This window comes from Phyllobates terribilis, unplaced genomic scaffold, assembly GCF_046119375.1.
Source record: "Phyllobates terribilis strain yellow unplaced genomic scaffold, ASM4611937v1 Scaffold_2__4_contigs__length_985480577, whole genome shotgun sequence".
In the NCBI taxonomy this organism is placed as follows: domain Eukaryota; kingdom Metazoa; phylum Chordata; class Amphibia; order Anura; family Dendrobatidae; genus Phyllobates; species Phyllobates terribilis.
The window spans coordinates 730525116-730597204 of NW_027362762.1; positions in this window are offsets into that span (position 1 = coordinate 730525116).

Genomic DNA, 72089 nt, shown 5'->3' on the forward strand with positions numbered 1-72089 from the left:
CTGCTTGTTCATAAAGATCTATGCCGTAACAGCTCATGCATACAGAACCTGCTTGAGTCTTAGCGTTTTATGTGGTCTTCAACTATTTATTAAAGTAAAAGTGTCGATGTTGCATCAATATTTGAATGGCAAGATATTGATGTAATGTCTAAAACAAGTATCAATGTCTCAATATGATTCACCAAAAGAGTCGTAGTAAGCAAACTGACAATACTTTATATAATGTTTCATTGTTACCAATAAAATGTTTGTTTATTTATGTGAAATATTATTGTGAGATCCTATTGCAAAAGGGTCTAGGCATAGGGAAAGAAAATGAGTGAAAACAATTTTGCAAACTGTTAACCCCTTCATGATGTGGACAATTCACGTTTTTGTATTTTAATTTTTTCTCACCTTCTCCCCACAGCCACAACTATTTTATTTTTCTGTCTACATAGACATAAAAGGGCTTGTTTTTTGCACGATAAGTTGTAATTTTGAGTGACACCATTAATGTTACCACATAGTGTACTAGAAAACAGGGAATAAATTCCAAGTGGGGAGAAATAGTGAAAAAAAATGACATTGACATTGTGTTAGGTAAATTGTTTTTACAGTGTACAGGTAAAAATTATTTCACTATATAATTATGCTCATCACTACAATTATGATAATTCCAAACATGTCCAGGTTTTTTATTATTTCAGAAGTGAAAAAAAAATCTGAAGTTTTAAAAAAAAATTTTGGGGTGTTTTCATTTTCTGAGATTCATAAAGTTTTTTATTTTTCAGTTGATGGAGCTGTGTGGCTGCTTATTTTTTGGGGGGTAAGACAGCATTTTTATTGATACCATTTTGGGATAGATATGATATTATGGTTACTTGTAACAGTAATATTGTGGTATTGCGGCTACCAATCAAACGTAATTTTGGCCTTCTTGCATTTTTTTTTGTTTACGGTGTTTACTGTATTTTTCGGACTATAAGAAGCACCGGACCATAAGACGCATCTAGGTTTTAGAGGAGGAAAATAGAAAAAAAATGTATGCAAAAAATGTGGTCATGATTAGAGATGAGCGGTGTTCGACTCAAACTGCTCGCCAATCTCAAATTCAAGCTGTTTTGAGCGGTGTTCGAGCCGTTTGGCGAACACGAACGATTTGAAAAATATCCGGCTGTTCGAGGTTATGTTCGATAACTGTTCGTGCACCAAAATCATAACTGGATTTTTTCACTGTAATGCTGATAATCAATGTTAATACGCAGTTTGAGTGTACAGCGGGGCGGGGGGAGGGGCAGGGGATGGATCTCTGCATAAATAATGAAGATCTCCATTTTTTTTCTCTCTCCCGCATTTACAGTGGGGAGGTGCAATCTGTCAGCCTATCAGCAGCGCACGCACGGAGCGAAGTGCATGAACTCAGCTCACCTCATGCACGCCACTGACAGCGTGGGAAAATTCTCCTGCACTCAGCGCTTCAGCGTGAGAATTTTCCCACGCTGTCAGTGACGTGCATGAGGTGAGCTCATGTCCAATGAACTCAGCTCACCTCATGTACGACACTGACAGCGTGGGAGAATTCTCACGCTGAAGCGCTGAGTGCAGGAGAATTTTCCCACGCTGTCAGTGACGTGCATGAAGTGAGCCGAGTTCATTAGACATGAACTCGGCTCATCTGGATTCCGTCACAGCGAGACACTGAGGAGCGCAAGCATGCCTGCGCTTCTCAGTGTCTGCGGGATGACAGGCTGGATGGCAGTGTTCTGCTGCAGTCCAGCCTGTCATCTCGATGTAGCAGAGCTGAAGCTGTCCTGGGAACCATGGAAGGTAAGGATGATGTTGCTTTATTATTTTATTTTTATTGCAGGAGATCGTTGACTTCAGCTGGAATGGGTGTGACGGTAAGTATGGTTTAATTTAGAACGATTAAAGAATTGTGTGTTTATTTCAATTAAAGGATTTTCTTCTGGGTGTTGTGGTTTTTTTTAAATACTTTACTAGAAATTCATGGCGGTCATGTCTAATATTGGCGTGACCCCATGAATTTCGGGCTTAGGGCCAGCTGTTAATACCAAGCTGGCCCTAACCCCTTTATTACCCAGTGAGCCACCGAACCAGGTCCCTGGATGAGTTGGGTACAGCGCCAGAGGATGGCGCATTTTCCGGGGTGGCTGCGGACTGCAATTTGCAGCGGGGGAGCACAGAAAGCTTGGGCCTCCCTGCGCTGCAGATTCCAGCCCCCAGCTGCCTAGTTGTACCTGACTGGACACAAAAATAGGGTGAAGCCCCACATATTTTTTTTTTAATTATTTCATGAAATTCATGAAATAATTAAGAAAAAAAGGCCTTCCCTATATTGTTGTGTCCGGCCAGGTACAAATAGGCAGCTGGTGGTTGGGGGCTGCCCGTTCCTGCCTGCTGTACCTGGTTGGACACAAATATAGTGCGAAGCCCCACTTCAATTTTTTAAAATTATTTCAGGAAATTCATGAAATAGTTTAAAAAAAATTGACGTGGGGCTTCGCACTATATTTGTGTCCAGCCAGGTACAGCAGGCAGGAACGGGCTGCCCCCAACCACCAGCTGCATATTTGTACCTGGCCGGACACAACAATAAAGGGAAGCCCTTTTTTTAATTATTTCATGAATTTCATGAAATAATTAAAAAAAAAAATACGTGGGGCTTCGCCCTATTTTTGTGTCCAGCCAGGTACAACTAGGCAGCTGGGGGCTGGAATCCGCAGCGCAGGGAGGCCCAAGCTTTCTGGGCCCCCCCCCGCAGCAAATTGCAGTCCGCAGCCACCCCAGAAAATGGCGCGTTCATAGAAGCGCCATCTTCTGGCGCTGTACCCAACTCATCCAGGGCCCTGGTGAGGTGGCTCACTGGGTAATAAAGGGGTTTGGGCCAGCTTGGCATTATCAGCTGGCCCTAAGCCCGAAATTTATGGAGTCATGCCAATATTAGACATGACCACCATGAATTTCAAGTAAAGTATTTAAAAAAAGCACAACACCCAGAAAAAAGTCATTTAATTCAAATAAACACACAATTCTTTATTGTTCTAAATTAAACCATACTTACCATCACGCCCATTCCAGCTGAAGCCAACGATCTCCTGCAATAAAAGAAAAATAATAAAGCAGCATCATCCTTACCTTTCCATGGTTCCCAGGACAGCTTCAGCTCTGCTACATCGAGATGACAGGCTGGACCGCAGCAGAAAGCTGCCATCCAGCCTGTCATCCCGCAGACACTGAGAAGCGCAGGCTTGCTTGCGCTCCTCAGTGTCTCGCTGTGACGGCATCCAGATGAGCCAAGTTCATGTCCAATGAACTCTGCTCACCTCATGCACGTCACTGACAGCGTGGGAAAATTCTCCTGCACTCAGCGCTTCAGCGTGAGAATTCTCCCACGCTGTCAGTGACGTGCATGAGGTGAGCTCATGTCCAATGAACCCAGCTCACTTCATGCACGTCACTGACAGCGTGGGAGAATTCTCACGCTGAAGCGCTGAGTGCAGGAGAATTTTCCCACGCTGTCAGTGACGTGCATGAGGTGAGCTGAGTTCATTGGACATGACCTTGGCTCATCTTTATGCCGTCACAGCCTGACACTGCAGAGTGCAAGCATGCCTGCGCTTCTCAGTGTGTGCGGCATGGCAAGCTGGATGGCAGCGTTCTGCTGCGATCCAGCCTGTCATGTGATTGTAGCAGAGCTGAAGCCATCGTGGGAACCATGGAAAGGTAAGGATGATGTTGCTTTATTATTTTACTTTTATTGCAGGAGATCTTTGGCTTCTGCTGGAATGGGCGTGATGGTAAGTATGGTTTAATTTAGAACAATAAAGAATTGTGTCTTTATTTCAATTAAAGGACTTTATTCTTGGTGTTTGTGTTTTTTTTAAACTTTGACTATGGGGTTAGTAATGGGGGTGTCTTATAGACGCCTCTCCATTACTAACCTGGGCTTGATGTCAGCTGGCATTATAAGCTGACATTAACCTCAGCCCTATTACCCCACTGCCACCGCTACAGGGCAGTGGGAAGAGTGAGGCTAAGTGCCAGAATTGGCGCATCCTATGGATGCGCCATTTCTGGGGCGGCTGATGGCTGGTGTTTCTAGCCTGGGAGGGGGCCAATATTCATGGCACCCTTCCTGGGCTATTAATATCAGCCCCCAGCTGTCTGCCCAGCCTTTGCTAGCTATTAAAATAGGGGGGACCCCACGTCATTTTTTGGGGGTTCCCCCATTTTAATAGCTAGTAAAGGCTAGGTATTCAGCTGGGGGCTGATATTAGTAGCATGGGAAGCTCCGTGGGTATTACCCCCTTCCCAGGCTTCAAACATCTGCCCCAGCCGTCTGCTTAACCTCCGCTAGAGACTAAAATTATTGGGAACCCCACGCCAATTTTTTTTAAAATAAATTCTTTATTTTAACACTAAATGACAAGTACAGTAACCAACACTATCACTGTACTTCATATATATGTGACTGACATGCTTCTATCTTTTTAATCAATGTGTGATTCTCTATTCCTTCTATTCTAAATTGTCGGGTACCGCTGCTGAAATGCCGGCCGGCTTTGTTAAAGAGACGGTGCATGAAAGCACTATTATTTTTTTTAATAAATCCTTTACACTAAATGACAAGTACAGTAACCAACACTATCACTGTACTTCATATATATGTGACTGACATGTTTCTATATATCTAATCTATGTGTGAAGCTCTATTCTTTCTGTTCTAAATTGTCGGGTACCGGTGTATGCCGCTGTTAAATTGACCTGCTTTCCATGTTTCACTGTGAGCACTGTTCCCATCGATTTGGGCAATCACTGTAATGCCACAACCACCATGGCTGTGGCATTACAGTGAGTGGAAACAATCCCTGCATGATTGGTGTTCTAAATAGCGCCAGACATGCAGGACACGCTTTTGGTGCACGAACAGTTATCGAACATAACCTCGAACAGCCGAATTTTTTGCAAATCGTTCGGGTTCGTCGAACAACTCGAACACCGCCCAAAACAGCTCGAATTTGAGATTGGCGAACAGTTCTAGTCGAACACCGCTCATCTCTAGTAGGGACTAGTTGTAATTGCAGTCCTTTTGAGGACTAGGTTACAGCATTTCCTAGGACTTTTTGCCAGGCAGGTCTGTGTCAGTGCTGTGCAAGTGTTTTTCACAGCATTTGGCTAAATCTAGCTAAGCAGATCCTTTTTGGCCTCTTGCAGTGTGTGTTAGTCAGTGGAGTAGCGTATCTGTGTGGCTAGCTACACCACCTGTGCAAAGAATACAATTTTTTTTACTGCACCTAGCCAAGTAAAACGTTTAGGGCATAGCATCCCTCTATTAGGCCATCTATACTAAGCTCCACCAGCTTGCAAATTACAAATAATTTTTATCTGCATCTAGCTCAAAAAATAATTTTTGGCTTGTAGCAGTGTGTGGGACTTATTCTATTAGTCCATCTATACTAAACTCCACCAGCTTGCAAACTACAAATAATTTTTAGCTGCATCTTGTCTGGTAAATAATTTTGGGCATAGCAGCAGTGTGTGGTACTCATTCTATTAGGCCATCTATACTAAGCTCCAGCAGCTTGCAAATTACAAATAATTTTTATCTGCATCAAGCTCGGAAAATAATTTTGGGCTTGTAACAGTGTGTGGGACTTATTCTATTAGCCAATCTATACTAAGCTCCACCAGCTTGCAAATTACAAATAATTTTTATCTGCATCTAGCTCGGAAAATAATTTTGGGCTTGTAGCAGTGTGTGGGACTTTTTCTATTAGTCCATCTATACTAAGCTCCACCAGCTTGCAAATTACAAATAATTTTTAGCTGCATCTAGCTCAGAAAATAATTTTGGGCATAGTAGCAGTGTGTGGTACTCATTCTATTAGGCCATCTATACTAAGCTCCACCAGCTTGCAAATTACAAATAATTTTTAGCTGCATCTTGTCTGGAAAATAATTTTGGGCATAGTAGCAGTGTGTGGTACTCATTATATAAGGTCATCTATTCAAAGCTCCACCAGGTTACAAATTACAAATAATTTTTATCTGCATCTAGCTCGGAAAATAATTTTGGGCACAGTAGCAGTGTGTGGGACTTATTCTATTACTCCATCTATATTAAACTCCACCAGCTTGCAAATTACAAAAATTTTTTAGCTGCATATAGCTCGGAAAATAATTTTGGGCATAGTAGCAGTGTGTGGTACTCATTCTATTAGGCCATCTATACTAAGCTCCACCAGCTTGCAAATTACAAATAATTTTTAGCTGCATCTTGTCTGGAAAATAATTTTGGGCATAGTAGCAGTGTGTGGTACTCATTCTATTTGGCCATCTATACTAAGCTCCACCAGCTTGCAAATTAAAATTAATTTTTATCTGCATCTAGCTCGCAAAATAATTTTGGGCTTGTAGCAGTGTGTGGGACTTATTCTATTAGTCCATCTATACTAAGCTCCACCAGCTTGCAAATTACAAATAATTTTGGGCTTGTAGCAGTGTGTGTGACTTATTCTATTAGTCCATCTATGCTAAGCTCCACCAGCTTGCAAATTACAAATAATTTTTATCTTCATCTAGCTCGGAAAATAATTTTGGGCTGTAGCAGTGTGTGGGACTCATTCTATTAGTCCATCTATACCAAGCTCCAACACCTGTGTATGTAATAAAATTGTTTTACTGCATCTAACCCAGCCAATCCTTTTGGGCTAATACCACAGTTTGGCCACTCAGCTCTGCTCGGTTCCCATCCATCGTTTTTTGTGCAAACAACTCCAGAGTTGTCAATTAGTTAACCACCAAAATGAGTGGAAAAAGGCCTGCTGCTGGTGGAAAGGGGAATAGGCGTGTTGGGAACGGAAAAAAAGGTTGTGTCCGTGGGGTAGGTGTTAAAGCAACAGTAACATCTGCAGAAGAAAGACCATCTTCCAGCCAAACTAAGATGTCTACTTCTTTTAGCGGACAATATGATACGATCCCTTTCTTACGGCCACAAATTCCAGATGAGGCACAAAAACAGCAGGTGCTTTAACAGATAACAAGTGCTCCTTTAAGTGGGCTCTCCTCCACCTCAACTTCAACATCACAAATACTCCAGTCCTCAGAGGTGTCACCCCAATTGCACTTGCTTCCTCACAGCTCCCAAGTCTCCAGCTGCCCGTCTGAGTATGGGGTAGAACAGATGGTTGAGTCTGCAGAGCTGTTTACTCATACCATTTCCTGGGAATCAGAGGTCGGCTCCATAGCTTCTGTGAATCCAGACGAGGAAATGATCTGCACTGATGCCCAGAATCTTTATGAGTCGGATCCAGGACCAGGCGCAGAAGGTTCTGACCATAATGTAGACCCTCGTTCCCAAACTGTAACTCCTGTTGGTGGAGACAATGAGGAAGATGATGATGAGACTCAAATACCTGATTGGAGCGACAACTTTAGATTTTTGTCAGGGCAGGAAGAGGTTGGCTCTGAGGACGACGGGTGTGAGAATACACAGGGTGATGATGACGAGGTTGCAGATCCCACTTACTGTCAACCCACAGTCAGCCAAGAGATGAGGTCAGCAGAGGAGGTGGAGGAGGATAATAGTGACGACGAGGTCAGGTTGCGCCTTCCTGGACAGAGACGTAGTCCTGTAAGCACGTCAACAACTGCATCCTCAAACACAATTCTGCCTCTGACCACAAGTCGTGGTGGCTCTTCAGGTCGCATGGGTGCTAAGCCTTGCATAGCCTGGGCATTTTTTCAGATCGATAAGGATGACCTAACTCATGTTTTCAGTAACATTTGTCACCAAAAGCTAAGTTGAGGCCAAAAAATCCATAGTTTGAGTACTTCATGCATGAACCGGTCACATGGATATGAAGCATAAGTTGCAGTGGGAAGCTCACTGTGCTACAATGCGGCCTAGCGGGCCGGGCCAACCACCATCTGCCCCATCTTGTGTATCCGCGGCCTCTTCAACCTCTGTGACTGGGGGGACAGCAGTCACACCTGTTTTGGGAAGCAGACCTGCCACCTCTTTACCTGCAACAGCCAACGTGATTGGCAGGTCATCATTTTCTTTGGAGGTGGAAACACCAGCTGGTGGTGAGCGCTCTCCGACATCAAGAGCACCACCTTTGGATCAAGGCAACCTAACATGTCCACCTGCATCTTCCTCACAGACTGGAAGTTTGCCGGGGACACCCTTCTCAACCCCGTCTAAACACAACAGCCAGCCCTCGGTCCCTCAGATGTGGACAAGTAAAAGACTATTTCCTCCTAGCCATGACAAAGCTAAGAGGTTGAATTTCATCATCTGCAAGCTCTTGGCTACAAAAATGGTGCCTTTCCGCCTGGTGGACACAGAGGATTTTCGAGACCTTATGTCCGTCGCAGTGCCCCAGTACCAGATGCCCAGTCGGCACAACTTCTCAAAGAAAGGTGTGCCTGCGCTCCACCAGCATGTCGCACACAACATCACCGCTTCTTTGAGAAACTCTGTGTGTCACAGGGTGCATGTCACCACAGACACTTGGATGAGTAGGCATGGACAGCGGCGTTACATGTCGCTGACTGGGCACTGGGTAACTATGGTGACAGCAGGACAAGGGGCTGCTGTCCAAGTATTGCCGTCCCCACGAGTTGTGTATCAATTCTCTTTATCTCGAAGTTCCTCCACTGCTTCTGCCTCCTCAACCTCCTCTCGGTCCTCCACCTGCACCCAAAGCCTGTCTGGTCATGTCACACGCTTTCTAACTGCGCAGATGGGATCCTGCACACCTCCTTACTATGCTGGCAGCAGGGCTCAACGTCATAAGACGGTTTTTACTTTGAAATGTCTGGGAAATGTGAGTCACACAGCTGAGGAGTTGTGATCAGCTCTGGAGAACCAATTTCATGAATGGTTTTCTCCACTGGACCTGAAACCAGGGAAGGTCGTGTGCGACAATTCTGCAAACCTCGGTGCGGCCCTTCGCAGGGGCAATGTCACTCACGTGCTTGTATGGCTCAAGTGTTGAACTTGGTTGTCCAGCAATTTTTAGGCCACTATCCTGGACTAGATGGCCTTCTGCAGAGGGCTCAGTCGCTGTGTGCTCACTTCCGCCGTTCGCATCCCGCAGCTCAGCGACTTACATCTCTACAGAAGTCGTTGGGCCTGCCACTTCACCGGCTAAAATGCGATGTGCCTACCCGGTGGAATTCAACTCTGCATATTTTGCTGCGACTGTGGCAGCACCGACAAGCCCTGGTGCAATACGTTCTGACGTATAGCCTGGGCCAACGGGATCCAGAGGTGGGGCAAATCACGCTGTAGGAGTGGTCTCAGATCAGGGACCTATGCACCCTTCTGCACAGTTTTGAAATGGCGACGAAGATGTTTAGTGCTGTCGATGCCATTATCACCATGACTATTCCAGTGATTTGCATGCTGGATCACATGTTAAACAGAATTCAGAGTCAGGTATTGGCACAAGAGGAGGTGGAGGAAGTAGAGGAGGAGGAGTTGTATGCGGAAGGGCTAACATCTTCAAGGTCCAGACGGTCGACAGCACCAAGGCGGCAGGCATGTGAGGGTGGGGGGGAGATGGATTTACCAGGGCGCATAGTAGCAGCCAAACTAGTGAGGAAGATGCAGGAGCCCAGGAAGAAGTGGAGGACGAACTGATGGAAGACTCATCAGATGAGGGAGACCTTGATCACATTTCTGTTGTGCGAGGTTGGGGGAGAGGGCAGAGGAAGGAAGCATGATTGTTCCCTCGCCACCAAAACAACAGGGACTTGGTGCTCCTGGATGCGCAAGACACATGAGTGCCTTCTTGCTGCACTACCTGCAACATGACCCTCGAATTGTCAGATTTTTAAATAATCCTGACTACTGGGTTGCCACACTCTTAGATCCCCGGTACAAAAGTAAATTTGCCTAAATAATTCCTGCCATAGAAAGGGATTCACGCATGCAGGAGTATCAGCAGAGACTGTTGCAGAATCTTACATGTGTTTTCTACAAAACACCAGTGGTGCACGTAGTGAATCTCACAGTTCTAACTTGCCAACCGTGGGACTGTCGAGTGTTCAGCACTCAAACTGTAACAGAAACACAGTATCTGCTGGTAACAGCAATTTTGCGGAATCATTTCACAGCTTTTTTAGCCCATCCTTTCCAAGGCCACAGGAGACAAGAAGTCTGACACATAGTCAATGCCTAGAGACGATGGTACAGGAGTTTCTCCAAGTAAACAGCGAAGCCATGACTGTGTCACTGGACCCTTGCTCTTTTTGGGCTTCCAATCAGGATAAATGTCCGTAGCTTGCTTCTTACGCCTTGGAGATCTTGTCATGATCCGCAGCCAGCGTTTTCTCTGAACGTGTGTTCAGCGCTGCTGTTGGTGTGCTGACAGATAACACACGCGTCTGTCCACTGAGAATGTAGACAGACTCACATTCATAAAGATGAACAAATCATCAATCCGCAAGGACTTTTCTACCCCTGTGTCATCCTGGGGAGAGTAAAAGCTTGAGGATTTGTTAAAATCACCTCACCAACCGTTATTAGCTTTCAAATTACTAATAATTTTTAGCTGCATCTTGTCTGGAAAATAATTTTGGGCCTGTAGCAGTGTGCTGTACTTATTCTATTATGCCATCTATACTAAGCTCCACCAGCTTGCAAATTACTAATAATTAGTGTTGAGCCACCCCCGTAGTGTTCGAGTTCGGTTCGTCGAACACCCGTGTGTTCGCCGAACTGTTCGTCGAACACCGTCGAACACCGTTAAAACCAATGGCAGGCAAACAAAAACACATAGAAACACATAGAAAACACCTTCAAAGGTGTCCAAAAGCTGACAAACTGCTCAGAAGACATAACTAACACATGGAAAAGTGACAAGTACATATAGTCAAGCGAAAAGAAAAGAGGTGGAGGAGTAAAAGGAGGGGGAGACACAGATATAGGCATGTCATGCCCTTCTAAAATCCAAAAAGTGAGAAGCCGACACGGCCAGTCCGTTTCTGCCCGTGCGACCTCCGTGTCGCCGGGTTTGTGCCACAGCCGCGGTGGACCGTGAGGGCCAGCCCCCCTCTCCCAATACTGGTGCCCGTCTGTTGGTGGAGGCAGGTCTAAGCTTTTTAATTTAAATTGTCTCTCTAATTTGAATGAATACACTTTAAATCCTTTTACAAGGATCTATAGGAGGGCAAATCTCATGCCAGCAGCCGCGTAATTCCAGCTCCAGTAGCGTCCACTAAAGCTGCTGCAGTTAAAAAGCTTTTATAAGGATCGAGCCGCCTGTCCCAGCCCCTATGCCTTGGGGTGCCTCCTGATGCTCTTCACTGAGTATCCTGGGGTCCCAAAGCATTTCCTTTGAAAAAATTAAGTGTCCAAACTACAGGTGGTGTAGCTTGCTTAACAGCTGGGATAATCCGCTGACAAGCAGACACTGCTACTAGGCACAAAATATTTCCTGGGCTAGATGCAGTTAAAAATTTGTAATTAGATACTCTCGATGGATGCTGAGAAAGCATTCCATAGAGTCTCCTGGCACGCCATATATTATTCTCTTAAAAAGCTTGGGGTAGGGGTCTAGGGGACCCTTTTATAGCCAAAATAATGGCCCTGTATCGCAATACGCCACCTAGGCTGAGGATAAATGGAACTGTAGCACCCCGAGGGCTCGGTTGCTACAGAGGTATTGCACCTCACCCAGAGGTGTGATATCTCACTCTCAGGTAAGGATGGAGTGTGGATCAGGACCCCGACACCTGCATGCATTACACCACATTGCCGTGGGGCAGGGCGACCAATATGCCCCTGAGATGGGCACGACAGTCCCTGTCCCTGGCTGGAGTGGGGGGAGGGAACACCGAGGAAGGGGAACCCTGTAGTGCAGGAGCAGGGAGGAAGCAGTTAAGGTGAGCACCATCTTAGTTCAGTGCATAGAAGTCTGAGCAGAAGTGACAGGGAGCAGGGGCTCTGCATGAGCTCTGCTCTGGAGGCGGGCCTAGTAACAGAGGCCCAGGCCTGGAAGAGGGAGAAGGAAGGAAGAGGAGCAGAGAAGGCTCCAGGAACGAGGAACAAAGGGATCCCAGGGGTGCGGACGGGCGAGTCGCCACCGCACGCCCAAATCCACCTGCGTGGAGGGGTCAGGCCAAAGGGGGACACCGGTCCCCGAAACTAGTGGAGGCGGGAAATGACCCTCAGCTACAAACCAGAGGTTGTGACATTTTATGTGGCGCAGCCCCTTGCTACACCCGCTAAGAAGGCACCACATATAGTCAGGGAAACTGGCGCCAAGTTTACCAAGAGGAGGCCCGAGGCAGACAGACAGAAGCGTTGGTAAGAAAGCCCAGACAAAGGACACACAAAGGGGGTCCTGTGAAGCGCTCCAAAGTTATCTGGTAGTTGTCTGAGCCCCTCACCTGGTGAGCACAGTACGATGTGGGCAGCCGTTACCTGCAGAAGTGGTCTGGATAATAAGAACTGTGAGTAAAGGCCCTGGACTGCATCACTGACTCCGTGTCGTTACTGCTGCTGCCCTGCAACATCACCCCAATCCTTCGCATACACTGCCCTGAGGCTATACTCCTCCCGTGGGGAGTTATACTACGCTCTGTTGCACCCACAACACCAGCCTCAGTGGTCTGCCCTGCAGCGGCGGTTCACTCTGACCGCAATCCACGGGTGGTGTAGTCAGACATTTAAACATCAAAACCACATAAATAGTTCCGCCACTGGTTTGACCGCTCTGAGCCACGGAACCGGGTCGCCGTCACGGAGACTACAACCACCAGCATCCACCAAAAAGCGTCCGGCTCAGGGTGTCCCAAGGCCCAGGGGGCGCGTCAGAACATTTTCATCACTTTCATAATCACCAATGGGACAAGGCAGGGATATCCTCTGTCCCCTCTATTATACATCCTAGTGACGGAGCACCTACTCTCATCAATTCGCCATAATCCCAATATTAGGTGGATTGAGGTGGGAGGCACCGAGTACAAGTGCTCTCTATTTGCTGATGATGTCCTAGTATATATCACTCAATCACATATATCCATCCCTGCTGTTATGGCTGAAATAGATCACTTTGTTACATGGTCAAATTTTAAAATCAATGCAGCGAAGTCTGAGGCCTTCGATGTCTCCCTCCCCAAATCCATACAGGATTCCATCCAGTCCAATTTTCCCTTTGCCTGGCCCTCACAGGGTATCAAATACTTAGAAATTCCTATTCATAGAGACCTCTCCCATCTATGTTATCTTAATTTTGGGCCCTTTATTGAACAACTCCATACAGAACATGTTTGGCAAGTTAGAACTGTGAGATTCACTACGTAAACCACTTGTGTTCTGTGGAAAAGCACATGTACACTGTGTTCCAAATCATTATGCAAAAAGTGTTTAGGAGTGATAAGGGAAGAATTTGTTTGTTTGTCAGTTAAACTCATTTATGGTGATGTGTGTCAGGGCTCTTTATATCACTGTAAGCAAATGCAGACACCTGTGCTAATTAGTTTGGCAGGTGTGTCCAATGAAAGGCAAGACTACTTAAGAAGGCTGTCCCACATTATTAAGCAGCCTACATTTTCTGCCAAAATGGGAAAGAAAAAGGATGTGTCGGCTGCTGAGAAGCAACAAATTGTGGAGTGTTTAGGTCAACGCATGACTACAATCAACATTGTGCGATGATCAGGATGAAGTGTCTTGTCAATCAAGAATTATGTAGCTGATTCACAGTACACATGTGTGCGTGCTGATAAGGGAAAATTGAGGACTCTTTCCTACAGGCAATTACGTCAGGTTAAAAGAGCAGTGGCAGAAAAGCCTTGTCATAGCAGCAGACAAGTTTTTGAAGCAGATGGTGCCTCCAACGTCCCCCGAACAACAAGATGCAAGGTCCTTCAGAGGTTTGCAGCTGTGCGTAAGCCATCCTGTCGACGTCCTCTATCCACTGCACACAAGCAGAAACGGCTCCAGTGGGCCAAACAATACATGAAGACTGTCTTCAAAACTGTTTTGTTCACAGATGAGTGCCGTGCAACGCTCGATGGTCCAGATGGATGAAGTGGAGGATGGCTGGATGATGGACACCCCACGCAAACACGGCTACAGCGCCAACAAGGAGGAGGTGGAGTAATGTTTTGGGCTGTAATCATGGGGAGAGAGATTGTCGGCCCTTTTAGGATCCCTGAAGGGGTATAGATGGACTCCATAATGTATGTGGAGTTTCTCAAACAGCACTTCCTGCCATGGTTCAAGAAGAAGAACCGTGTATTCCACAGCAAGATCATTTTCATGCATGATAATGGAACGTCTCATGCTGCACATAACACATCTGCATCTCTGATATGGGCATAAAAGGGGACAAACTTATGGTGTGACCCCCATGCTCCCCTGACCTCTACCCCAACAATTGAAGCAGAAACCATCCAAAACCTGACAAAATCTATGCACGATACAGTTCAGAAGCTCCTTTCGAACAAGGGGTCCTATGTGCAAATGTAACATCACCTAGAATAAAGTTTTGAGATGAAAACTGTTTGATCTCAGTTTCTAATAACCTGCTAATGCTTATAATTTCAAAAATGACCATTTTTTTGGTCTTTATTAAAATGAAAAGGTTGATCGAAGAGTGTAGGGGATCTAAGAGTGTGGCAACCCAGTAGTCAGGATTACTTCGAATTCTGAGAATCTGACGGTCATGTTGCAGGTAGTGCAGCAAGAAGGTACTCATGTGTCTTGCGCATCTAGGAGCCCCAAAATTATTTTCTGGGCTAGATGCAGCTAAAAATTATTATTAACTTTAAATCTGGTGGAGCTTAATATAGATGGCCTAATAGAATCAGTACTGCACACTGCTACAAAGCCCAAATTATTTTCCAGCCAAGATACAGATAAACATGATTAGTAATTTTAAATCTGGTCGAGCTTAGTATAGATGGCCTAATAGAATCAGTACTGCACACTGCTACAAAGCCCAAATTATTTTCCAGCCAAGATACAGATAAACATGATTAGTATTTTAAATGTGGTGGAGCTTAGAATAGATGGCCTAATAGAATCAGTACTGCACACTGCTACAAAGCCCAAATTATTTTCCAGCCAAGATACAGATAAACATGATTAGTAATTTTAAATCTGGTGGAGCTTAGTATAAATGGCCTAATAGAATCAGTACTGCAAACTGCTACAAAGCCCAAATTATTTTCCAGCCAAGATACAGATAAACATGATTAGTAATTTGAAAGCTTAAAATGGTTGGTGAGGTGATTTTAATAAATCATCAAGCTTTTACTCTCCCCAGGATGACACACGGGTAGAGAAGTCGTTTCGGATCCATGATTTGTTCATCTTTATGAACGTGAGTCTGTCTACATTATCAGTGTACAGCCGCGTGTGCTTATCTGTCAGCACACCACCAGCAGCGCTGAACACACGTTCAGACAGAACGCTGGCTGCAGGGCATGACAAGATCTCCAAGGCGTAAGTGGCGAGCTCCGGCCATTTATCCAGATTGGAAGCCCAAAAAGAGCAATGGTCCAGTGACACAGTCATGGCTTCAATGTTTACTTGGAGATACTCCTGTACCATCGACTCTAGGCGTTGACTATGTGTCAGACTTCTTGTCTCCTTTGGCCTTGCAAAGGATGGGCTAAAAAAGAGGTGAATTGATTCCGCAAAATTGATGTTACCGGCAGATACTGTGTTTCTGTTACTGTTTGAGTGCTGAACACTCGACGGTCCCACGGTTGGCAAGTTGGAACTGTGAGATTCACTACGTGCACCACTGGTGTTTTGTGGAAAAGCACATGTAAGATTCTGCAACAGTCTCTGCTGATAATCCTGCATGCATGCATCCCTTTCTATGGCAGGAATAATTTCTGCAAATTTACTTTTGTACCGGAGAGCTAACAGTGTGGCAACCCAGTAGTCAGGATTATTTCTAATTCTCACAATTCGAGGGTCATGTTGCAGGTAGTGCAGCAAGAAGGCACTCATGTGTCTTGCGCATCCAGGAGCACCAAGTCCCTGTTGTGTTGGTGGCGAGGTAATAATCAAGCTTCCTTCGTCTGTCCTCCCCCCCCCAACCTCACACAGCAGAAATGTGATCAAGGTCTCCCTCATCTGATGAGTCTTCCATCAGTTCATCCTCCACTCCTTCCTGGGCTCCTGCACCTTCCTCCCTAGTTTGGCTGCTACCATGCGCCCTGGTAAAACCATCTCCCCCACCCTCACATGCCTGCCGCCTTGGTGCTGCCGACCGTCTGGACCTTGCAGATGTTAGCCTTTCCGCATACAACTCCTCCTCCTCTACTTCCTCCACCTCCACTTCTGCCACCACCTGACTCCTAATTCTGTTTAACATGTGCTCCAGCATGTAAATTACCGGAATAGTCATGCTGATAATGGCATCTTCTGCACTAAACATCTTCGTCGCCATTTCAAAACTGTGCAGAAGGGTGCATAGGTCCCTGATCTGAGACAACTCCTCCAGCGTGATTTGCCCCACCACTGGATCTCGTTGGCCTAGGCTATACGTCAGAACGTATTGCACCAGGGCTTTTCGGTGCTGCCACAGTCGCTACAACATGTGCAGAGTTGAATTGCACCGGGTAGGCACATCGCATTTTAGCCGGTGAAGTGGCAGACCCAACGACTTCTGTAGAGATGTAAGTCGCTGAGCTGCGGGATGCGAACGGTGGAAGTGAGCACACAGCGACTGTGACCTCTGCAGAAGGCCATCTAGTCCGGGATAGTGGGCTAAAAATTGCTGGACAACCAGGTTCAACACGTGAGCCATACAAGGCACGTGTGTGACATTGACACGGCCTTCCCTGGTTTCAGGTCCAGTGTAGACAACCATTCATGAAACTGGTTCTCCAGAGCTGACCACAACTCCTCAGCTGTGTGACTCACATTTCCCAGACATTTCAAAGTAAAAACCGCCTGATGATGTTGAGCCCTGCTGCCAGCATAGTAAGGAGGTGTGCAGGATCCCTTCTGAGCAGTTAGAAAGCTTGTGGCATGACCAGACAGGCTTTGGGTGCAGGTGGAGGACCGAGGGGAGGTTGAGGAGGCAGAAGCAGTGGAGGAACATTGAGATAAAGAGGATTGACGCACAACTCGTGGGGACAGCAAGACTTGGACAGCAGCCCCTTGTCCTCCTGTCACCATAGTTACCCAGTGCCCAGTCAGCGACATGTAACGCCCCTGTCCATGCCTACTCGTCCAAGTGTCTGTGGTGAAATGCACCCTGTCACACACAGAGTTTCTCAAAGAAGCGTTGATGTTGTGTGCGACATGCTGGTGGAGCGCAGGCACACCTTTCTTTGAGAAGTAGTGCCGACTGGCCATCTGGTACTGGGGCACTGCGATGGACATAAGGTCTCGAAAATCCTCTGTGTCCACCAGGCGGAAAAGCAGCATTTCTGTACCCAAGAGCTTGCAGATGGTGAAATTCAACCTCTTAGCTTTCTCATGGCTAGGAGGAAATGGTCTTTTACTTTTCCACATCTGAGGGACCGAGGGCTGGCTGTTGTGCTTAGACGGGGTTGATAAGGGTGTCCCTGGCAAACTGCAGGTCTGTGAGGAAGATGCAGGCGGACATGTTAGGTTGCCTTGATCCAAAGGTGGTGCTATCGATGTCGGACAGCGCTGAACACGAGCTGGTGTTTCCACCTTCCAAAGAAAATGATGACCTGCCAATCACGCTGGCTGTTGCGGGTAAAGAGGTGGCAGGTCTGCGCCCCAAAAAAGGTGTGACCGCTGTCCCCCCAGTCACAGAGGATGAAGAGGCCACAGATGTACAAGATGGGGCAAAAAGTGATTGGCCCGGCCGGCTAGGCCGCATTGTAGCACAGTGAGCTTCCCACTGCAACTTTTGCTTCATATCCATGTGACGGTTCATGCATGAAGTACTCAAACTATGTATTTTTTGGCCTCTACTTAGTTTTTGCTGACAAATGTTACAGATAACAGGAGTTGGGTCATCTTTTTCGATCTGAAAAAATGCCCAGGCTATGCAAGGCTTAGCACCCATGCGACCTTAAGAGCCACCACGACTTGTGGTCAGAGGCAGAGTTGTGTTTGAGGATGCAGTTGTTGACGTGCTTCCAGTACTACATCTCTGTCCAGGAAGGCGCAATCTGACCTCGTCGTCACTAGCATCCTCCTCCATCTCCTCTGCTGACCTCATCTCTTGGCTGCCTGTGGGTTGACAGTAAGTGGGATCTTCAACCTCATCATCTTCTCCCTGTGTGTTATCACACCCGTCGTCCTCAGAGCCAACCTCTTCCTGCCTTGACAAAAAACTAAAGTTGTCGCTCAGGTTTTTGAGTCTGATCATCGCCTTCCTCATTGTCTCCACCAACAGGAGTTACAGTTTGGGAATGAGGGTCTACATTATGGTCAGAACCTTCTGCGCCTGGTCCTGGATCCGACTCATAAAGATTCTGGGCATCAGTGCAGATCATTTCCTCATCTGGATTCACAGAAGCTCTGGAGCCGACCTCTCATTCCGATGCTATAGTATCAGTAAACAGCTCTGCAGACTCAACCATCCGTTCTACCCCATACTCAGAAGGGCAGCTGGAGATTTGGGAGCTGTGAGGAAGCAAGTGCGATAGGGGTGACACCTCTGAGGACTGGAGTATTTGTGATGTTGAAGTTGAGGTGGAGGAGAGCCCACTTAAAGGAGCACTTGATATCCGTTGAAGCACATGCTGTTTTTGTGCCTCATCTGGAATTTGTAGCGATTGGTCTGGCCGTAAGAAAGGGATCTTATCACATTGTCCGCTAAAAGAAGTAGACATTTTAGTTTGGCTGGAAGATGGTCTTTCTTCTGCAGATGTTACTGTTGCTTTAACACCTACCCCACGGACACAACCTTTTTTCCCCTTCCCAACACGCCTATTCCCCTTTCCACCAGCAGCAGGCCTTTTCCACTCATTTTGGTGGTTAACTAATTCACAACTCAGGAGTTATTTGCACAAAAAACAATGGATGGGAACTGAGCAGAGCTGAGTGGCGAAACTGTGGTATTAGGCCAAAAGTATTTGCTGGGTTAGATGCAGATAAAAATGATATTGAATTTGCAACCTGGTGGAGGTTAGTATAGATGGACTAATAGAACAAGTCCCACACACTGCTAGAAGCCAAAATATTTTTTTCAGAGCTAGATGCAGAAAAAAATTATATTGAATTTGCAACCTGATGGAGGTCAGTAGAGATGGACTAATAGACCAAGTCCCACACACTGCTAGAAGCCCAAATAATTTTCCAGAGCTAGATGCAGATAAAAATTATTTTTAATTTGCAACCTGGTGGAGGTTAGTATAGATGGACTAATAGACCAAGTCCCACACACTGCTAGAAGCCGAAATATTTTTTCAGAGCTAGATGCAGAAAAAAATTATATTGAATTTGCAACCTGATGTAGGTCAGTAGAGATGGACTAATAAACCAAGTCCCACACACTGCTAGAAGCCCAAATATTTTTTCAGAGCTAGATGCAGAAAAAAATTATATTGAATTTGCAACCTGATGGAGGTCAGTATAGATGGACTAAAAGACCAAGTCCCACACACTGCTAGAAGCCAAAATATTTTTTCAGAGCTAGATGCAGAAAAAAATTATATTGAATTTGCAACCTGATGGAGGTCAGTTTAGATGGACTAATAGACCAAGTCCCACACACTGCTAGAAGCCCAAATATTTTTTCAGAGCTAGATGCAGAAAAAAATTATATTGAATTTGCAACCTGATGGAGGTTAGTATAGATGGACTTATAGAACAAGTCCCACACACTGCTAGAAGCCTAAATATTTTTTCAGAGCTGGATGCAGAAAAAAATTATATTGAATTTGAACCTGATGGAGGTCAGTATAGATGGACTAATAGACCAAGTCCCACACACTGCTAGAAGCCAAAATATTTTTTCAGAGCTAGATGCATATAAAAATTATTTTTAATTTGCAACCTGGTGGAGGTTAGTATAGATGGACTAATAGACCAAGTCCCACACACTGCTAGAAGCCCAAATATTTTTTCAGATCTAGATGCAGAAAATTTTTTTATTGAATTTGCAACCTGATGGAGATCAGTTTAGATGGACTAATAGAACAAGTCCCACACATTGCTAGAAGCCAAAATATTTTTTCAGAGCTCGATGCAGAAAAAAATTATTTTTAATTTGCAACCTGGTGGAGGTTAGTATAGATGGAATAATAGAACAAGTCCCACACATTGCTAGAAGCCAAAATATTTTTTCAGAGCTGGATGCAGAAAAAAATTATTTTTAATTTGCAACCTGGTGGAGGTTAGTATAGATGGAATAATAGACCAAGTCCCACACACTGCTAGAAGCCCAAATATTTTTTCAGAGCTAGATGCAGAAAAAAATTATATTGAATTTGCAACCTGATGGAGGTTAGTATAGATGGACTTATAGAACAAGTCCCACACACTGCTAGAAGCCTAAATATTTTTTCAGAGCTGGATGCAGAAAAAAATTATATTGAATTTGAACCTGATGGAGGTCAGTATAGATGGACTAATAGACCAAGTCCCACACACTGCTAGAAGCCAAAATATTTTTTCAGAGCTAGATGCATATAAAAATTATTTTTAATTTGCAACCTGGTGGAGGTTAGTATAGATGGACTAATAGACCAAGTCCCACACACTGCTAGAAGCCCAAATATTTTTTCAGATCTAGATGCAGAAATTTTTTTTATTGAATTTGCAACCTGATGGAGATCAGTTTAGATGGACTAATAGAACAAGTCCCACACATTGCTAGAAGCCAAAATATTTTTTCAGAGCTCGATGCAGAAAAAAATTATTTTTAATTTGCAACCTGGTGGAGGTTAGTATAGATGGAATAATAGAACAAGTCCCACACATTGCTAGAAGCCAAAATATTTTTTCAGAGCTGGATGCAGAAAAAAATTATTTTTAATTTGCAACCTGGTGGAGGTTAGTATAGATGGAATAATAGACCAAGTCCCACACACTGCTAGAAGCCCAAATATTTTTTCAGAGCTAGATGCTGAAAAAAATTATATTGAATTTGCAACCTGATGGAGGTCAGAATAGATTGACTAATAGACCAAGTCCCACACACTGCTAGAAGCCCAAATATTTTTTCAGAGCTAGATGCAGAAAAAATATATATTGAATTTGCAACCTGATGGAGGTTAGTATAGATGGACTAATAGAACAAGTCCCACACACTGCTAGAAGCAAAAATATTTTTTCAGAGCTCGATGAAGAAAAATATTATATTGAATTTGCAACCTGGTGCAGGTTAGTATAGATGGACTAATAGAATGATGCTAGGCCCAAAAGGTTTTACTTCACTAGGTGCAGTAAAAAAATTGGTATTCTATACACAGATGGTGTAGCTTGCAACACAGATAGGCTACTCCACTAACTAACACACTCTGCAATAGGCCAAAAAGGATTTGCTTTGCTAGATTTAGCCAAATGCTGTGAAAAAAATTTGCACAGCACTGGCACAGACCTGTCTGGCAAAAACTGATAGGAACTGATGTAACTTAGTCCTGAAAAGGACTGCAATTACAATTAGTCTTTACTCCCAACCTATCTATTTAAGAGCACAGACCTGCCTGATAAAAGTCGTAGGAAATTATGTAACCTAGTCCTTAAAAGGACTGCAATCATAACTCTTCCCTACTCCCAAGCTATCTGTAGATTTGTGCAAAAATTGGCTTGAAATTAACAAGGTATAGCGCACACAGCAACAGCGGTGCCGTCTAACACGCAGCTGCAGCAGTGAGAAAATGGTGGCGACGGGGAAAATGGCTGGGTCTTATAGGGCAAGGACATATGACATACACTGCCAATGACACATGCCCTTGCTTGTGAGAAAAAAAGCACTTCGCTCCGTGTGTGCGCTACTGATAGGCTGACAGATTTCACCTCCCCACTGTAAATGCGGGAAAGACAAAAAAAAATGGAGAGCTTCATTATTCTTGCAGAGATCCATCCCCTGCCTCTCCCCCCGCCCCGCGGTACACTCAAACTGCGTATTAACATTAATTTTCAGCATTACTGAGAAAAAATCCAGTTATGATTTTGGTGCACGAACAGTTATCGAGCAGCCGAATTTTTTTAAAATCGTTCGTGTTCGCCAAACGGCTCGAACACCGCCCAAAACAGCTCGAATTTGAGATTGGCGAACAGTTTGAGTCGAACACCGCTCATCTCTACTAATAATTTTTAGCTGCATCTTGTCTGGAAAATAAATTTGGGCCTGTAGCAGTGTGCGGTACTCATTCTATTATGCCATCTATACTAAGCTCCACCAGCTTGCAAATTACTAACAATTTTTAGCTGCATCTTGTCTGGAAAATAATTTTGGGCATAGTAGCTCTGTGTTTTACTCATTCTAACCAACCGTTTTAAGCAACTCTGGGGCAATTGATGCCACTTAAGTGGTGTCTGTGCCACAAATTTTTGGAAAAAATGGAGACTCATTTTGGAGTCCCCTTGCTTTATTTTACGTGATGTTGCCATCGTCAATTAGAGGTGGGTTGGGTCCCCCCCCCCCTTTTAACCGTAAGAAAATACATACACTATGGCTTGGGGTAACACAGATGGTTAAGTCTGAAGAGCTGTTTACTCAGAGGTCTGCTCCAAAGCTTCAGTGTCTGAAAGTCAGCATAATAACCCAGCTGCAAAGCAAGCTGCACTGCCTGTGTATCTAATAATGATTTTTAAATGCATCTTGCCTAGGCAGACTGTGGGGACCCCTTACCAAACCCAGATGCTCAGCCCCCTAGCGCCCCCTATCATTGACAATACAATCATGTAACTCTTACAACTGGATGGGTGAGGATCGGTCACAGCTTTATTAACTGTTTATACTCAATCCATTAGAAATGCAATTTATTTCTAAAATAATCCATCTTGTTGCAGCATGCCCTGTGTCTCCAGTCTCCACAACGGCAAGTTGGCCAACAAGTGTAACTCTCCAACATGTCCTTTCTATTTCCAGGCCACGGAGGATCTTGCTTACTCGTATGCAGGACTATGACCCCCATCCATCACTCTTAACGCTTGTTCCACTCCGTCCTGGAGTCCTGACAGTAATATGTCCAGTCCAATTTCCATTAAGTGAACACCGTCGGGCCATATGAGGCCTGTTTTATCTCCTTCCAGTTGTCAGTGTCGTATCACTACTCAGCCTCTGTCTCTTATAAATTTTGCCATCCTAATATTTATTACCTGCCTTGTCCGTTCGATGGCCGTGATGTCTCACGCACCTTGCCATACCGTTCTCGGCACAATCTCTGACCATACTATAGTTTGTTTTGTGAAAAATTCTCTGAAGCGCTCAGTATCTAGTTTCATTATTGCCATTAGTTATGCGCTCTTGTGATAAGCTATGTCATTTCCCCCGGCCTGTATAACTCTCCAGTTCAAATATGTGTTATGAAACTCCAATTTCCTCCCGCCTGGGCGGACTTTCACCCTTCATGCTGCACAATATATATACGAGTTCTTAATCATTGCATAGCAAAAAAACAGCAAGGAAGTGGTATTTATATGTCATGTCCTGCTATGCACCTGTTCAAGGCTGAGTTAATCAGAAATTTAAACACACATACCATGTTAAAATCGTATAGAATAGAAACAATGCATATAAATGTAAATAATCAAAAAGAAAAAGAAAAGAAGAAAAAAGGAACATATATATAATAATAATAATCTATAAATGATCACTCATAATGATACATAAAATCATGTCTGATGTTTAAACCCACTGGTACACGTGTATTTAAAGTATAAATCCACCAACTTTCTCTATTAAGGAGCTTTCTCCTATAATCATCCACCAAATCTCCACCAATCGTCACGGCCCACGGAGGGGCCACCACAGTCAGTGAATCCTTCCTTATTTAGTATTGAGTCTACCAATACTTTGGGCGTATTAGCCCAGCTGCGAAGCAAGCTGCACCGCCTTTGTATCTAATGAGAATTTTTAACTGCATCTAGCCTAGGCAGACTGTGTGAACCCCCAACCAAACCCAGGCGCTCTGCATCTAACCCAGCCAATCATTTGATAGTATTACTAGTAGCAGAGTCGCATGGGCTCTAAACCTTGCATAGCCTGTGCAATTTTTCAGATTGCTAAGGATGACCCAACTTGTGTTATCTGTAACATTTGTCACCAAAAGCTAAGTAGAGGCCAAAAAATCCATAGTTTGAGCACTTCATGCATGAACCGTCACATGGATATAAAGCATAAGTTGCATTGCGAAGCTCACTGTGCTACAATGCGACCTAGCGGGCCGGGACAACCACCATCTGCCCCACCTGTGTCATCCTGGGGAGACTAAAAGCTACTGCGTAGTCTTTTCCAAAAATTTGAGGGTATTACCACGGGAATCGTTTGGAAGAGGTATAAGAGTTTAGTTAGGACGTTCATTTTTAGTATACTTATTCTGCCGAACCAGGAATAATCCTTCACCGTCCAAGAAGTAAGATCTTTATGGAGTTGTTCAATAAAGGGCCCAAAATTAAGATAAAATAGACAGTAGAGGTCTCTATAAATACGTATTCCTAAGTAATTTGATACCCTGTGAGGGCCAGGCAAAGGGAAAGTTGGACTGGATGGAATCCTGTATGGATTTGGGGAGGGAGACATCGAGGGCCTCAGACTTCACTGCATTGATTTTAAAATTTGACCATCTAACAAAGTTATCTATTTCAGCCATAACAGCAGGGATGGATGTATGTGATTGGGTGATATATACTAGGACATCATCAGCAAATGCAGAGCACTTGTACTCGGTGCCTCCCACCTCAATCCACCTAATATTGGAGTTATGGCGAATTGATGAGAGCAGGTGCTCCATCACTAGGATGTATAATAGAGTGGACAGAGGACAGCCCTGCCTTGTCCCATTGGTGATTTTGAAAGGTGATGAAAATGTTCCATTTATCTTCAGCCTAGCTGACGGATTGCGATACAGGGCCATGATTTTGGCTATAAAAGGGTCCCCTAGACCCCTACCCCAAGCTTTTTAAGAGAATAATATATGGCATGCCTGGAGACTCTATGGAATGCTTTCTTAACGAGAGAATCTAATTACAAATTTTTAACTGCATCTAGCCCAGTAAATACTTTGGGCCTAGTAGCTGTGTCTACTACTCAGCGGAGTAGCCACCGCCTGTAGATCTAATTACAAACTTTTAACTGCATCTAGCCCAGGAAATACTTTGGACCTAGTAGCAGTGTCTGCTAGTCAGCGGATTATCCCACCTGTTAAGCAAGCTTCACCACTTGTAGTTTGGACACTTAATTTTTTCAAAGGAAATGCTTCGGGCCCCCGGGACACTCAGTAAAGAGCATCGGGGAGGCACCCCAAGGCACAGGGGTTGGGACTGGCGGTAGGACACCTTGCGGTGGACCGCCAAGCTCGATCCTTATAAAAGCTTTTAACTGCAGCAGCTTTAGTGGACGCTACGGGAGCTGGAATTCCCACGGCTGCTGGCATCAGACTTGCCCTCCAATAGATCCTTGTAAAAGGATTTAAAGTGTACTCATTCAAATTACGGAGACAATTTAAATTAAAAAGCTTAGACCTGTCTCCACCGCAGGGGGGGCTCGCTCGACCCACCAGCGGACATGCACCATTATTGGGAGAGGGGTGCTTGCCGTCAGGGTCCACCGCAGCTCTGGCACAAACCCGGCAATTCGGAGGTCACACGGGCAGGAACGGACTGGCCGTGTCAGCTTCGCACTTTTTTGATTTTAGAAGGGCATGACATGCCTATATCTGTGTCTCCCCCTCCTTTTACTCCTCCACCTCTTTTCTTTTCGCATGACTATATGTACTTGTCACTTTTCCATGTGTTAGTTGTGTCTTCTGAGCAGTTTGTCAGGTTTTGGACACCTTTGAAGGTGTTTTCTATGTGTTTCTATGTGTTTTTGTTTGCCTGCCATTGGTTTTAACGGTGTTCGACGGTGTTCGACGAACAGTTCGGCGAACATACGGGTGTTCGACGATCCGAATCAAACTCGAACACTACGGGGGTGGCTCAACTCTAGTCATGATGCACTGTTATGGGGGAGGAGGTCTGCTGCTGACACTGGTATAGGGGTATTGTCCCCCAATTCTGTTACTATCCTCCATCCTAGTATATATGGTGCTTCCTTCCTGTTATGCATGGCCCCCATCACCATCCTGGTATGCATGGCACCTCTCATCCCCGTCCTGATATGTATGGCACCCCAATCCACCATCCTGGTATGCATGGCACCCCTCACCCCCATCCTGGTATGGTATACATGGCACCCCTCATCCTCATCCTGGAACGAATGGCACCCCTCATCCCCTTACTGGTATGCATGGTACCCCCTGATCCCCATCCTGGTATGCATTGCACCCCTCATCCCGGTATGCATGGCATCCCTCATCCTGGTTGCATGGCAATACTCATCCTGGTATGCACTGCACCCCTCATCCAAGTATGCATGGCCCCCTCATCCTGGTTGCATGGCACCTCTTGTCCCTCTTCCCAGTATGCATGGCACCCTTCATCCCTCTTCCTGGTATGCATGGCCCCCCTCATCCTGGTATGCATGGCACCCTTCATCCATCATCCCTCTTCCTGGTATGCATGGCCACCCTCATCTCTCTTCCTGGTATGTATGGTCCCCCCATCCCGTTTCCTGGTATGTATGATCCCCCTTATCCTTCTTCCTGGTATGTATGGTCCCCCTCATTCTTCTTCCTGGTATGCTTGGCACCCCCCATCCCATGCTGCACACAAAAAAATAAACACTATTTCTACCCATGTTTCTTCCCTGTGTTCCAGTGCTGTCTCCTTCTCTGCAGCCAGCACTGATCTCAGTGTGAGACGCACATGGCGATGATGCCATGCACCCTCACACTGTGAGATGCTGTGCCGAGTCACTGCTCCGCACTGCTGGACTGTGTGCGTGGGGAGCAGTAACCATTGATTCTCCCATGGGTTGAGTGAACATTCATGGACTTTAATAGTGGGCACACTGACCGCCGGCTGCTGCAGGTGCCGCACTGTGCTTCAGTGTGCGCACTATTAAAGTTCATGAATATTCATTACAACCAATGGGAGTGCGTTATAGAGAATATTCATGGACTTTAATAGCCGGCACGCTGACCGCCAGCTTCTACAGGAGCCGCGCTGTTGTACAGTGTGCCGGCAATTAAAGAAATTTAATATTCAGTGTTCCACACGCCCATGGGCGTGGGGAGCAGTGAATATTCATATTCTTTAGTAGCGGGCACACTGTACAACAGCGCGGCTCCTGCAGAAGCTGGCGGTCAGCGTGCCGGCTATTAAAGTCCATGAATATTCTCTACAACATCAGTGTGCCCACTATTAAAGTCCATGAATGTTCACTCAACCCATGGGAGAATCAATGGTCACTACTCCCCACGGGAGCGCGCACTGATGTGTGTGTGATGTACTATGCTATTTCTGTTATACACAGTTGTGTGTGTGCCTGTGTTATACATTGATGTATGTGTCATATACTAATGTGCGTGGTGTACACTGAAGTGAGTATTATATACTGATATGTGTGTTATATATTGATGTGTGAGATATACTGTGGTGTTTGTTTTGCACTGTGTAATGTGTAATATATACTGATTTGTGTTTTGAATACTGATGTGTGTGTTATACACTGGCGTGTGTTATATATACTGTTGTTGAGTATATGTTGTATACTGATGTCTGTCTGTTATATGCTGATGTATATTCTATACTGATGTGTTATATGCTGAAGTTTGTGTATGATAAACTAATGTGTATGTTACACATTCATGTGCGCATGTGTTGCAAGACGTTTCAGCCCCTTACAAGCTTTTATCAATTGTCACAATTATCACAATTGATAAAAGCTCGTAAGGGGCAGAAACGTCTTGCAACTCTGCTATGTGGAATAAATTAATTAACTACTTACTCATGAGTACCGGGATTCGCTTTTCTTTTGTTGGATTTCCATCTTCCATGTGCACCACAAACGGAATGCCGACTATATTCTTTTTACATATTATTTTATATATTAGTTTACGTGTTATACACTGATGTACTTTATATCTGTAACATGCAGTATGTGTGTAGCATGGAGTGTGTGTGTGTGTGTATGTGTAACATACAGTGTTGGTTTGTGTGTCTAGCCTTCAGTCTGTGCTCTACCATACAGTCTGTATGTGTAGCATGGAGTTTATATAACATACAGCATACAGTGTGCTGGGGATCGTAATAATGAACTTATATTTCCTCCATTTGTACACAATCTGTCTAACTGTGGCTTGTAGGAATCTAGTATGATGAGCATCAACACCTCTTCTTCTGAGGTCTTCAGAAATTTCTCTTGTTTGTGCTAAGACACACCTACATAAACGTGTTGTAAAGGGCAGACTTTGATAGATCCCTGTTTTTTAAATAAAACAGGTCAGCAACTCATACCAGATAGTCATCCTGTTGATTAAAAACAATGGACTCTAATTTCATCTCCTAAATACCTTCTAATCCTAAACATTCAAATACTTTTTCCAGTCACTGACGTGTGATATTGGATCATTCTCCTTATTTAAAAATTGACAAAGACTATTATTTTTGACTTGTTTGTTTGTTTTTGTTTTGCTTTTTGTTTTCTGTATCTACTTTTAGGACTTATGTGAAAATTTGATGTCGTTTTAGATCAAATTTATGCAGAAATATAGAGGTTTAACAATCTTTCAAACCTCACTTTAGATAACCCCTTTACAATAGGCACAGCACAATAGAAAGAGTACACCTAGCCACTGGTGCACTGCTAATAGCTCCCTCCCCCATCATTCTCCCTGGGCATCGGAGCTCTAACATCTTAGCACAGTGGGTGTGATGGCATTACTACATAAAACACATGCTGCAAAGACTGGAGCAGCAGGGGAACAGTAAAAGGTGAGTTGTGTAATCAATTAGTAAATTTAACTCATTGGTATGATCATGCTGTTTGGACCATAATACTGTTTTGAGGGCTGTGTGGGGACCACAATACTGTGTGGAAGGCTATATGGGGCTATGTTACTATTTGTGGGGCTATGTGAGGGCCATTATACTGTTTGGAGGTCTATATGAAGCAGCCATAATACTTTTTTAAGGGCTATTTTGGGGTCATAATAATGTTTGGGGTGCTATTGTACAGTGCGGAATGCTAAGTGGGGGTCATATTACAGTGTGGTGGCCATTATACAGCAATAAGGGCTATGTGGGGTCCATTTTATTGTGTGTGGCCATTATACTGTGTGGAAGGCTCTGGGGGCCATTATGCAGTGTGGCTAGAAGACATAATATGAGTGCTCCATAGTGACATACTGGTGATAAGAAACAGGTAAGAGTAGATGGAATCAGCTTTCCTGGTGTAGTTGCGCAGATCAGGCAGAGCTCTGTTAACAGTAGTGGTAAAGTAATATTCCTCATATAGACTGCTGTTTCACTCATTAAAGCTGACAGAGTAGCTGATTTAAACAATTGCAAGGCAAAAAATGAGAAAAATAAACGTGATGGGCAATGTCACAATGAAGAAAAGGAAAACTCATTCTTGTTTTAATCGTGACAGCACCAACCAAAATGTTTTTTTTTTTTTAATTTTTTGCCTCGTAATTTTGCAGTATGAGAGTCATTATACAGTTGGAAGGTCATTATGCACTGTGGAAAGTTTTGTGGGGGCAAATATACTGTGTGCATTGGTGTGATTTTCATTATACTGTAAAGAAGGCCACATGGGGGCCTTTATACTGCAAGAGGGGACATTATACTTTATGGAGGGTCGTTATACTTTGTTGAGGGCTATGAGGACTTTTTACTGTGTGGGAGGACTGTGACAAGGCCATCATACTGTGTTTGGGGATCCGTAGGGGCCATCAAACTCTTTTGTGGTCACTGTGGGGTATCATACTATATGGGAGTATTCCTTTTAGATATTATGAATTGAATTTTCTATGAACGGTATATGATAGATATGAAAGTCATATTTTCGGAGTCGTGAAAAAGTGGCGAATGTAACTCATTATGTTACATCACTGGGCGGTGACCATAAAACCTTGAAATTAAATAGCAGACATATGAATGATGCTATACATGCCATATTTCCTATCTATAGAAAGATAAAATGGTGATATGAAACATGGTCATGATATCTCCCACCTGGGACCTCCAGGGGCAAAGGTATTGTAGAATTTGGGAATCTCATAATTTTCACATCCTATGGTTTTCTGAAGACCAGCCTTGTTATGAGTCATCAGAGGGGACTTATGTGGGTGTAAGTTGTGTTAATAAAAGCAAATGTCAAATTATGATCCTTGTCAGCCCAGGGAGATGCACTTACTATAGTTCTGTCTGTTGCCTCCAAAAGAATGAAGATCTTCCCTTCATAAAAGCCGAAGCCAACCCTGCTACATCATGTTTAGTACATTTCTTCTGTTTATCCTTTTTATTTTATGTAATTGTTTATAATTATTTACTGTTTTGTCCATTGTGTAACATCTCTGCATTCTTTTTCATATTAAATACTTTTTCGGATTAAATATTTAAAATTTAATAGCTCGGTTCCTCTTGCTCTGTAAACTGCATCCCCGAAGCAATATGCTATCTCAACGGGTGTCTAATCGGCCCGTATAAACAATTGGTGGTGGTAGCTAGTTCCTTTTGTTATTGCGGAGGTTGACAGTGACCGTACTGGGATATATATACTGTATATATATTCCATATGTTGGAATTGGAGGTCTATATACTGTACACTCACTGTGAGTTCCCCCAATAACTGGCCTATTAGGAAAACACCGCTGCCTCGTCCATCCCTTGTCGGTCAATTGCGTAATTCTCCTGATAGTTGGAGGCAGGGGAGAATCGTCCTCTGTCAAATTGGTGGCAGTGGTAGGATCTGCATGATCTCTTGAATGTTCTCCTCTGAAATATTGTGTTTGGGGAACACTTTTGTTGACATCATAGTTTATGAATGCCTGTGACTATGGAACCCTCTGATTTCTACGTATGCCCCTGCACCTAGCCCTATGGTGTACATGTGATGAAAAAAGAAGACAGGCACTCCATGTTATCCTACAAAATGATACAACATGAGCACATAAAGAGATTGGCTTTGATGAAAGTGTTGTGTGTATCTAGGCACAACTCTGTGACTTATACACAAATAAGAGGTGATGCATACAAATTATGGAGTATATGAACCCCAATAAAATGGACAAAAGAATGTATAAAAATGTATGTAAAAAAAATAATTACAAGTTTATTAAAAATCATCAAGTATGCTAAAATTATATATAACAAAAAGTAGCAAGATGGTCGATGGCGAGGGCTCAAAATTGGACCAAAAAGGTAAGTATATAATGGTGGCTATATGAAATTGCTGATAAATGTATCAATATATTAGACTGCACAGGGAATATCCACAACTATAACCTTGTGCACTGAGACAACGGATAATATACCTGATTGTTAACCTCCTCCCAAAAGCTCAATGTGTACAGTATGTATATAATCGTGAGTCGTAGCTAAAGATTAATTTGTTCTCATTGTTTTATACTGCACTGCAGCTCATACAATTGTTATTTTATGATATTGCTTTTAGTGTAGGTCAAGTAAATTATATATTTTTATTTAGCTTGCTGTTATTGAAGTGTTTTTTGGCCAAAGCACTTCTATTGTTCAGCCGTAAAATGTTATTATCTATTTGCTCTGTCTCTTTGTTTGTAGCATGCACTCACATATATTGTATTTCAAATCTTCAAACATAATTAGCTGAAATTACATAACCGATGTCGATGAGGACAGAAATTGCCCATTAAATAGAATGTACTACATTGGTGTAGTGGTAGAACAGTGTGAAGCACCATTAGGAAATTCTAAGCAGCAGCTACAAGCTGGAAGAAGAGCACATTCTGAGCCCATACTATTTCTTCACTGAAAGCTGAGAATGTTACTAGGATGGTTTATAAAAACAAACTTTCTATTCAGCAAAATAAACTTCTCTTTACCAAAAAGGGAGCTTTATGTTTCATTTTCTATTAATCTGTAAACATTGAGGAGTGATACTTATTCAGTATTATAAAAAGGTACATAAGGTGAGACAGAAAAAACAAAACTTAAAGAGTTGTTCAATACTATGGTATTAATGACCTACAGTATATGTAGGATAGGTCAGAACAGTAGGGGTCTGACACCAGGTATCCCCACCACTCAATTGCTACCAGTTCTGTCAGCGTCTGGATGAAAACATACATACTGAATGGAGCACAACAACTCTGTACATTGTTTAAAGGCTGCTACTTGGTACTTCAGATCTGTTTCTACGTATTTGATTAGGAGCTGGTAAAATCTGATTGGTGGGGTTGCTAGGTGACGGACCTCATGATGTTGATGACCATTCCTACAGACAACAGAATGCAAGTTGTAAGATCTGTTTGGTGGGGGCAGGTTATAGATTGTCTTGTATGTTATTGTTAATATTTTGACCCAGAATCTCTAGGCAATGAGTGGCCAGTGCATTGGCAAAGGTAAAGTTTGACTTACTGGACAGCAGAGTTTAGTTTAAAATGGAGGTCAGAGAGAAGGATTTTGCAATAGTCCTGGTAGAGAATCATCCTTATTAATTCAATGTTGAGATAAGATTGGATATTGGGAAAAGGTTTTAAATTAGATTTTAAATTAGAGGCATAACATATTGCAAACAAAATAATATGATATTTCTTCTTTGATAATATATGACTTTGAAGAAAATAAATGAAACACCACGTAATTAGTGTTGAGCATTCCGATACTGTAATATCGGGTATCGGCCGATATTCGCGGTATCGGAATTGGGATACTTAATTCCGATACTTTTACAATATCGAATACCGGAATCGGAAGTTCCCATAATGCCTGCGCTCTGCAGTGTCTGTGAAGGATGACAAGCTGGATGGCAGCGCTCAGCTGAGATCCAGCCTGTCATCAGAATGCCATCCCAGCGGGGGAGAATTCTCCTGATTGTTTAAAAGCCGGCGCGCGGTAAAAAGCCGCCGGCTTTTAAACAATGACACAGCCCCATACTGCTTCCCCGCAGCCTCCCACCCCGATCCTCCGCTCCCCTCGCCACCTCCAATCCCAATCGTAAATTAGGACCGGGCGGGGAGCGCAGCACCAAGGAGCGGGGAGCGAAGGACCCGGGCGGGGAAGCCGGCAGTGAAAAGACTTCACCGCCGGCTTTCCCGTTCTGTGCTGCGCTTTCCCGCCGGTTATTTCAAATGAACAGCTGAGGTATCAGGTGATGCCGATCAGCTGTTCATTTGAAGTAGCCGCGGTGCCCTCAGAGGGTTCATGTGAGTTCATGCTTGACTGCATGAACTCACATGAACTTTCCCACGGCCGCACAGGTCAGCCTCACCTCCCAGACCCGTCATGATTAGTGTGTGTGCGGGGTGTGTGTGCGGGGTGTGTGTGCGGGGTGTGTGTGCAATGTGTGTGTGCGGGGTGTGTGTGCGATGTTTGTGTGCGATGTTTGTGTGCGGGGTGTGTGTGCGGGGTGTGTGTACGGGGTGTGTGTACGGGGTGTGTGTGCGATGTTTGTGTGGGGTGTGTGTGCGGGGTGTGTGTGCGGGGTGTGTGTGCGATGTTTGTGTGCGATGTTTGTGTGCGGGGTGTGTGTGCGGGGTGTGTGTGCGATGTGTGTGCGGGGTGTGTGTGCGGGGTGTGTGTGCGGGGTGTGTGTGCGATGTTTGTGTGCGATGTTTGTGTGTGGTGTGTGTGCGGGGTGTGTGTGCGGGGTGTGTGTGCGGGGTGTGTGTGCTGGGTGTGTGTGCGGGGTGTGTGTGCGATGTTTGTGTGCGATGTTTGTGTGCGGGGTGTGTGTGCGGGGTGTGTGTGCGGGGTGTGTGTGCGGGGTGTGTGTGCGATGTTTGTGTGCGGGGTGTGTGTGCGGTGTCTGTGCGTGCAGGCAGACATAGGCCGATGTGACACTACTACTCCCATCGGCCTATGTCTGTCCCCCGTCCACTCGTGCCAGCAGGATCAGCTCGATGGGAGCAGTAGTTCCCATCAGCCTGATCCTGCTATTTAAATTGCCCTACTGTGTCCCCAATAAATGTTAGATACATGTCATTGGTGGCCAGTGGTTACCTAAAAGAAATTAGTTCATACATTACCTGTCCCCGCCGATCGCCACCTAAAATAAAGTAAAAAATAAAAAACGACACCTATACTCACCTAGACACCTAAATCCCCGAAGCCATCGATCTCCTGTAATAAAATATAAAATAATAAACCACAACCTTATCCTTACCCCTCCGGAGTAGTCCACGAGTGTCCCACGATGATCTCCAGTTCCAGAATTTTCCCACGCTGTCAGTGACGTGCATGAGGTGAGCTGAGTTCATTGGACATGACCTCGGCTCATCTGGATGCCGTCACAGCCAGACACTGAGGAGTGGAAGCATGCCTGCGCTTCTCAGTGTCTGTGGGATGACAGGCTGGATGGCAGCGTTCTGCTGCGGTCCAGCCTGTCATCTCGATGTAGCAGAGCTGGAGCCGTCGTGGGAGCCATGGAAAGGTAAGGATGATGTTGCTTTATTATTTTACTTCTATTGCAGGAGATCGTTGGCTTCAGCTGGAATGGGCGTGACTGTAAGTATGGTTTAATTTAGAACAATAAAGAATTGTGTGTTTATTTCAACTAAAGGACTTTTTTCTGGGTGTTTGTGTTTTTTTTAAATACTTTACTAGAAATTCATGGTGGTCATGTCTAATATTGGCGTGACCCCATGAATTTCGGGCTTAGGGCCAGCTGATAATGCCAAGCTGGCCTTAACCCCTTTATTACCCAGTGAGCCACCGCACCAGGGCCCTGGATGAGTTGGGTACAGCGCCAGAAGATGGCGCTTCTATGAACGCGCCATTTTCCGGGGCGGCTGCGGACTGCAATTTGCAGCGGGGGGGGGGGGGGGGGGCAGAAAGCTTGGGCCTCCCTGCGCTGCAGTTTCCAGCCCCCAGCTGCCTAGTTGTACCTGGTGGACACAAAAATAGGGCGAAGCTCCACGTATTTTTTTTTTAAATTCATGAAATTCATGGAATAATTAAGAAAAAAAGGGCTTCCCTATATTGTTGTGTCCGGCTAGGTACAAATAGGCAGCTGGTGGTTGGGGGCAGCCCGTTCCTGCCTGCTGTACCTGACTGGACACAAATATAGGGCGAAGCCCCACATAATTTTTTTTTAATTATTTCATGAATTTCCTGAAATAATTAAAAAAAAAATTGACGTGGGGCTTTGCACTATATTTGTGTCCAGCCAGGTACAGCAGGCAGGAACGGGCTGCCCCCAACCACCAGCTGCCTATTTGTACCTGGTTGGACACAACAATATAGGGAAGCCCTTTTTTTCTTAATTATTTCATGAATTTCATGAAATAATTAAAAAAAAAAAATACGTGAAGCTTCTCCCTATTTTTGTGTCCAGCCAGGTACAACTAGGCAGCTGGGGGATGGAATCTGCAGCGCAGGGAGGCCCAAGCTTTCTGCCCCCCCCCCGCTGAAAATTGCAGCCCACAGCCACCCCGGAAAATGACGCGTTCATAGAAGCTGGATGCTGTACCTGGCTGGCATACAAAAATATGGCGAAGCCCACGTCAAAAGTTTTGGGAAAAATTAATTAAAAAATAAATAATAATTTAGGGACTGCATCTTTATTAACTCCTCAAATGTCATTTAGTGTTAAAATAAAGGATTTATTTTAAAAAAAATTGATGTGGGGCTTCGTCCTATATTTGTGTCCAGCCAGGTACAGCAGGCAGGAACAGGCTGCCCCCAACCACCAGCTGCCTATTTGTACCTGGCCGGACACAACAATATAGGGAAGCCCTTTTTTAAAAAAATAATTTCATGAAATAATTAAAAAAAAATTGACGTGGGGCTTCGCACTATATTTGTGTCCAGCCAGGTACAGCAGGCAGGAATGGGCTGCCCCCAACCACCAGCTGCCTATTTGTACCTGGTTGGACACAACAATATATTGAAGCCCTTTTTTTCTTAATTATTCCATGAATTTCATGAAATAATTAAAAAAAAAATGCGTGGGGCTTCGCCCTATTTTTGTGCCCAGCCAGGTACAACTAGGCAGCTGGGGGCTGGAATCTGCAGCGCAGGGAGGCCCAAGCTTTCTGAGCCACCCCCGCTGCAAATTGCAGTCCGCAGCCGCCCAAGAAAATGGCACGTTCATAGAAGCGCCATCTTCTGGCGCTGTACCCAACTCATCCAGGGCCCTGGTGCGGTGGCTCACCGGGTAGTAAAGGGGTTAAGGCCAGCTTGGCATTATCAGCTGGCCCTAAGCCCGAAATTCATGGGGTCACGCCAATATTAGACATGACCACCATGAATTTCTAGTAAAGTATTTAAAAAAACACAACACCCAGAATAAAGTCCTTTAATTGAAATAAACACACAATTCTTTATTGTTCTAAATTAAACCATACTTACCGTCACGCCCATTCCAGCTGAAGCCAACGATCTCCTGCAATAAAAGTAAAATAATAAAGCAACATCATCCTTACCTTTCCATGGCTCCCACGACAGCTTCAGCTCTGCTACATCGAGATGACAGGCTGGACCGCAGCAGAACGCTGCCATCCAGCCTGTCATCCCGCAGACACTGAGAAGCGCAGGCATACTTCCACTCCTCAGTGTCTCGCTGTGACGGCATAAAGATGAGCCGAGGTCATGTCCAATGAACTCAGCTCACCTCATGCACGTCACTGACAGCGTGGGAAAATTCTCCTGCACTCAGCACTTCAGCGTGAGAATTTTCCCACGCTGTCAGTGACGTGCATGAGGTGAGCTGAGTTCATTGGACATGACCTCACCTCATGTATGTCACTGACAGCGTGGGAGAATTCTCACGCTGAAGCGCTGAGTGCAGGAGAATTTTCCCACGCTGTCAGTGACGTGCATGAGGTGAGCTGAGTTCATTGGACAAGAATTCGGCTCATCTGGATGACGTCACAGAGAGACACTGAGGAGCGCAAGCAAGCCTGTGCTTCTCAGTGTCTGCGGGATGACAGGCTGGATGGCAGCGTTCTGCTGCGGTCCAGCCTGTCATCTCGATGTAGCAGAGCTTGAGCTGTCCTGGGTACCATCGAAAGGTAAGGATGAGGTTGGTTTATTATTTTTCTTTTATTGCAGGAGATCGTTGGCTTCAGCTGGAATGGGCGTGATGGTAAGTATGGTTTAATTTAGAACAATAAAGAATTGTGTGTTTATTTCAATTAAAGGACTTTATTCTGGGTGTTTGTGTTTTTCTTTAACTTTGACTATGGGGTTAGTAATGGAGGTGTCTTATAGACGCCTCTCCATTACTAGCCTGGGCTTGATGTCAGCTGGCATTATAAGCTGACATCAACCCCAGCCCTATTACCCCACTGCCACCACTACAGGGCAGTGGGAAGTGCGAGGCTAAGTGCCAGAATTGGCGCATCCTATGGATGCGCCATTTCTGGGGCGGCTGACGGCTGGTGTTTCTAGCCTGGGAGGGGGCCAATATTCATGGCACCCTTCCTGGGCTATTAAAATCAGCCCCCAGCTGTCTGCCTAGCCTTTGCTAGCTATTAAATTAGGGGGGACCCCACGTTATTTTTTTTTGGGGGTTCCCCCATTTTAATAGCTAGTAAAGGCTAGGTATTCAGCTGGGGGCTGATATTAGTTGCCTGGGAAGCTCCGTGGGTATTACCCCCTTCCCAGGCTTCAAACATCTGCCCCAGCTGTCTGCTTAACCTCCGCTAGAGCCTAAAATTAAGGGGAACCCCACGCCAATTTTTTTTTAAATAAATCCTTTATTTTAACACTAAATGACAAGTACAGTAATCAACACTGTCACTGTACTTCATATATATGTGACTGACATGTTTCTATCTATCTAATCTATGTGTGATGCTCTATTCTTTCTGTTATAAATTGTCGGGTACAGATGCTGAATTGCCGGCCGGCTTTCTTAAAGAGACAGTGCACGAAAACACTAATATTTTTTTAAATAAATCCTTTACACTAAATGACAAGTACAGTAAGCAACACTGTCACAGTACTTCATATATATGTGACTGACATGTTTCTATCTATCTAATCTATGTGTGAAGCTCTATTCTGTCTGTTATAAATTGTCGGGTACCGCTGCTGAATTGCCGGCCGGCTTTTTTAAAGAGACGGTGCACGAAAACACTAATATTTTTTAAAATAAATCCTTTACACTAAATGACAAGTACAGTAAGCAACACTGGCACTGTACTTCATATATATGTGACTGACATGGTTCTATCTACCTAATCTATGTGTGAAGCTCTATTCTTTCTGTTGTAAATTGTCGGGTACCGGTGAATGCCGCTGATGAATTGCCGGCTTTTCATGTCATTCTACATTATTCTTATTTGTTTTACTTCATGTAGAATTAACCTACAAGGAAAGAAAGGGTTTATTTTCATTCCGATATTTGTGTCCCATTGACTTGCATTGGTTTCCGGTATCGGAATCGGCGATACCCGATACTTTTTGGGTATCGGCCCGATCCAATCCGATACGATATTTCCTGATATCGGAAGGTATCGCTCAACACTACACGTAATACAAGTTTGGTTTATGGCAAACTAAATCCCATAAAAATAAAAAGAATAGACTGGGAGTTGCTGTGTGAAAAACTCATAACAACTACTATAAAATTCTACATATTAAGTATGTACATAATATATAGCATACATAGTATATGCTATATACTATGAATGTACATAGTATATAATATGTAAAAGCAGCTGTTATGAGCTGCTTATAATATAACTTTCTGTCTTATTTTGCTTTGCATTTAATATTAGTAAAAATTTTGCAACAATCAAAGCAAGATTATAAAGATTATTTATATACTGTAAATATATATATATATATATATATATATATATATAAGTTTACAAACACTATATAAAAAGACACATATGCATGTTTTTCTCAATATCTGACATGAAATCAGAATAAACCTTTCCCGTTTTAGGTTAATTAGGATTACCATAATTTTCAATATTTGCCAAATGCCAGAATAATGAGAGAGAGAGAATGTTTTAAGGCATTTTTATTACTTACTGCAAAGTCAAAAGTTTACATATACTAAGTAGTGATGAGCGAGCATGCTCGCTACTGCTCGGTGCTCGCCCGAGCATCTCACTGCTCGAGATGCTCAGCACTCGGCGAGTATTTCCGGGTTGCTCGGGCGGGAACTCGGGTCCCCTCCCTGCATGTTTGGCGCTCTTTAGAGAGCCAATGAACCTGCAGGGATTGCCTGCCATGCACTGTAATGCCGTAGCCATGTTGGTTGTGAGCATTACAGTGATTGGATGGCCGCATAGTGTCATCGGGTCTATATCAGACCTGGCGGCGCCATGCTCGTCACAGTCACTCCGGATCAGACAGTGTGGGGAGAGGTGCTGCTGCGTCAGGGAGAGATTTGATCGTGTATTTGGTAGTGTAAGGAGAAAAACCGTACATTACACTTATCCATCTTAACAAACAGTCCTTCTGAGGACTAATCCCATTGCAGAGATATCAGGTAGGCAGGGTGTATAGGCAGGCGGTGTATATAGCAGACTGCAGTGCATATAGCACAAGAAGCTCCATTCCAATTCTGCCTTCTGCTGCTTTTATATATTTCTATTGAAAGGCCCAGGTCTCAGGGGCCAGGAATACTTTTCTTTGGATCTTAATCCTCATTATTTGCTTAAAAAGCAATCCAGAGAATGCCATTTTTTCTGCACCATTTGCATGTTGGCACAGCAGAATACAGCCAGGTCCTTTCCATATTACAGCGCTAAAATTCCAGCTATTTAAAATTCTGTTTTCTCCATCAAACGGATCACATATACGTTGGCCTCCATTACAAATTTTCTTTAGTGTGTCATTGAACCAATTCACAACAGTTTGCTGTTCAAACTAGTTATCTACTGGCCAGGTATTTAAAACTCTGTTTTCTCCGTCACACGGATCACATATACAGTACAGACCAAAAGTTTGGACACACCTTCTCATTTAAAGATTTTTCTGTATTTTCATGACTATGAAAATTGTACATTCACATTGAAGGCATCAAAACTATGAATTAACACATGTGGAATTATATACTTAACAAAAAAGTGTGAAATAACTGAAAATATGTCTCATATTCTAGGTTCTTCAAAGTAGCCACCTTTTGCTTTGATGACTGCTTTGCACACTCTTGGCATTCTCTTGATGAGCTTCAAGAGGTAGTCACCGGAAATGGTTTTCACTTCACAGGTGTGCCCTGTCAGGTTTAATAAGTGAGATTTCTTGCCTTATAAATGGGGTTGGGACCATCAGTTGTGTTGTGCAGAACTCTGGTGGATACACAGCTGATAGTCCTACTGAATAGGCTGTTAAAATTTGTATTATGGCAAGAAAAAAGCAGTTAAGTAAAGAAAAACGAGTGGCCATCATTACTTTAAAAAATGAAGGTCAGTCAGTCCGAAAAATTGGGAAAACTTTGAAAGTGTCCCCAAGTGCAGTTGCAAAAACCATCAATCGCTACAAAGAAACTGGCTCACATGAGGACCGCCCCAGGAAAGGAAGACCAAGAGTCACCTTTGCTTCTGAGGATAAGATTATCTGAGTCACCAGCCTCAGAAATCGCAGGTTAACAGCAGCTCAGATTAGAGACCAGGTCAATGCCACACAGATTTCTAGCAGCAGACACATCTCTTCAACAACTGTTAAGAGGAGACTTTGTGCAGCAGGCCTTCATGGTAAAATAGCTGCTAGGAAACCACTGCTAAGGACAGACAACAAACAGAAGAGACTTGTTTGGGCTAAAGAACACAAGGAATGGACAGTAGACCAGTGGAAATCTGTGCTTTGGTCTGATGAGTCCAAATTTGAGATCTTTGGTTCCAACCACCGTGTCTTTGTGCGACACAGAAAAGGTGAACGGATGGACTCTACATGCCTGGTTCCCACTGTGAAGCATGGAGGAGAAGGTGTGATGGTGTTGGGGTGCTTTGCTGGTGACACTGTTGGGGATTTATTCAAAATTGAAGGCATACTGAACCAGCATGGCTACCACAGCATCTTGCAGCAGCATGCTATTCCATCCGGTTTGCGTTTAGTTGGACCATCATTTATATTTCAACAGGACAATGACCCGAAACATACCTCCAGGCTGTGTAAGGGCTATTTGACCAAGAGGGAGAGTGATGGGGTGCTACGCCAGATGACCTGGCCTCCAGTCATCAGACCTGAACCCAATCGAGATGGTTTGGGGTGAGCTGGACTGCAGAGTGAAGGCAAAAGGGCCAACAAGTGCTAAGCATCTCTGGGAACTCCTTCAAGATTGTTGGAAGACCATTACAGGTGACTACCTCTTGAAACTCATCAAGAGAATGCCAAGAGTGTGCAAAGCAGTCATCAAAGCAAAAGGTGGCTACTTTGAAGAACCTAGAATATAAGACATAATTTCAGTTGTTTCACACTTTTTTGTTAAGTATATAATTCCACATGTGTTAATTCATAGTTTTGATGCCTTCAGTGTGAATGTACAATTTTCATAGTCATAAAAATACAGAAAAATCTTTAAATGAGAAGGTGTGTCCAAACTTTTGGTCTGTACTGTACATTGTCAGAAAATACTGCTATTTCTGGCCTCTATTAAAAATTTCCTTTAGTGTGTCATTGAAGCAATTCACCGCAGTTTGCTGTTCAAACTACGTACCTACAGGCCAGGTATTTAAAACTGTGTTTTCTCCGTCAAACGGATCACATATGCGTTGTCAGAAAGTAATGCCATTTCTGGTCTCCATTAAAAATTTCCTTTAGTGTGTCATTGAAGCAATTCATACCAGTTTGCTGTTCAAACTAGTTACCTACAGGCTAGGTATTTAAAACTCTGCTTTCTCCATCAAACGGATGACATATACGTTGTCAGAAAATACTGCCATTTCTGGCCTCCATTAAAAATTTCCTTTAGTGTGTCAGTGAAGCAATTCACAGCAGTTTGCTGTTCAAACTACTTACCTACAGGCCAGGTATTTAAAACTCTGATTTCTCTATCACATGGATCACATATAAGTTCGCTCCAAACTCAGTCATTTGTAGTGAGCGTGGAAGACACTGTCCTCCATTTAAAATGGGCAAGGCACGTGACAAGGGATGGGGAACTGGATGTGATGGTAATGGTGCATGCTGAGGCCGAGGACAAGGCCGTGGGCAAGCCGAAATTGCTTACCCACATCTTCTCGCCTGACCTTCCTGTCCCAATTTCTAGGGGACCGCCGCACACCACTATTGAACCCAGAGCAGTGTCAAAATGTTGTTGGTTGGATAGCGGATAATGCTTCCAGTCACTTAGCCACCACCACGACCACCCATTCTTCCACACGTTCAAGTCTCAGTAGCCGTGAGTCTGGACCGCATATTCTTCACCCTGATCCTCCTTCCTCCCACTATGCTGAGTACCCAGAGACAACTTATCCCACACTTGGACACTCTGAAGAGCTGTTCACTTTTCCATTTATAGATTCGGGCCTCTCGCCCGGTCCACTTGAAGCGGGGCAAGAGGAGATCACGTGTAGCGATGCCCAAATATTTGAGCAGCCATGGTCACCCAAAGGCGAAGGTGTGAAAGTGTCACAAGAGGTGGAGGATGATGAGACACAATTGCCAGAAAGTCAGGAGGAGGACCAGGGTGCGGAAGTGGAAGATGAGGTGGTGGATGATATAGTAACTGACCCAACCTGGCAGGAGGACATGTAGAGTGAGGACAGCAGCACACAGGGGGAGGGAGGCAGAACACCCCAACAGGCAGGAAGAAGCAGTGTGGTGGCCGCAGACAGAAGGCAGGCAACCGTTTCCCTTAACACCAACATGAAGGAAGTTGCCAGTACAACTGTTAGGTCTTCCCGAGTCTGGTTGTTTTTTAAAGACTCTGCTGATAACCCCAAAAAGGCCATTTTCACCACCTGCCAGGCCAGCATCAGCAGGGGTGGCAAAACGACCAGCCTGACCACCACCAGCATGATCAGGCACATGGCAGCAAAGCACCCGACTTTGTGGGCCGAACCCCTTGTATCAAGGAACAGTGTCTGCGGGTGGTACCATTGCTACTTCCGCTGTTGTGCATGCAAGCCAATCCCCTGTCCATAGTGCATGTGAAGACGCCTCCTGCCCTGCACCTGTCATTGCACACTCTCATGTAGCAGCATCAGGAAGGAGGTCCATGTCCTTTTGGCAGCGCAGCGTTCAGTTTTCCATACCCCAGTCCTTGGAACGCAAGCGCAAATATGCAGCCAACGCCCCACAGGCCACACTACTAAATTCTCACATTTCACGACTGCTTGCACTCAAAATGTTGCCTTCTAGACTCATGGAGACGGAAGCATTCCGCAACCTCATGGCTGCGGCCGTCCCTAGGTACTCGGTCCCCAGCCACCACTATTTCTCCTGGTGTGCCATCCCCGCATTACACAAGCACGTGTCCCAAAACATTAGCCATGCTCTCAACAATGCAGTTACCGGTAAAGTCCACCTAACCAAGGACACGTGGATAAGTGCTTGTGGGCAGGGACGGTACATCTCGCTGATGGCACACTGGGTTAAAATAGTGGAAGCCGGGACCCAGTCGGACCTTGGGACGGAAGATGTCCTCCCGACACCAAGGATTGCAGGCCCTAGGTCAATCAGGGTTGCCCATATGGTCTACAGCTCCTGCAGCTAATCCTCCTCAGCCTTCTTCTCCTCTTCAGCCTCAATCTCCGAAATGACCACATCAGTCACAAGCTAGAAGTACTGAAGCATTACATCGGCCAAGTGGCAACAGGCTGTGATAAAGCTAATATGCTTATGTGAAAAACCGCACAATGCTGAAGAGATGTGAACAGCTCTGAAAGAGGAGGCAGATCTGTGGCTCACACCGCTGAACCTACAGCCAGGCATGGTCATGTGTGACAATAGCCGAAACCTGGTGGCGGCTCTGAGGCTCACACACGTACCATGCCTGGACCATGTGCTTAACCTCGTGGTTCAGCGGTTTCTCAAATCCTACCTGTGGCTGCCAGATCTGCTTGTTAAAGTACGTCGCCTGTGTGCCAATTTTAGAAAGTCAGCTACAGCTTCCGCCTCCCTTGCTGTGTTTCAGCTGCTTTTGCAGCTTCCAGCTCACAGACTGGTGTGTGATGTCCCACGAGTTGGAATTCTACACTGCAGATGTTGGGAAGGATTTGTGAGCAGAAGAGGGCAGTTGTTGAGTACCAGCATCAACAAGGCCGTCGGTATTCAGTTCAGACTCCACTCATAACACCTCAGGAGTGGACATGGATGTCAGACATATGTACCATCCTCCAAAACTTTGAGGACTCCACCAAGATGGTGAGCGGTGATGATGCCATAATTAGCATCACCATCCCGCTTCTCTGTCTTCTGAAATGCTCTCTGCTCACAATCAAAGAGAATGGATTGCAGGCGGAGCACGATGAGATGGAGCAAGGAACCATACAGGGTGATTACACACAGCCAAGCCTCATCTCATCCCAACGTGGATTGGGTGACAATGAGGAAGAGGAGGAGTAGAAGGAAGGACAGGAGCTAGTTTCATGCACTATAGAAGGTACTACCTGCACAGCTGTCATACTGTCTGGTCAGTGTGGATGGCCAGAGGACAGAGAGGAGGAGGAGGAGGAAGAGGAGGAGAGCATGGTCAGTCATCCTCTTGGTGAGGACACGGAAGTCTTGCCTGTTAGTAGTTTGGCACGCATGGCTGAGTTTATGTTACGCTGCCTTTCCCATGACCCTCACGTTCTGAAAATTTTGGGTGACAGTCATTACTGGTTGGTGACACTTCTAGACCCACGCTACAAGGAGAACTTTATATTTCTTATTCCTGAGGCCGACCGGTCTACAAAAATGGGGCAGTACCAGAAGGCTCTAGTTGCAGAACTATTAAAAAAAAATTCCCATCTGAAAACGCTGGCGGCAGAGGGCACACTTCGTTGGACAACCAAAGAGTACAGGCGAGAGAGACACAACATCAAACCAGAAGAGTTTGTTACTGTGTCCCTGCTCCATGTGTCTTTAAATTCTTAGCGGGGTTTTTCCTAAAATTGGTCAGCCGTTGGACTCACTGTATACCCTGTAACTGTATAGCAGACCCTCTCCTTTCTAATGGGAACATGTCGTACCTTGTTACTGTGGCCCTGCTCTATGTGTCTTTAACCCCTTTACCCCCGAGGGTGGTTTGCACGTTAATGACCAGGCCAATTTTTACAATTCTGACCACTGTCACTTTATGAGGCAATCACTCTGGAACGCTTCAACGGATGCCGCTGATTCTGAGAATGTTTTTTCGTGACATATTGTACTTAATGATAGTGGTAAAATTTCTTTGATATCACTTGCGTTTATTTGTGAAAAAAATGGAAATTTGGCGAAAATGTTGAACATTTTGCAATTTTCAAACTTTGAATTTTCATCCCCGTAAATCAGAGAGATATATCACACAAAATAGTTAATAAATAACATTTACCACATGTCTACTTTACATAAGCACCATTTTGAAACCAACATTTTTTTTGTTAGGGAGCTATAAGGGTTAAAAGTTGACCAGCGATTTCTCATTTTTACAACAAAATTTACAAAACTATTTTTGCTAGGGACCACATCACATTTGAAATCACTTTGAGGGGCCTTTATGAGAGAAAATACCTAAAAGTAACACCATTCTAAAAACTGCACCCCTCAAGGTGCTCAAAACCACATTTATGACGTCTATTAACCCTTCACGTGCTTCACACCAATTAATTGAATGTGAAAGGAAAAAATGAACATTTTACTTTTTTTCACTAAAATTTTAATTTAAACCATAATTTTTTTATTTTTACAAGGGTGCCATGAGAAATTGGACCACAAAAGTTGTTGAGAAATTTTTCCTTAGTACGCTGATACCTCATATGTGGGGGAAAGCCATTGTTTGGGCGCACGGCAGGGCTCGTGAGGGAAGGAGAGCCATTTGACTTTTTCAATGCAAAACTCGCTGGAATTCACAGTGGACCCCATGTTGCGTTTGGAGAGCCCCTGATGTGCCTAAACAGTGGAAACCCCCCACAAGTGACCCCATTTTGGAAACTATACCCCTTAAGGAACTTATTTAGATGTGTGGTGAGCACTTTGAACCCCAAAGTGTTTTGCAAACGTTTATGACGTAGAGCCAAAATCATTTTTTTTCCATAAAAACCATCTTTTTGCAGCAATATTTTTATTTTTACAAGTGTACCAGGAAAAATTGGACGCCAAATGTTGTGCAATTTCTCCTGAGTATGCCGATACCTCACATGTGGGGGAAAGACATTGTTTGGGCGCACGGCAGGGCTCGGAAGGGAAGGAGCGCCATTTGATGTTTTCAATGCAAAACTTCCTGGAATTCACAGCGGACCCCATGTTGTGTTTGGAGAGCCCCTGATGTGCCTAAACAGTGGAAACCCCCCACAAGTGACCCCATTTTGGAAACTAGACCCATTAAGGAACTTATTTAGTTGTGATGTGAGCACTTTGAACCCCAAAGTGTTTTGCAAAGGTTTATGACGTAGAGCCGTAAAAAAAAAAATCATTTTTTTTCCACAAAAACAATCTATTTGCCACAATATTTTTATTTTTACAAGGGTACCAGGAGAAATTGGACCCCAAAACTTGTTGTGCAATTTCTCCTGAGTATGCTGATACCTCATATGTGGATAAAAGCCATTGTTTGGGCAAACGGCAGGGCTCGGAAGGGAAGGAGCGCCATTTGACGTTTTCAATGCAAAACTCGCTGGAATTCACAGCGGACCCCATGTTGCGTTTGGAGAGCCCCTGATGTGCCTAAACAGTGGAAACCCCCCCACAAGTGACCCCATTTTGGAAACTAGACCCCTTAAGGAACTTATTTACATGTCTGGTGAACACTTTAAACCACCAGGTGCCTCACAGAAAATTATAATGTTGACTTGTGAAAATAAAAAAAAAACATTTTTTCCACAAAAATGTTAAAAAAAATATTTTCACAAGGGTAACAGGGGAAAGTGGACCTCAAAATCTGTTTTCCAGTTTCTCCTGAGTATGCTGATACCCCATGTGTTGGAGAAAACTACTGTTTGGGCGCACGTCAGGGCTCGGAAGGGTAGGAGTGATGCTTTGGAATGCAGACTTTGATGGAATTGTCTGCGGGCGTCATGTCATGTTCTCAAAGCCCCTGATGGGCCTAAACAGTGGAAATGCCAAACAAGTGCCCCCTTTTTGGAAACTAGATCCCTAATGAATTTATCTAGATGTGTGGTGAACACTTTGAGCCCCCAGGTGCCTCACAGAAAATTATAATGTTGACTTGTGAAAATAAAAAAAAAAATCATTTTTTCCACAAAAATGTTAAAAAAAATATTTTCACAAGGGTAACAGGGGAAAGTGGACCTCAAAATCTGTTGTCCAGTTTCTCCTGAGTACGCAGATACCCCATGTGTTGGAGAAAACTACTATTTGGGCGCATGTCAGGGCTCGGAAGGGAAGGAGTGATGCTTTTCAATGCAGACTTTGATGGAACGGTCTGCAGGCGTCATGTCAGGTTCTCACAGCCCCTGATGTACCTAAACAGTGGAAATGCCCAACAAGTGCCCCCTTTTTGGAAGTGGTAGCTGATTTTTGAATTGTATAGTGTAGTGTCATACGTTAGTTGCGTAGGACAACCTAACGAACACTACACAACTGACGTATGACTACCTGAGAAAACACTACGTCAGTTGTGTAGTGTTCGTCAGGTTGTCATACGTCAGAAATTAATTTAGTAGTGCATGGAAGTATGGTACTTTTTGAAGCATTCTTTCATGCACAGGCCAGGTTTGTCGGGGCAGTTGTCACATTGATAAATGGTGTCCTTGTGTATTTCCCTTTTATAACACACTCTGCATCTCTTTTGTGACTACCTTTTTTTGCGACTTGATGGATCTGCCCCGGGAAATGCTATGCTGGCCTGGTAAAATTCTCAGTCCTTCAGTTCCGGAAGTACTGGGGCCTGCTTCATCATCACTGCCAAATATCAGGGCCTTGATAACTGTCTCCTGGAAATGAAGGTATGACGCAGAAGTCTGGCCTGCACATCGTGACAGAAGGAAAGCGTTGTGCATTGCCATCTGTACAAGGTGCATCGCCAACTTCTTATACCATACCTTGGCCTTTCTCAAAGCACTGTATGGCTGGAGGACTTGATCAGAGAGATCAACTCCCCCCATGTACTTGTTGTACCTCACTACACAGTCTGGTTTGCCAACCTGTGTAGTGGAACCTCGTACAGTGCTGAGGGTGCTGCCATCACCTTGTATGGTGGTAAAGAGAAGGACATCCCTCTTGTCCTTGTACTTGATCACCAGTAGGTGGTCGCTACATTGGGCTCTGCTCTCACCCCTTCTGAGCATCTGCCCAATTAGCGTCTTGGGAGGCCACTCTGATTTTTGTGGACAGTACCGCAGGCTGCGGTATGTCGCGCAGAGAGGGTTTTGAAGAGAGGGACACTGGTATGAAAGTTATCCACGTACAGGTGATAACCTTTATCCAGCAGTGGGTGCACCAAGTCCCACACAATTTTCCCACTCACTCCCAGAACAGGGGGCATTCAGGGGGTTCAATCCGGGAGTCCTTCCCTTCGTAAACTCTAAACTTGTGAGTGTAAACTGAGGTACTCTCACAAAGTTTATACAACTTGATTCCGTACCTGGCCCTATTACTGGGCAGGTACTGCCGGAATTCTAGCCGCCCCTTAAAAGCAATTAAGGACTCATCCACACAGATGTCCCTTTGGGGCACGTGCACTTCAGCTAACTTGTTGTTGAAGTGTTCGATGACCCGCCGAACTTTGAAAAGACGATCAAAGTTCGGGTCATCGCGTGCAGGACACCTTGCATTATCGTTGTAAAGCAAGAACTTGTGGATGGCCTCAAAAAGTGTCCAGGTCATGACCATTCGGAACAATGGAGTGTTATACAAAACGTCAACACTCCAGTATTGCCGAACCTCTAGCTTCTTCACGATCCCCATATGAGGGACCAGGCCCCAAAACTTCATAATTTCTTCTGCATCTACAGGAGACCAGTTAGAAAATGATGAAGAGGGGTTTTGTTCCAAAAACTGATGAACGTACAAATTAGTTTGGCCCACCATGAGGTTTATAAAATCCTCAGAGAAAAAGACTTTGAAAAAGTCTATTTCTGTGAGGCCGGTTGTGTCAAACTTGATTCCTGATTCTGCCATGAAATCAGGAATCAGTGGTTCATAGTTTTTGGGGGGCGAGGTCCATATGGGGTCAGTAGTGGGGGGGCGCTGGTTAGTCTTCTCTCCTGGGATGACTGCGGGGCGGTCCAGCAGCACCTGAGGAGGAAGAAGAGGAGGAAGAAGAGGAGGAGGAAGAAGAGGACAATGAGGCGTCGGAAAAATAAAGAAATGTGGGATCCTTGCCCTCACTGTCAGTGTCAATGTCGGAGGCAAGAATAGCGTATGCCTCCTCCGCTGAATAGCAAGTTTGGGATGAGCGGGATATTTTTTTTATTATTTATGTAGTGTGTAGCACTGCCATGGCCAAACGGCAACAGGCTGTGCTGAAGATAACATGCTTAATGCTTAATTGACAAAACGCCCAGTGCTGCAGAGTTGTTGAAAGCTGTAACACAGCAGCCTGATCTGTGGCTCTCACTGCTGAACATACAGCCAGGCTGGTCGTGTGTGACAATGGGCGGAACCTTGTGACAGAGAAATGACAGCCGGGGTAGAAACGGTTTCCCTCTATGCCAGTCCTTTCACCGAGCTAAAGAATATGGCTGTGGTGAAATACAACTCCCACTGAGAAGCTGTTTCAGATTGAAAAACATTGTGCCCACCAGAGGATTTGATTCTGAGGGCTAACCTTTCTAGCATGCTCAAGAGCCCCATAGCAGCTACAAAGTTCACGCTATAATAAACTCTCCTGAGGTAGAAGCCAAGGCACACCAGAGAATTCTCTGGTGGGACCGTCCAACCCTGCCAAGAAGCAGTTCTGGCTAAGAAAAGTGTGTGGGAAGGTTCCCGGACACTCTATGGCTGCTTTTTTACTGAGAAGGAAACTCACGCAAACACGGGGAGAACATACAAAGTCCTTGCAGATGTTGTCCTTGCTGGGATTTGAACCCAGGATCCCAGCGCTGCAAGGCTTCAGTGCTAACCACTGATCTAATGTGCTGCCGTTCACCCTCTAATATCTAACAGGCTGGAGAAACATGCACCTACTGCCACTCAATCTATTTGGGCAGCCACTCAGTCTACCAAATAAAATTCCTGCGAAGGAAATTGGGGATGGCTTCGCTACTGGTACTGGGGGCAGTGCTAATACCATGGCGTCATACCATAGTTTGCTGGAAATATTCCAGGCTAGTAGGAGGCAAGCAAATTCCCACAGAAAAGTACCAGCAGTAATGTTCAGGCCATATTTCAAGTGCAAGCAGCTTTAGAGGACTTCCTGGGAGAAATGACACGCAGGGTAGATACGGTTTCCCTCTATGCCAGTCCTTTCAACGAGCTTAATACAACGCTCAGCAAAAAAAGTTGTAGACTGGCTCCGAACCGTCCCTGGCCACATTCACCTATCCACTTGTTTGTGGTTAGGCGGTCCTTCCCAGTAAGTGCACTGGGGAGGGCCCGGGTAATGTTGTGGGACCCGTGCTTGTGCAAAGCGGAGGTGATAAAAGGAAATATAGTGGTGGCTGGGGACCGAGTATGGACACCTTGCCGCTGCCGGCATGAGGTTGTGAAAAGCTTCCGCCTCCACGAGCTTAAAAGGCCATATTTCAAGTGCAAAGAGCTGCCCAGAAATCTGGCAGTTTAGTATTGCGGCCTGTGGGTAGGTGGGTTGCTGGCTGCATACTTGCACTTGCATTCCAAGTAACAGAAAATTAAGCAGATGGTGGCCTCTATCATCATCATGGCCTCACCTCAACACTATGAACTCTCATGAAGGAGAAGCCAGGGTCCGCCGGAGGAGTCTCCCGTTCTCTCGTGAGCCAGTCCAACCCTGCCAAAAAGCAGCCCTGGCTAAGAAAAGTGTGGGGGAAGGTTCCCGGACACTCTATAGCTGCTTTTTTAATGTGGATCAGCCATGCTTATGCATGTTATTTCTCAAAACGCATTACAGATCAGGCCATTGTCCAACTCTGTATTCAAGAAATTAAATGCGCAAAGAAAGATGTGTGTGTGTGTCAAAGCACCACCGACAAGTGCGAGCTGATGTTGGACGGGCTGCCATTGCTTCTGCAACAAGCTCAATTACAGGACTTCCTGGGAGGAATGACACGCAGGGTACATACGGTTTCCCTCTATGCCAGTCCTTTCACTGAGCTAAATACAACTCTCAGCAAAAAAAGTTGTAGACTGGCTCCGTACTGTCCCTGGCCACATTCACCTGTCCACGTGTTTGTGGTTAGGCGGTCCTTCCCAGTAAGTGCACTCTGGAGGGCACGGGTAATGTTGTGGGACACGTGGTTGTGGAAAGCGGAGGTGATACCGGGAAATATAATGGCGGCTGGGGACCGAGTATGGACACCAGGCCACCGCCGGCATGAGGTTGTGAAAAGCTTCCGCCTCCACGAGCCTAAAAGGCCACATTTCAAGTGCAAGCAGCTGTCATAAATTCGGCAGTATATTATTGCAGCCTGTGGGTGGATGGGTGGCCGCCTGCATACTTGCGCTGGCATTCAAAGGAATGGGGTAGGGACAACTGAACGCTGCAGTGGAACAAGGATGTGGATGGTGATTGTTGCAAGTCTGCAATGACAGGTGCATAGAGGGAGGCATCTTCGCATGCGCCAAGGATCACTTATGATGGGCACACTTTTAGGCAGTGACCTGGGAGTCAGAGATGTTTCCAGAGGTCTTCCCCATGCTGTTCCCATGTCATTTGAGCACTGTTCCCATCGATTTGGGCAATTTTTAGGCCCTCTGCTGACTGCCGGGGAGAGCCGCCTGAAAAATGCTCGAGTTTCCCATAGACTTACATTGGGCTCGTTGCTGGGGTCGAGCACCGGAGTATTCCAATTTGCTTGAACCGAGCAACGAGTACTTGAGCATTTTAGTGCTTGCTCATCACAAATGCTAAGGTTACTATGCCTTCAAACAATTCTGGAATGCCCATATGATGATGTCATGTGTTTGGAAGCTTATGTTGTTTTTTGGCAACATCTGAGTTAATTAGAGACACACCTGTGTATGTATTTTAATGCACACCTGAAACACACTTCTTCTTTGTGTAGCATCATGGGAAAGTCTAAAGAAATCATCAAAGATATCATGAAGAGAATTGTGGACTTGCACAAGTCTGGCTCATCCTTGGGTACAATTTCAAGATACCTGAAGGTGCCTTGTTCATCTGTATAAACAATTCTATGCAAGTACAAACAAGATGGGAATGCCCAGCCATCATACCGCTCAGGAAGGAGATGGGTTCTGTGTCCCAGAGATGAACGTGCTTTGGTCCGACATGTGCATATTAACCCAAGGACAAAAGCAAAAGACCTTTTGAACATGATGGTTGAAGCTGGTAAGATTGTGTCAATATCCACAATGAAACGAGTACTGTATCAATATAGGCTGGAAGGCATCTCTGCCAGGAAGAAGCCATTACTCCAAAAGAAACATAAAAAAGCCAGATTAATGTTTGCAAATACACACAGGAACAAAGACATTAATTTTTGGAGATGTCCTGTGGTCTAATGAAACTAAAAGTGAACTTTTTGGGCATAATAACCATCATTACGTTTGGAAGAAAAAGGGAGAAGCTTGGAAGACTAAGAATACCATCCCAGCTGTGAAACACAGGGGGCGGTAGCATCATGTTGTGGGGTTGTTTTGCTGCTGGAGGGGTAGACTTAACAAAATAGATGGCATCATGAGAAAAGAAGATTATGTGGCAATACTGAAGCAACATCTCAAGACATCAACCAAGAAGTTAAAGCTTGGGTGGAAATGGGTCTTCCAAATGGACAATGACCCGAATCATATTGTCAAAATGGTAACAAAGTGGCTTAAGGCTAACAAAGTCAATGTTTTGGAGTTGCTATCACAAAGCCCTGATCTCAATCCTATTGAAAATTTATAGGCAAAGCTGAAAAGCCAGGTGTGAGCAAGGCGACCTACAAACCTGGAATAGTTACACCAGTTTTGTCAGAAGGAATGGGCCCAAATTCCGACCAACCATTGTGAGAAGCTTGTGGAAGGATATCCCAAACATTTGTCATTCAGTTTAAGGGCAATGGTACCAAATACTAATGAAATGTATGTAAACTTTTGACTTTGCAGTAAGTAATAAAAATGCCTTAAAACATTCTCTCTCATTATTCTGGCATTTGGCAAATATTAAAAATTATGGTAATCCTAATTGACCCAAATTGGGAAAGGTTTATGCTGATTTCATGTCAGATATTAAGAAAAACATGCATATGTATCTTTTTACATAGTGTATGTAAACTTCTGGTTTCAACTGTAAGTATATATATCTTACATATTGATAGTGATATGTACTATACATATATTTACAAATATATATATATATATATATATTTATATATATATATATATATACATAAATTGTGAGGTAGCGCAATTGATCATGTTGAGGGGCACTCACTTCACCGGGTCAATTAAAGCACACATGTAACATTTTCCGGTAATCTGAAGTCCAGCAGTTTATTACACATCATAAACTGCTTATAACATAGTCCATCTCAGTGGCTCGCAGGAATGTTACACACGTAATATCCTAGAGCCTTTCAGTGGCAGCTATGCCCGCTTGGCTTCAGATACAGTCTTCAGCAAGGTAACAACACTAATGTCCATATCAAAAACCTTCCTTTACCTTTGCCGGGTCTTAGCTGATTCTATATGCTCTGTTCTGCCAAAGCTGTGGTTTAAGGCGCACCAGACGTGGTCTCCAGGCCACGTGCCTTCCTGGGCTAATGGTGTCCCAGACACAAGAATCAGGTCTCTTGCCTTTTTGTGTTTCAAAACCACCCAGATATATATCCCTCTGTGCGCACAGGACCTGTGATGATGTCACAGTCATGTGATCAGTCACCTGAAGGGGAGGTACGTGGTCAGCCAGAACACACACCCTCAGAGATTTTGGCAAATGCAGCAATCCGCTGCATTACAATATATATACACATATACACTGCTCAAAACAATAAAGGGAACACTCAAATAACACATCCTAGATCTGAATGAATGAAATATTCTCATTGAATACTTTGTTCTGTACAAAGTTGAATGTGCTGACAGCAAAATCACACAAAAATCATCAATGGAAATCAAATGTATTAAGCAATGGAGGCCTGGATTTGGAGTCACCCCCAAAATAAAAGTGGAAAAACACACTACAGGCTGATACAACTTTGATGCAGGCTAAATCTGGTGAGCACATGATTAGCTGTGCGGCCCTCCAAAGAAATGCCACCCCACACCATTACTGACCCACTGCCAAACCGATCATGCTGAAGGATGTTGCAGGCAGCAGATCGCTTTCCACGGTGTCTCCAGTCTGTCACATCTGTCACATGTGCTCAGTGTGAACCTGCTTTCATCTGTGAAGATTGCAGAGCGCCACTGGTGACTTTGTCAATCCTGGTGTTCTGTGGCAAATGGCAAGCGTCCTGCATGGTGTTGGGCTGTGAGCACAACCCCCATCTGTGGACGTCAGGCCCTCATACCACCCTCATGGAGTCGATTTCTAACCATTTGTGCAGACACATGCACATTTGTGGCCTGCTGGAGGTCATTTTGCAGGGCTCTGGCAGTGCTCCTCCTGTTCCTCCTTGCACAAAGGTGGAGATAGTGGTCCTGCTGCTGGGTTGTTGCCCTCCTACGGCCCCCCCCACGTCTCCTGGTCTAGTGTCCTGTCTCCTGGTAGCGCCTCCAGCCTCTGGACACTACGCTGACAGACACAGCAAACCTTCTTGCCACAGCTCGCATTGATGTACCATCCTGGATGAGCTGCACTATCTGAGTAACTTCTGTGGGTTGTAGAGTCTGTCTCATGCTACCACGAGTGTGAAAGCACAACCAACATTCAAAAGTGACCAAAACATCAGCCAGAAAGCATTAGTACTGAGAAGTGGTCTGTGGTCCCCACATGCAGAAACACTCCTTTATTGAGGGTGTCTTGATAATTGACAATAATTTCCTTCTATTGTCTATTCCATTTGCACAACAGCATGTGAAATTTATTATCAATCAGTATTGCTTCCTAAGTGGACAGTTTGATTTCACAGAAGTTTGATTTACTTGGAGTTATATTCTGTTGTTTAAGTGTTCCCTTTATTTTTTTGAGCAGTGTATATACGGTATATATATAGGCTGATTGGAGAGTAGACTTAGACTCTTGTACTTCTGTTTTCATTGATTTCTATGAATGGTTGTGAATGGTTGAAGTGTTTGAGGATTATGACCCAAGCTGCCTTCCAGAGTGCTTGATAAGGGATTTTCTCATTTGGCAATACAACCTGATAACAGATATAGAAATAAAATTGTGTAGCAATGTTAAATAAGACTATTTTATATCTTGGAGCTGATATGTATAACATATTAAAGAACAATGTATATTTCACTGCTAGAATGAGAAGGCATTTGGCAACAGATTAGGCTCTCTGTGTCACCATGAAAACATGTTTAAGTGTAAATCTTGGAACGTGCTGACTATAGGTATAAAATAAGCACGCTGAAAGTTCTTTTCCCATTCTTTACGAGAAAGAAAAAAACCTAAGATAGAAACAAAATGAATGTATACCCTACAAATAAATAAGTAAAAGCAATAGTGCATGTAAATAACATTGGATACTTAGTAAACACTGTTTTTGATAAAAAAAAGCGTGAAAGCCATCCTTCCCTCGTCATGGTGTACCCAATTCGAGATGGTTCTCATTTCTAGTATTAAAGTCTTACCATGCGTCATAGTGACGTCAGTGTGAATCGGGCCTGAAAAGAACTGGGTCCCGTATTTGGTTACCCATCAATCTCGCTCGGCACATTGATGTCACTTTGACATATGGAAAGGTTTTAATGCTAGAGATTAGGCCATGCCGATTTGGGTACATCATGACACTGGTGGGGTGATTTTTATGTTTTTTTTAATTAAAAACGTTTTTTACTAAATAGGAAGTACCCAATGTTATTTATATTCACTATTGCTTTTACTTATTTACTTACAGCAAGGTATATGTTCATTTTGTTTCTGTTTTAGATTTTCTCCTTTTAATGGCCAGTGTGAACATGCTCCGATATTTATATATTTTTGCATATCAAATTAAACTTCAGTTTATTTTTTTCAGATAAGAGAAAGGAAAAAAGTATAAAAAGTAGGGAATAGAGATACAGTTTATATTATTTCACATTGGTGTTTTGGAATAACATTGCAAGTCCAAGACAACAAAGCAGGTAAAAACCAAGATATGTGAATTCATAATTTTCTTTTATTTATCGTAAAATGTGCTTTAACAAAGAAGTGAAAAGACTATGATCGCAGCACATTGTGGCTATTGCTAAAGTTCCACTACAAAATGGCCGCACCTTGGATTATAATTACACAACAGTATTACCACAAAGAGAGCACATATAGAATATGAAGTTTGCGGATTCCATGGAACTCACAAAGCATCCAGAAAATTGCAGCTTTGCAGCTGATAAAGTGTAAGCCAATGTAAACTACTATAATCAGAGTCTATGTTAATACTTTCATTGATGACCACAGATAGGACAGTGAATGCCTGATTACCAATTCCTTTTACATATTAAAATTATGCCTTAGTTTCTGAGCTTACCATCTATTTTACCATCTATTGCCAACCCTGGCACACGCTTCAAACACGTTTTCTCCAGCGGTGATTTGGGTGTGCCGTACGGCTGTGGAGAAAATCTAATCTGGCCGAAGATTTTCTCCATTATAAATTTATGCTTAAAATCTATAACTCCACCCTTCACCTCTCCAAACAAACCTACTTTAACAACCTCATCATCTCACTGTCCAATAATCCTAAACACCTCTTCAACACTTTTCACTCTTTCCTTAATCAAACAGCACAGGCCCCAACCACCGACCTCAGCGCTGACAATCTAGCCAATTATTTCAAAGAAAAAGTTGACCATATCCAACAGGAAATTTTCTCCCATTGCCCAAATGTTATGCATGCTCCTCCCTCCCATAGTGCATCTTGCTCACTCTCTGACTTTGAACCAGTCACGGAAGAAGAAATGACTAGTCTCCTTGCTTCCTCTCGCTCTACTACCTGCACCAGTGACCCTATTCCCTCACTTCTCCTCCTTAAGTCCCTTTCTACAGCTGTCACCACTCACCAAATTAAAATATTCAACATCTCTTTCTCATCTGGTATCTTTCCCTAGTCTTTCAAAGCAAGCCAACACACATCTATTACTTAAAAACAATCCCTCGACCAGAACTCTGCTGCTAACTACAGACGTATTTCCAATCTTCTTTTTTATCTCTAAACTCCTAGAACGTCTGGTCCACTCCCATCTAATCCGCTATCTCTCAGATAATTCTCTTGTTGACCCTTTACAATCTGGTTTCCGCTCTTCACATTTTACTGAAACTGCCCTCACCAAAGTCTCTAATGATCTACTAACAGCTAAATCTAATGGTCACTACTCCCTGCTGATTCTTCTATATCTCTCTGCAGCATTTGCCACTGTGGATCACCAGCTCCTGCTCACTATGCTCTACTCTATTAGCCTCAAGGACACTGTTCTATCTTGGTTCTCTTCCTATCTCTCTGACCGCTCCTTCACTGTGTCTTTTGCTGGCTCCTTTTCCCCTCCCCTTTCCTTTATAGTCGGGGTCCCTCAAGGATCAGTCCTAGGCCCCCTTCTTTTCTCCTTATACACCGCTCCTATTGGACAAAGAATCAGCAGATTCGGTTTTCAGTACCATCTCTATGCTGATGACACCCAATTATACACCTCTTCTCCAGACATCATCCCTGCATTATTACAAAATACCAGTCTTTCAGCTATCTCTAACACTATGTCCTCCCTCTATATAAAATTAAATCTGTCAAAGACTGAATTACTCGTATTTCCTCCCTCCACTAACCTGCCTGTGCCTGATATTGCCATTCCCGTTTGTGGCTTCACCATTATTCCCCAGCAACAAGCCCGCTGTCTTGGGGTCATACTCGATTCAGATCTTTCCTTCACTCCTCAATTTAAATCACTCACTCGCTCGTGTCATCTACACCTCAAAAACATCTCTAGAATCAGAACTTTTATTACCTTTGACTCGGCAAAAACTCTTACTGTAGCTTTTATTCATTTTCGTCTGGACTATTGCAACTCTTTACTAATCGGGCACCCTCTTTTTAAACTTCCCCTCTCCAATCCATCCTGAATGCAGCAGCCAGGATCATATTCCTCTCCAATCAATACACCGATGCATCTTCCCTGTGCCAGTCATTGCACAGGTTGCCCATCCAATACAGAGTTCAATATAAACTTATCACTCTTACCGTGCCCTCCGTTCTGCTAATGACTTAAAACTAGAATCTTCCTTAAACCTAGAACGCGCAACCATAGAAATCTACACTTTCACATGCCTGGGGCCTTTTAGGCCTGTGTGCAAATAACATGGAGTAACTCAAATAGAAATACTTTTCAAAGTTTATTTGAGATGTGAATATTTCAAAACATTATAATTATGTGCATAAAACAAAAACAAGTAATTACACCGGCTTAAAACGCCCAATATATGCATTCTATATAATTCTTTATATATATATATATATATATATATATATATATACATATATATATATATATATATATATATATATATATATACAGTACAGACCAAAAGTTTGGACACACCTTCTCATTTAAAGATTTTTCTGTATTTTCATGACTATGAAAATTGTACATTCACACTGAAGGCATCAAAACTATGAATTAACAAATGTACTTAACAAAAAAGTGTGAAACAACTGAAAATATGTCTTATATTCTAGGTTCTTGAAAGTAGCCACCTTTTGCTTTGATGACTGCTTTGCACACTCTTGGCATTCTCTTGATGAGCTTCAAGAGGTAGTCACCGGAAATGGTCTTCCAACAATCTTGAAGGAGTTCCCAGAGATGCTTAGCACTTGTTGGCCCTTTTGCCTTCACTCTGCAGTCCAGCTCACCCCAAACCATCTCGAGTGGGTTCAGGTCTGGTGACTGTGGAGGCCCGGTCATCTGGCGTAACACCCCATCACTCTCCTTCTTGGTCAAATAGCCCTTACACAGCCTGGAGGAGTGTTTGGGGTCATTGTCCTGTTGAAAAATAAATGATGGTCCAATTATACACAAACCAGATGGAATAGCATGCTGCTGCAAGATGCTGTGGTAGCCATCCATGCTGGTTCAGTATGCCTTCAATTTTGAATAAATCCGCAACAGTGTCACCAGCAAAGCACCCCCACACTATCACACCTCCTCCATGCTTCACGGTGGGAACCAGGCATGTAGAGTCCATCCGTTCACCTTTTCTGCGTCGCACAAAGACACGTGGTTGGAACCAAAGATCTCAAATTTGGACTCATCAGACCAAAGCACAGATTTCCACTGGTCTAATGTCCATTCCTTGTGTTCTTTAGCCCAAACAAGTCTCTTCTGCTTGTTGCCTGTCCTTAGCAGTGGTTTCCTAGCAGCTATTTTACTATGAAGGCCTGCTGCACAAAGTCTCCTCTTAACAGTTGTTGAAGAGATGTGTCTGCTGCTAGAACTCTGTGTGGCATTGACCTGGTCTCTAACCTGAGCTGCTGTTAACCTGCGATTTCTGAGGCTGGTGACTCGGATAAACTTAACCTCAGAAGCAGAGGTGACTCTTGGTCTTCCTTTCCTGGGGCGGTCCTCATGTGAGCCACTTTCTTTGTAGCGCTTGATGGTTTTTGCAGCTGCACTTGGGGACACTTCCAAAGTTTTCCCAATTTTTCGCACTGACTGACCTTCATTTCTTAAAGTAAAGATGGCCACTCGTTTTTCTTTACTTAGCTGCTTTTTTCTTGCCATAATACAAATTCTAACAGTCTATTCGGTGGGACTATCAGCTGTGTATCCACCAGACTTCTGCACAACACAACTGATGGTCCCAGCGCCATTTATAAGGCAAGAAATCCCACTTATTAAACCTGACAGGGCACACCTGTGAAGTGAAAACCATTTCCGGTGACTACCTCTTGAAGCTCATCAAGAGAATGCCAAGAGTGTGCAAAGCAGTCATCAAAGCAAAAGGTGGCTACTTTGAAGAACCTAGAATATAAGACATATTTTCAGTTGTTTCACACTTTTTTGTTAAGTATATAATTCCACATGTGTTAATTCATAGTTTTGATGCCTTCAGCGTGAATGTACAATTTTCATAGTCATGAAAATACAGAAAAATCTTTAAATGAGAAGGTGTGTCCAAACTTTTGGTCTGTACTGTATATACGATTTTTTTTGTCTAAAAGTTTTTTATATAAAAGTTGTAGTAAACATGGTGCAGGAATATTTATTTTTCAAAAACTTTCCTTTTCAACTTTACTGATTACCCCAACAATTTTCACATATTTTTTTGGAAGAATGTTCCTTGCAGACATTTTGTCCACAAGTAGTACAGAAATGCTCAGATTTCCTTTCCTTCTTTGCTGGACAAATATAACAGCGCTTTCTTTTTTTTTCTCTTGGCTCTGGATGTTCCTGAAAATGTATACCACATCGGATCATAGCTTCCGTAATTTGCCTTAGCAAGCATTTCATGTTGCTTCGCTCCATCATGGTAGGTATCAAAAGTTCATAGCAAAGTTCCGTCAAGAAGAGACGTCTCTTGTCCTTCCTGTTGGCATGGAATTCGGGATGAGTTTCACTATAAACAATATAGCTATTGAGGGCTGACACTTCAAGGATATTATAAAAAATGACTACAGGCCAATGTTTTGTCTGCCTCTTGCACGAATACTCTCCAATCATTTCATCCATCTTGTCCACACCTCCTTTTGTTTTATTATAATGCACTATGATTTCAGGTTTCTGTTTCCTGTCATCGGTGTCAATACTTCCATCATGATGCATTATACTCAGTAATATCACAGATTTTTCTTTCTTTCTTTGCTTTATAAGATACCATTGTCTCTTGATTGCAGAAACCAAAGACACTATCATAAAGTGGTCGCTTGGGATTGTGCTTCATGATTGGAGGAATTTCGCGGCTGTTTAGCCTCATAGTACCAACAAGTGTGAGTTTTTTCTGAAGCAAAAATTTGCATAGTTCCAGATTGGTAAAGTAGTTGTCCATTGTTATATTTTTTCCAGAATTGAAAATTGGTACTGCAAGTTTTTTTACTATGTCAGAACATAGGACTTTCTGGACTGGAGCATCAGCTTCTTTGCCACAGTAAATCAAACCATTCATGCCATAATAGCTTGCAGAATTACACATCCTCAAAATTTTTATGCCATACTTGGCAGGTTTACTGGGCATGTACTGAATGAATTTGCAACGTACCCTAAAGGCAAGAAGTTGCTCATCCACTGTCACATTGTCATTAGAATGGTAAAGCTTTGTACAGTTTTTGATGAAAAGATTCCAGATTTAGCTAAAAGGGGCTAATTTATCTATTTCCAACCTCACAGGACGAGTTCTCTTATCATCAAAACAAAGGCTTCTCCGAATATTCTCAAATCTATTGACTGACATTGTAGCTTTGTAGTGTGGATCTGAAAAAGGGTTCAGAAATAATTCTCTGATTGGAACATCGTACGATTTTGTACACCCTGCCAGAAGAGTAAGGGCAATATAACCATATAGTTCCTCTTTTACTATATTTTTCCATGTTTTTTTTCTTCTTGAAGCGATATGTTTTCCTTCTAAGTAACAGTACAGACAAAAAGACTGAAGATCACATGTAAACCAAGTACAGGCCTAAAAGGCCCCAGGTATGTGAAAATGGGGTAGTCCCAAAAAAGAGTTGTTTTACCGAAATGCCTATAACATAAAAATATATGAACAACTGGAAATTACTAACAACTATATACCTGAGGAATAAGTAGAGTTTCAAAATTCTAACTAAAGTAATCTTGTAGAAAATAGAAAACAAGTAACCTAGCAGGCCTGCGAGGCCCCAGGTATGCGTTCTAGGGTTAATGCGAACCTCCAACTCCCGACTCGAAGATTTCTCAAGTGCTGTGCAAATTCTTTGGAATGCACTACCCAGGACAATTCAATTGATTCCCAATACCCACAGCTTTAAGCATACCCTAGAAACTCGTTAATCTAACTGTCCCTGTTTGGCCCATATCAAACTTTTTTTTAAAAATCATGGTCATACCATCCATGCACTGATTAGCCTCTGTTTGTACTGTACACATACTGGCCGGTGACTAGTTCATGTAGTGCTATGTATTTACCCTATTTAGCATATTTGGCTGTATTATAAAATATTTGTACATTTTATCTTTTGTGTCCCCCCCTACTTCCTCATAAACTGTAAGCTTGCGAGCAGGGCCCTCACTCCTTTTAATATCTGAGTTATGCTTATTTTGTAATGTCTTTTTGTCTGTCCAAGCCCCCCCCTCCTAAAATTGTAAAGTGCTGCAGAACATGTTGGCGATATAAAAATAAAAATTATTATTATTATTTTATTCAGTTCTGTGTCTCAACTGTATATAGTCAACTGTTAATGCAGAAAACCTTAACTCTGTCTACTGTATATGTAATTTGGAGCAGTGTTTTAGCAAAATTAAACTATTAAGATGTATAGAAACATAAAGACTAAATTGTAGACCTATTTGAATTAAAATCATTGAATAAGTAAAATGGTGTTCAAGGGAGGATAAATGGATTAGTTCTTACTTCTAATCATTGCTTATGGCAGCACATCAGCATTGATTCAAAACACCAAGGAAATCATCGGAAAGACATTTTTATGATTAGTAAAAAAGTTTTTCCTCTGATCTACATACCACTGCTCAAAAAAATAAAGAGAACACTTAAACAACACAATGTAACTCCAAGTCAATAACACTTCTGTGAAATCTACCTGTCCAGTTATGAAGCAACACTGATTGTGAATCAATTTCTCCTGCTGTTGTGCAAATGGAACAGATAACTGGTAGAAATGATAGGCAATTAGCAAGATACCCCCTAGAAAGGAGTGGTTCTACAGGTGGTGACCACAGACCATTTCTCTGTTCTCATCCTTTTTGGCTGTTGTTTTGGTCACTTTTTCATTTTGCCATTGCTCTCACCCCTAGAGGTACAGTAGCATGAGGCGAGTATACAGTACAAACCACAGAAATTGCTCAGGTAGTACAGTTCATCCAGAATAGCACATCAGTGCGAGCTGTGGCAAGAAGGGTAGCTGTATCTGTCAGCACAGTGTCCAGAGCATGGAGCAGATACCAGGAGATGTGGAGGGAGCCGTAGCAGGGCAACAACCCAGCAGCAGGAACGTTACCTCCTCCTTTGTGCAAGGAGGAACAGGAGGAGCACTGCCAGAGCCCTGCAAAATGACCTCCAGCAGGCCACAAATGTGCATGTGTCTGCACAAACAGTTAGAAACTGACTCCATGAGGGTGGTATGAGGGCCCGACGTCCACAGATGGGGGTTGTGCTCACAGCCCAACACTGTGCAAGATGCTTGGCATTTGCCACAGAACACCAGTATTGGCAAAGTCGCCACTGGTGCCCTGTGCTCTTCACAGATGAAAGCAGGCACACACTGAGCACATGTGACAGACGTGACACAGTCTGGAGATGCCGTGCCTGCAACATCATTCAGCATGACCGGTTTGGCAGTGGGTCAGTAATGGTGTGGGGTGGCATTTCTTTGGAGGGCCACACAGCCCTTCATGTGCTCCCCAGAGGTAGCCTGACTGCCATTAGTTACCGAGATGAGATCCTCAGACCCCTTGTGAGACCATATGCTGGTGTGGTTGGCCCTTGGTTGCTCCTAATGCAGGACAATGCCAGACCTCATGTGGCTGGAGTGTGTCAGCAGTTCCTGCAAGATGAAGGCATTGAAGTTATGGACTGGCCCGCCCGTTCCCCAGACCTGAATCTGATTGAGCACATCTGGGACATCATGTCTCGCTCCATCCACCAACATCACATTACCCCAGGAGGTGAGATTTTTCATGGTGCCCCAGATCGATGTTGATTGACAGTCATTTTGTATTTCTTCCATTTTCTTACTATTGCACTAACAGTTGTCTCCGTCTCACCCAGCGTCTTACTTATGGTTTTGTAGCGCATTCCAGCTTTGTACAGGTCTATGTCTATGATCTTGTCCCTGACATCCTTAGAAAGTTCTTTGGTCTTGCCCATGTTGTAGAGGTTAGAGTCTGACTGATTAATTGAGTCTGTGGACAGGAGTCTTTTATACAGGTGACTATGTAAGACAGCTATCGTTAATGCATTTAACGAGTTGATTAGGAGTGTCTAACTGGTCTGTAGGAGCCAGAACTCATAATGGTTTGTAGGGGATCAAATACTTATTTCTAACTGCAAAATGCAAATAATTGTATCAAATTTATACAATGGGATTTTCTTGATTTTTTTTGGATATTCTATCTCTCAATGTTAAAATTATCCTACCCTTAAAATTATAGACTGTTCATGTCTTTGTCAGTGGGCAAACTTACAAAAACAGCAAGGGATCAAATACTGTATATATATGTATTTATATATAAATATATAAATATATATATGTGTATATATATATATATGTATATATATATATATATATATATAAAAAAAAAGTTAAACATTATTTCCATCAGAAAAGCTATTTTTGTCACAGCATGATGGTTCTCTTCTATGCCCAATTATGTTTTGTTCGCAAAGCCCGCTGTAGAGAAGTGGTTGGCTTTCAGTTAGTCTAAAGGATTGGTATAAAGTAAGGAAAAGCATCAAAAGGGTAGAAAATCCAAAGTATCTCAAAACCCGTTAATTATTATAGGGCAGCAAGGGTAATTTTAAAACATAGCCTTTAATTAGTTTAATTTAGGAATATACAACACTTATTAAAACCATAATAGGACCAATCAAGGTCAATGTAGAAATATAACAGTGTCCAAGACAATAGTGTATGGTAATACTCAGAGATATACAATAACACTCCTATACCAAAAACGACTGAGAGTAGAGCTCTAAAAATAACGGGCAAGGAATCCTAAGGAGCTGACTACACGTCCCAAAAATGAATACTCATATGAACCAATCTCAAGCCAATAGGCAATGGAAAAAAACATCAATATGCATCTGTTTTTGGAAAAAGCAAAACAAGGAGTATGTTTAGCAATTGCATCTAACCATGCGCATATCAGTCAAAAACAGAATTATGTATACAGAGTGTGGGCTATTACTGTTAGATAAGATAATATACTCCCAATAAATCACCCCAATGGGGAATAAGACAAAAATGAAATGTAAAACGGAATGTCCTCTACACTGCCCTGAGGCCCGCTCCACCTGTGGGGAGCTGTTCCATCCTAGCTGCCCTATCAACTGCCTCAGAGGTCTGCAGCAGCGCTGGGACAAATTACCAGAAACCACAGGTGGCGTCACGATCAAACTACAAATCCCATATAAACTATCCCTTTTTGTTGACCGCCCTGGGCCATGGACCGGGCCAGCCACTGTTGTTATGATCTGCTACAAGCACTAAGGAAAGAAAGGAGATCTGTCCCTACAATAGAACTAAGCTAGATCCCTACGATGAAACGGGGAACCTGATCCTGCGATCAGACCCGCTAAAGTCCTCGGCTAGTCTGTACGAAGACCTATAGATGCAAGGGAGGGATCCCTACAAGAACTTGGGACTGGGATAAAGTTGGGCACCTCCTAGCAGAAATTGTAGCAGTAAAAGACAAACACACAACATAGAACATAAAGGTCCGAAGACCAAGCTAAACAGACTGACAAAGGTTACTAAGCACCAGGCTAACTTAAGAGTAGAAATTACAATGAAGTCCAGCAAGGCCAGGAGGGCGGAGCAGGATTAAATAGGCAAACAAGGTCATGTGACCAGCAAGATAGAAAAAACCTAACAGGAGAGTTCTAACAGTACCCCCTCTTCTATGAGGATCCTCCGGATCCCCTAGGCCCAGGCTTATCAGGAAACCTCTTGTGAAACGCTCTGACAAGTCTGGAAGCAGAAACATCATCCGCCCTCACCCATGAGTTATCCTCGGGTCCGAAACCTTTCCAAGCGACGAGATACTGCAAACTCCCTCTATACCGTCTAGAATTTAGGATGAGGGAAATTTCGTATTCCCCATCCTCCACCACCGGAGGAACAGTGGCAGAGACGTCTCCATCCGACACACAAGCTCTTTTCAACAGAGAAACATGAAACACCGGATTAATCTTCCAGGAGGTAGGAACCTCCAACCTAATAGCAGATTGGTTAACTATCTGAAGCACCTTAAAGGGCCCTACAAACTTGGGACCCAATTTTTTAGAAGGAATCCTCAACCGCAGATTCTTAGAGGACAACCAAACCATGTCACCAATAGCAAACAAAACCTCTTGCCGTTTCCTATCAAAGTACCTCTTAGATTTTTTGTTAGCCTCCTGAAGATTACCATGCACATCCGTCCAAACTCTCTCCAAGTCACCGGAAAAACTCTCCTCCTCAGGCACAGCCGATACGAATTTGGAGAATGACCCAAAAGACGGATGTCTCCCAGAACAACAAAAAAAAGGCGAACAACCAGCAGAAGAGGATGTATGGTTGTTAAGAGCAAACTCAGCCAGTGGCAGAAACTCAGACCACCCCTCCTGATTGTCTGCCACAAAACAACGCAAGAACTGCTCAACATCCTGATTCTTCCTTTCCGTCTGGCCATTAGACTCAGGATGATATCCGGATGAAAACGACAAATGAACTCCCAGCCTGTCACAAAAAGCACGCCAAAAACGAGCCACGAACTGAGGTCCCCTATCCGAAACAATGTCAGTAGGAACGCCATGTAGTCTGACAATTTCCTTGACAAAGGCCTTAGCGAGTGTCTTAGCGCAGGGCAGTTTGATGAAAGGAACCAAGTGACACATCTTGCTAAAACGGTCCACGACCACCCAGATGACTGTGAAACCCTCAGAGGGGGGAAGGTCAGTAATAAAGTCCATAGCCAGATGTGTCCAAGTTGCACTAGGAACCTCCAGAGGGCAAAGCAACCCCGCTGCAGGAGTATGTGAAGACTTAGATCTAGCACACACCGTACATTGACGCACCCACTTAATGACTTCCTTCTGCCATCCAGGCCACCAAAAACTGCGACCTACAAGTCTCTTGGTCTCAGAAATTCCTGGATGACCTGCCAACCGAGACTCATGACACTCAACAAACAAATCTCTCCTAAAGGTCCTAGGCACAAACAACCTCCCATAGGGAGTGTTAGATGGGGCATTCTCCTGTGCTTTAAGAATCTCATCTTCCAAAACGGAGTCCAATGCAGCAATCACAACACTTTCTTGCAAAATGCTCCCCTCCTCCTCAGCACCGACCATGGGAGAAAAGCTGCGAGACAAAGCATCAGCTTTAACATTCTTGGTACCCGGGATATAAGTAACGGAAAAATTAAACCGCGAAAAAAAAAGTGCCCACCTAGCCTGACGGGCATTCAAGCGCTTGGCAGCATCAAGATAGATCAGATTTTTATGATCAGTGAAAACCTGAAAGGGAAATTCAGCACCTTCCAAGAGATGACGCCAGTGTTCAAATGCGAGTTTAATAGCCAGCAATTCCCGATTACCAATATCGTAATTAAGTTCAGTCTCAGAAAATTTTTTTGAAAAAAAGGCACAGGGATGTACTCCATCCTTGTTTTCCTGAGACAACACCGCACCGACCCCCACAGAAGAAGCATCAACCTCAACCAAAAACGGCTTAGTCACATCAGGCTGCATAAGGATAGGAGCAGAGCTGAACCTCTCCTTTAGAAACACAAAAGCTTCAATGGCGTCAGTAGTCCACTGAACCGCATTAGCACCTTTCCTGGTGAGATTGGTCAGTGGTTTGACAATAATAGAAACATTTTAAATGAATTTTCTGTAATAATTGGCGAAACCCAAAAACCTCTGTATCGATTTCAAACCAATAGGCCTAGGCCATTCCTGAACCGCCTGAACCTTCACAGGGTCCATCTCAAAGCCTTCGCTGGAGATAATGTAGCCCAAAAAAACTAAATCTCTGTACAGCAAACTCACATTTCTCCAGCTTAGCAAAAAGCGAATTGTCAATTAATAACTGTAATACCTCATGTACGCTCCGCCAATGAGACTCCAGATCAGGCGAATAAATCAAAATGTCATCCAAATACACAACCACATTTTTGCCGATCAAAGGTCTAAGGATGTCATTAATAAGATTGTGAAAAAATGCTGGAGCATTGGTAAGACCAAAAGGCATAACCAGGTTCTCAAAATGACCCTCAGGAGTGTTAAAAGCAGTGTTCCATTCATCACCCTCCTTCATGCGAAACAAATTGTATGCCCCCCGGAGATCAATTTTAGAGAACCACTTGGCCCCCACTAACTGGTTAAACAAATCAGGAATCAATGGCAGTGGGTAAGGATTGCGTACAGTAATTTTATTAATCTCACGAAAGTCCAGACAAGGACGTAAACCGCCATCCTTTTTTTTAACAAAAAAAAATCCAACAGCCACAGGAGACTTGGAAGGCCTAATGTGACCGGCGGCCAAGCTTGTCTGTATGTATTCCTCCAAAGCCTTTCTCTCAGGAATAGTAAGATTAAAAAAACGACTTTTAGGAAGAGTCGCTCCAGGGACAAATTCAATGGTACAATCATTGTCTCTATGGGGAGGCAATATTTGTGACTCCTCCTCAGAAAAAACTCTCCAAAAATCCTGAATAGGTACAGGTAATTCCCCTTTTTCCACCGCAGCAATACGTCCGTTACAACACTTGTCATAACACTTAGGACTCCAGGACTTAATTTCATTGGTAGACCAATCCAGTACAGGATTGTGCAATTTTAACCAGGGTAACCCCAAAATTACTGGAGAAGGCAAATTATTTAATACCACCAAATCCAAATTTCCTTGATGAACACCATTAATAGTGAGGGGAAATTCACAGACCTTGTGAGTAACACTCTTCAAGGGGGAGTCATCGACAGAAACCACAGCAATAGGGGATGACAAAGGTTTGGGTTTTAATTTAAGTTTTTCCAAGAATCCCCCATCAATCACATTCAAAGTAGAACCACAATCCACAAATATCCGAAATTCAATTAATTCTTCCTGAGCAGTGGTAGTAGCAGAAATAAATACCCCCTTAGAATTTAAACAGGCAATACGGGCGTAACTGACCTTTTTTTTTTCTTTGTTCATACGAAGTACACAGTTCTTGATAAAATGATCAGATTTTCCGCAATAAAAGCACAAACCTTCAGAAGATCTGCGGTCTTTTTCCTGAGAGCGGGGTGCCATCGCCCCGATCTCCATTGGCTCTCCAATGTCAGTACAGATCCTCTCAAAACTCGGAGCTGTCATGGCAGAGGATTTACTTTCATTAACCCTTGCACGCAGTCTCCTGTCCACCCGTATAGCTAATTGCATAGCCTCCTGCAAGTTTCCAGGTGTGGGATAAGCAATCAGCAAATCCTTAACCCTTTTACCTAGCCCCGCAAGAAACAAACTTTTCAAAGCTGAATCGTTCCACCCCTCCTGGGCAGACCACCGACGGAAGTGAGAACAATATTTTTCCACATTACCTGATCCCTGCCTCAAATGTCTTAATTCAGTCTCAGCTGATGAGACACGATCAGGATCATCATACAACAAACCCAAAGCAGAAAAAAAACTTTCCACTGATCTAAAGCATGGACCACTAGGTTGGAGAGAAAAGGCCCATCCCTGAGGTTCTTTGCGCAAAAGTGACATTATGAACCCTATGCGCTGTGATTCATCACCAGAGGATCTGGGTCTCAAACGAAAATACAATAAACAAGCATTTTTAAAGGAAAAAAATTCCTATTGATCACCAAAGAATAAATCAGGCAAACGTACCTTTGGCTCCACAAAATGTGCTCCAGAACAGCTACTCACGTGTTGTTGGAGCTCGGCCACCTCCAGAGAGAGTCCCTGCAGGCGTTGAGAAAATCCTGAACCGACACCATGATGGAAACTGGAAGTCTTTCCTTAGAGATATTTTTGGGCTCGACTTACTGTTATGATCTGCTACAAGCAGGAAAGAAAGGAGATCTGTCCCTACAATAGAACTAAGCTAGATCCCTACAATGTAATGGGGAACCTGATCCTGCGATCAGACCCGCTAAAGTCCTCGGCTAGTCTGTACGAAGACCTATAGATGCAAGGGAGGGATCCCTACAAGAACTAGGGACTGGGATAAAGTTGGGCACCTCCTAGCAGAAATTGTAGCAGTAAAAGACAAACACACAACATAGAACATAAAGGTCCGAAGACCAAGCTAAACAGACTGAGAAAGGTTACTAAGCACCAGGCTAACTTAAGAGTAGAAATTACAATGAAGTCCAGCAAGGCCAGGAGGGCGGAGCAGGATTAAATAGGCAAACAAGGTCATGTGACCAGCAAGATAGAAAAAACCTAACAGGAGAGTAGTAACAACTGTGACATATTTCCCCCCAGCATCCATATGCCCGGACACCGAGTGCCCCACTGCTCTGGGGGCGCGTCAGATAGTCCTGGGACTGTCTCAATGGAAGGAGCCATCATCAATAGGGATAAGGAAACACGGCAGCATGTCAGTGAAGGCATATGATTCTGCCCCTATTTAGCCCTAAAGGGGGATACTGCTCTGCCCTGTTCCCATAGGCTCCCACCCTAACAAGGACAGTCCACAGCTACTGCAATACACAGACCATGCACTTGCCCTCAATATGCCTCTCATGCGTCCCGACGCGTTTCATCCTTCTCAGGAATCATCAGGGTTTTTTTGCAATGTATTTTCAGTTGTTGAAGAAATCTGTGGCCAAACTATTTAACCCAAAATTGTATCCAGTGTTTTATTATTATGGTTAATAGGATTTAAGGCAGCACAAGACAATAATGGGATTGGGCTGGTGCTTTGACACTCCTTCCAGTCAGATTCACCATGTAAGTAGAGCAGACAGATCATATTTTTTTTAAAAAGTCACTCTCTGTCTCTTTTTCTCCTTCTCTCTCTTATTTTTCCGTCCCCCTTTCCATCCTGGCCAGTTCTGAATCTGCATGATTTTTTTCACCACAAATCAAAATTTTTCAGAACGTTTTAGCATGGATGGTGAACTCAAATTTCAAATGATCAGCTTATTTCTACTGGTGTCTCAATTTAGAAACAACTGTCTCTGAAATCTGTCTGCAAGGATCTTTGGTATCACAAGTTTGATATGATGATCAGTCTTCAAACCTTAGTTTCTGTTTCACAGCATCTTTTAATTTATTTATGGCCTTTGTTTCGAGGGCTTTATGGTTTTCTGGTACATTCTGACTACTGAACTTAAAAGGAAATATCTTCCTTGAGATTAAGACAAGCATCAAGTAGATGACACCTGTGATTTATGCACCGTTGTGCTGTCCCCTCTTGTCTTCTCATGCAGCATGAAATTGTAGAGAGATTGGAAGGATTTCAGTTTCACTTCAAATTGATGGATACATGAAATGAGTTAGATGTAAAATGAGTTAACCTTTCTGCTGATGACTTTTATTCTTCATCTTGATTGTGCTGGATTAAATGCACAAAAATAAATCATTTGTTTGCCAATGTAGGATGCCCTACATATGCCTCTCAGTGCTATTTTGAGGATGTGGTGATAAATAATGCAAGCAAATGGTGTGAGAACTGTGATGCTTTTTATTCTTTGTTTTCTATTAAGAACCTTACATAGTGCTTTACTACTGGATGTTAAAAAAGCATAACATTTGACAGTTTATTAACAGCTTTCTATCCCGTTCATTTAAAAATATAATACAATTTTTTTACATAT